Genomic DNA, 72,089 nt, shown 5'->3' on the forward strand with positions numbered 1-72,089 from the left:
GGGATCTAAACATATAGGGCGGAAAAACAGGACTGTGAAATAAGGGTGCAATAATAGCGTGAGACCTTTATGTTGCTTTCACTTGAGGTTGCTCTGGTTATCTGCCTAGACAGGATAAATACCTTTCTTTGTCAGCTCTCCTTTGCTCCTCCCCTCCATGTTCCCATCTACGCATCAGGCACCTGTGAATCTGAATGGGAATAATAGGCTTCTGATTATCATGACATCTTCACTAAAACACAGTGTCAAATAAACCTAATAAATAGCCTTCCAATTCAAAAACATTATATGATAAATGAATGAATGGATGAATAAATAAATAAATAAATAAATTGGAGTGCCAGCACCTGTACCAAAGGTGAATGGGTCATCTCAAAGCTGGGCTTTCATCTACAGTGAACATTGACAAATGCCTTTGTTCCTTCAAAGAGAAGAGGGGCGAAAGCCACAACAAACAGGGCGAGAGTGCACTGTGTGTGTGTGTGTGTGTGTGTGTGTGTGTGTGTGTGTGTGTTTGAAAAGGAAGGAAAGCGAAGTTGATGAAGAGAGAGAGGGAGAGAGAGAATGCAGAGACAGATCAAAGCAGGGGGTATGTTTTTGAAAACCTGTGTGGGAGGTGAAGCCTCACCTACCCAGAATGCCTTGCCTCACTCCTTCCAGCCCACTCAGGTTTTTAGGAGCATCACTTTTCCTTTTCAGCCTTTTCTACATGTTGTGCCACCTCTTCATCAGTCATCTCAAGCTATTCTCAGAGAGTGTTGAAAAGGCTATTTGATGCGAACCAGCAGTTGCTTTCTGATCTTAGTTCCATAACCTGGAATTCACACAAATACTTTTGCAATTCACTTTTAGTGGCTTTAAATTGGTTTTATATACCCTGCGAAAGAAAGCCTGCAGAACATCGATACTCGCTGTCTTGTAACATCTCTGTAACATGCCTTCTAAACTGGATAAGAGCCCATCCCCCATTTTCCAGTATCATGGAGGGATCGAAACATCTCTTTTTAACTCAGTGTGAGAAGCTGCAACCAGATGTGTATCTGTCCACACAGAGGGGATGTCGTGCCCTCTCCGAAGCATGAAAAAGCTGTAAAAGACTCTTCGTTCTGTTGTCAGTGTCTTAAGGCACTGTTTATCTTTGGCAGACCGAAGAAAACAAAGCCATCGATTTCTAATCCTAATCCCCTTCTACTGCTTCTCCCCTATTGATCATCTATCCTTCTTTAATTAGATGGGGGGTTAGCAGGATGCTGAGACGTAGGGCTGATGAAGGACGAAACTTTCCTTGACAGATTGTGGCTGTCTCTTTGCCTTCATCCATACTTTTTTACTCAACCTCTCTAAATCAGGAAGCTATCACTAAGTTTATGGTGGACTGGAAGACAAATGCAGCCAGCCTGGGTGCTCTCCGAATGAAGCTTTTCGAATCTGATGCCCTAAGAAGATTTACACAAATGCTGAAATGCAACGACATTGACAAAAGCTCCCTGCGATGTGGACTTAAGTAGATCGAGGGTTGAATTTCAGGCTAAACACCGCTAAATGCAATCCTGTCTCTTTGGTGCCATACATAGACTATCTTAGAAATAGACACAGTCAGTGTAATGTTACCCTTTAGTTAATGAACTACTCTTCTGAAAGGTTAACGCCTCCGTTCGATAAATTTGCACCTCACCATCTTTGTTTCGTGAGATTGAAGTAGAACTGCAGAGAGCTGACGGGCAAGCCAATGGAGACTATTCAAGTCACATTCATTTGGTAGCTGCCTTAGCACTTACAGAAGTTCATATACAATACATGCATCATAAGTAAGGATGTTTTACCATTTAAAAAAAAACTATTGTCTGCACAGAGAGAAACTGTTTATGGGAGACAACATGCTGCTTTCAAACCTAAGAACTAACTGAGGGTCTGTTTAGCTGCCAGTGGTACTGGTGCTTTTCAAAAAGTAGATAAACTAAAGAGAATAGATGACTACCTCCAAATTCTTCACATTAGATCCACAGCTAAACTTGAATAAAAATGTGTGTTCTAACTAGAAAATAGTCCCAAACACCAATCAAGCTGGTTTTTGGAATGGATAAAGCAGTGTTGTGCTACTGGAGACCAGTCTAACATTTCCAAAGGCTTGGTATTGGTCTGTTATGTTTAATCAGTCTGTCTCTGGATTTCTTTCCTAAGACCAATCACGAAAAGTGCTGCATCCTCATTTCTCCTTTTTTTTTTACTGCAATTTAGTGCTACACTCTTAGCTCTATTCACACAAAACCAGGTTTTTAACATTAAACATTTGCAACAATGATTACATTATCATGACCACAACAATGGTCTTGAAAATGGTCTCGCATTGGCTTGGTCTTGGACTTCATTGTCTTGGTTTCATGTCCCTCAAAGTCTAGGTCTAGACTCGCTCCCAGGTTATGTAGTCTTCACTACAGCACTAAAATAAAGCAGGCTGACCCCAAGATTCAGCTAAGTGGCCAACAACAACAATTATAAATGTAAGGACTAAGCCTAATTTACATGTCATTCCAAGGAGTCCAGGATTTATATTAGCAGCTACATTTTTTGTGGTCAAATATTCCACCAACGCTTGGTAACACCAACTCAAAGTGCTTGGTCTGCCTAATTAGTTGGATTTTTGCTGCACCTAAAAGAGATTTTAGTAACTGAGATGTTAAAGCTATCGGAGAGTGTTAGAGACATTGTGATGATGGAAAGAAACAAATTTGTTAACCATTTGAATTACTGTTAAAACATACAGTATAACTCCAACCCATAAGGTTTGTGAAACACTCTAAGTACCAAAATGGGCTATGCTGGAGATTAAATTATATGATAAACTACCCACAAAGAATTAGAGTGAAGGGACAGGAACACCTTCTGTTGATCTTTTAAACTAAAATGCTGCTGGTATTGTTTCAAAACTATTTATACGTTTAAGCTCCATCCCAGTAGAAGTCCATGAGCCGTTTATTCTCGAAGTCCTCTTCTCTGAATTGCCTCTGATGGGATGCAAGCAAAATAAATCTTGGGTCAAATACCAGTGGATGTCAGTGATGCATTTGAAGCCTTCTCAAAAAGAAAATCAAGGCTTGTCCACAAAAGAAATTACAATACTTTTAGACTTTAATGTAAAGTATGATATTTTCCACAGCAATTAAAATAATGTCCCTGTGGGGAAGTTTTTGCGTAAGTATTTGATAATCGCCTCAATAAAAGTCAGTAATAGCAGGCTAATGTGAGTCAGATGCTACCTGTCCAGTGGAAGCAGCGGAGGCAGCAGGAAGGGAAACGGAGCCAGGACACGAGTGAGTGGCCAGCATAATGAGGGGAGCATGGCCTGCCAGCTTGGGCAGCTGCTTCTCCATTGGGATTGAAGTGGTGTGTGTGAGTCTGCGTGAGTGTTTTTGAGGTCCAAATATTACCAGGTTGCAGGAACTCAAATCTATTTAAGCAGTCACGTTGTATGCATGTTTATTTCTTGTAGAAACAAAAGGAAATATCCAAATTGCAAACAAAATGAAATAAATCTAAAAAAAAAAAAAAAAAAAAAATTCCGGTATTAATTTGGAGTAATGTTTGATAAAATTCTCCTCTACTAAAAAATGTAATTGTTCTTTAACTTCATAAACACTCATCCGCGTGCACAGCTGTTTCAAATAATGCCAACAGATTTGTCTTTTCTTGTTGGCTTGAGCTTCTTCTGCTTCTTTTCCACCTCGATTTCTCATCAGGAACATCTGAAAATACCTCTACAGACACACACACACACACACACACACACACACACACATGCACACACACACTCACAGCACTCACAGCTATCAAACAGACACCCTCTTTAGGCTTACCGTGGGAATGCCTGTGGCATTATGTCAGTCATTGAGGTGATGCTTTTAATCCTGAAACAAACCTAGACTTTGTGCAGCGCGCCTCTGTCTGTAAGTGAGAGAACGTGCTCCCCAATAAAGCCCAATCTCGCAGCCTTTAGATTACGGCTGGCCGCACAGCAAAGACACCCTGCTGCCACTCCCACATGGAAGCGCTGGCAGGATTAACCGGCTCCATACCCGCCCTAATCTGGGAACAAAAACCCACAATTGCCTCCCACTGGGAGACGAAGACAGAAAGAATGAGTTTGATCTGGTCTTTCTCAATATAACGAGAGTGGCTTTTAGGGTTAAAATGACTACTGCTCACTCTACCATCAGTCAGTGTGGCCTTTCTGTCCTTTCATTCCAACAATTAATACCTTTTTGACAATGTGGGACACCTTCACCCAAGTCTTTGTTACAATAAATGCACTTGGTCATACTAAGCTGACGATTATATTACTTTATATTACAAGAGTTTTGGGGGACATTCACAAGCCAAGGAATGCAGTTGGAGTCAGAGTTTCAAGAGACTCCACACACAGATGTAGCCAGGAGTCGGGCAACAACTTTTCCACTCCTTTCATCACCGTTAACTCCTAAGCATGCATGGCCACAGACTGCATTGATGCAGTAATTCATGCAAAAGGAGCCACATCCAAATGTTGAGTGCATACCATGTACGGTGTACTGTACATGGACATACTCTACATCAGGCCCACTTTATTACAATCCATTCTGTAATAGCATTAAAATCCGTTCTGTAATATTCAACTGAGCAGAAGAAGGGAATTTGAGGGTTGAATTAGCTGTAAGCAATAACCACGACAATCACCCCAATTAACAGAAATAAATACCTAAAATTTATATTCCAATTGAGTGTAACAAAACTATATATTTGTTGTGTTTTGTATTTCTAGTGGACTTTTGGATTTTGTTTTCAACATCAGTTTTCGGTTCGGTTACGGACGTCTGGTCATTCAGAGCGTGTTTGCAACAGTCAGTCTAAATCAGAAAGGGTTTTAGCGTGCGTAGGAAGAGTTCGACTGATCACTCAGCACCTCAATTAGAAGATTCAACTATTTTTCTAACGAGGAACTGAGGCAAGACTGAGATGGGTTTGATGTAATTCTCAAATGCAGTTTTCGTTAAAGCCACACGCAGAGGTAGCTACTAACATTTCCTTGTTCATTCATTTCAGTCCACTACATCATAGTTAGTTTTTTTTTCCTGTTTACCTTGCAAGTATGAGAAGCATATGGCTTTAAACTATGCCAAACCGGTCTGCTCTGGTCGTGAGTGAAAAAATGGCTTCAATCTCCACTTTATGCCTTTGCATACAATGACTTTAGTGCATCGTATCAATACTGTACAACTTCCTCTTTAAAATACCTTCACTAAAGGAGTTAATACTGGTGATTTCAAACAATCAGCACCGTGTCTTCACGATACCAGCTTGGACTGGACTTAGAGGGCGTTAGAAACAGCTGATTGCTCTACACAGCTATTTCCTGTCCATAGGGGTGCCAATATGCCCTTTCTTCAACCAGGGTTCAGTGTGTCCTATCACCAGATTCAGCTACCTGCATAATGTGGTGTCAGTATCTCATTAAGTGACAGTAGCTTTCTGTTTCATTGCCTTGAGGGAAGAATCCATCCCTCCATCTCTCTTCCTCTGTCTCTTACTCAGAGGCTTCTGCCTCATTAACCACCATCAGCATTTCGTTTGCAGGGTGTTATTTGGATGTAAGAGGGAAGCAGGGGTCCGTAAGTGTGTGAGGGTATGCGTGAGCGTTCACTTGTGTGGAAGCCAGCAACTCTCATTAGGCTGAAAAAACATTGACAATGTTGCCAGAATCCCGATCATATCCTCTCCCTCTTTAAATATCAAAGGCTTCCTCCAATCAACTCCCTGGAGTGTGTGTGTGTGTGTGTTATATATTTATATGTATGCTTTGAATATGTCTGCGTGTGTCTGGCAGTGGGAGACAGATGTTTGCTGATTCGTCAGGTTTGCGCTGCAGACTCAGCCCAATTTAGCTGACAAAAATGTGATGCCACACAGACGCTCGTGGTGACACCTCGTTCTTATTTTAACCCCTTTTCGATTCAAGCTCCTGTCTTTTTTTTCTCTCAGTTTTTCCCCCTTCTCTTTTTCTTCTCCTCCTTTGTGTTTGTTCTCTCCTCCGCAAACACCATCCCAACTCCGTGTGTCATTACACCAGCAGCACTTCAGCTGGGTGCTCCTCCAGGGTTGTTTTCCTCTTTGCAGGAACGTCTTACTCAGTCTCGGCTTTCACAGAGGACACTTATATTGCCAGGATTAAAAACGGAAAGCACCTCAACTTACTACATAAACAATGCACAGTGTCTGCCACATTTGTTGGCACCCATAGTGAAGATGTGTAAAAAGCCTTAATATAAATTCATCTTTTATCGCAGTAGCACAATCTTGCACGATTTTCTTTTCTATTTTAAAATCCATATGGGAAAAAAAGTCTTGATATGGGAAGATATCCCATATCAAGACTTTTTTTTCTTTTTTGCAAATGCGCAGGTAAAAAAAAAATCCTTACTATCCTTAACAATCCCTCCAAAGTAAATTTGACTGCGGCCTTTTTTTAAATCTGTACTCTACTTTTTCTTCAAGCTTTCTGTGGATTTCTAGTTTGTAATCCGTTTGTCAAAAGTTTACATACTAACATGACAAAAAAATTTAAACCATCAGGGAAAGCCCAGGTGCTGATTTTACAACTTTATAATCTTCTGATGTATTATGTTAATTCAGATTTGAGGTAAATGGATGCGCCCTTGGTGATGTATTTTAAAGCAACTCCTTAAAAACACAACTTCCCTGTGTGACTTCATGGAAAAATCTAAATAAATAAGCCATGATTTCAAAAGAGAATAAGGGACCTCTACAAGTCTGTTTAGTCCTTTTCTATGATTTCCAAATACCTGGTCCTGATGCCATATCATCTATACTAACAATTATATGTAACTATACTGTATAAACAGCATGGAAATGTCCAACCATCACACTGTTCATGAAGGAGACGTGTCTGTCTTATAAGGATGGAAATGTTTTAGAGCAGATTTTGCACATCAACCCCAGAGCAAGAGCAAAACACTTTGTGAAAATGTTGGCTGAAGCTGGTAAGAGAAAGTCATTATCCACACGGGCTAAATGGCCACTAAGAAAGGAAGAGGCCATTACCCCAAAAGCAAGACATAAAGCTAGATTAAGGTTAGCAAATGCTCATATGGAAAACAAAACAAAAAGTATGCTCCGACCTTGTGAAATGTTATAGAAGACCAAAGTGTACTCCTGTTGGTAAAATTGAGTCGTAAAAAGCATCAACAGCAGCGGTAAAGTCAATAGTTCCATTAGTGGTTCTTGTAAAAAGTTGTATTTCTTAACATGATGTATTTCCCCCTCTAACTAAATATCCTCAAAATAAAGGGTGGATTATTCTGAACATTTCAGTGAGACAATAGGCTTGTGTGATAAAATATGATTTACGGTAAGATGTTTTTGTACTGCATTGCTGCTCAAAGAGAGTTAAAAAGGACATACACCAATAAGTTTGGCGTTTATTGTAACGCAATATGGCACTCATTACAATATCTCCTCAGCGTTTCTATTTTACAATGTACAAACTGGATAAAAAAGGACCATAAATAAACAAAATGCTTCAAGTAGCTAATCCTCGTCATCAAAGGGACGTACATACAGACACAGATGAATGACATTCCAGTCTAAATGTCTATGTCAACAAAAGCAACTGTTTTTAGAATCACAAATAAAAAAAGGATTAAAAAAACAAAACAATCGAACCAGCCTGTTTGTTTGAACACTCCACTGGTATGAATCTAGTAAGAGCTCGAAGTGATACATTCGGTCTGAGTCCTCCCACTATCTCTTATACTTTGCATATTAAGATCATATGAAGACAGCCGACATCTTAACAGACAGAGATCGTGTTGAAAGGTTTCATGCTACACAGTGCATACAGACACACAGACACACTTACGCACACACGGCATTCATCAGAACAAGTGAAAAAATACATTTAATTCAAGTGAAGCGCAAAAGAAAATAACTCGGAAGCCATTCTGCTTATGCACATGTCAGCCTTCACTGAACCGATAAGAAAAAAAAAAAAGGAGAGAGGAGAAATCAGAGCTAGAAAAACAGGATGAACCATCGGTCTAAGCTTTCAAAAGCTCAGAGCTTTCTGTGGCCGTGTCCTGATCAGGGTTTGTCGAAAGCTCCACAGGATGGAAGTTCACAAAAGTGCTCGCCACTGTAGGTCTCTTCTTATGTTCCTTCACTTCTTGTACTTCCACTGGTGAACAGTTCCTCTAAAGTGCACAAATGAGGTAAATGAAATTCGTCTCAAAACAGGTTTGTAACCGCTCACCAGCTCAGACTGGGACCATAGAGTGTTGCATGTGTTGCATTTGGGACAACATTTCCTGCTGCACACTCGCAATTAGTATGTCCTGATGTGAGGGTGAGATTATTCCAAGTCTGTCCAGCTCCCTGTGGGGAAACAGACAGATGTGGTTACAAGAAGTCTTGTTTGCAGCATTCCCCAAAGCATGCAGGGGACATAGCAAACATGTGCTAGAAGGTCCTCTGGTCAAATTAGATCATAACTGAATCCTTGCTAAAATGCAAAACCATATGTGTTGTGGAAAACTAATCTTGTTCATCACTCTGGAAGCACCATCCCCACAATGACATATAGTGGTAGCAGCATCATACTGTGGGTTTTCATTTCTTCAGCAAGGACAGGGAATCTGGTCAAATTTCATTGGAAGATGGAAAGAGCTAAAATACATTGTACTGAGCCGGAGAGTCACCGTTTTCAGCAGTACAAGGACATTAATGCAATGGTTTACATGGAAGCATATTTATTGCTATAGTGGCCCGGTCAAAGTTCAGACCTAAATCGTAAGCCATGGACCTAAAAGCACTTGTGGTTCTACAAAATATTGATTTTACAGGGCAGAACACCAATGCATGGCACAAATATAATCTATATATATTATTTTGCAATTATACATGACCTTTTTTGATCTATAACACAAAATCCCAATAAAAATTCACCAAAGTCATGGTTTTAATGTGACAATATGGGGTTGGAGTTAAAGTTTTAGAGTTAGAGTTCTTTTTTTTTTGCAACACACCATACCTATAAGCTGCATTACATCGTTTTGGTTAAGTAGCAGCTTTCACATCGGGACTACATTTTTGTCTAATGTAAATGAAGGCAAGTTTACGACGAGCGTCACTCACTGGTGTGTGAGAGCCAGAAGGCTGTCGAGGCTGGAGTATCCTGCAGCTGCAAGGACGTCTCTGTATCTCTCCAACCCTATGGGCTGCAACCAATCATATAGCGACCACTGTGGCACACACACCTCTGGTGCAACAGAGACACACACTTCTGATCCCACTCTGGACTCGAGCATTGTGCCCGGCGGTCTGTAAGAGGAGAGACATATTTTTTTTTTTCATTTCAGGGGAGAACAAAGCCTTATTAGTAATAGTGATGAATTGCATGTGGGAGTGTATGTGTAGTTATGCAAGTAATTGTCTCAGTGAACGCTTATTCACATCAGTTTATATTGGTCTGTACTGTGTACCTACCTGTCCCCTCCTGTGCGGCGCAGGGTGCCAGGGTTCCGTATAAGTTTATCCAGCATATTGAGAATCTGGCTGAAGGAGGGTCTGTCTGCTCGCTCTCTCTCCCAACAGTCTAGCATGAGTTGGTGGAGCACCACAGGGCAGTCCATCGGAGCGGGCAGTCTGTATCCTTCTTCAATTGCTTTAATCACCTTTAAAAAAGAACAAGGAGGAAGGAGAAAGTCAGTGCTCTCATTTCGGTTCCATGATTCTAAAGCTAAAGTCATCTTTAAAATGACTGAACCAAACACCAGTACTTTGAAAAACAGCCACCAGAGATGCCAGCAGCGCTGTTAGGTAGCAGTTTTAGTGCCTGGAGCTAAATGTTCTGCAAAGATCTGCCAAATACCAATCTAAACATGCATCGGCATGACTAGAATGTTCTTCCTTCCTTTAAATGATAAACTAATTACACAAATCACCATTTGACCATATGACCTTTGACTGACACCTAAAAGCCCCATAAACTGCAGTCCATTTTAAACGTTGTGCTGCTTCTCTGGATCGTGTAAATACTGTCGACAAATAAAATACATCATCCTGCAGCACACACAGTCAAGCATGATAATATTTCATACTGAAAATGACATACTACATACTGAAAATCTGTTACTTGGTGTGTGCTGCGAAGTCACGAACATGCAGACAGTGTGAAAATAAAGAAGAAGAATTAAACAAAATAAAACCAAAAAAATCTAACAATATGAATAAAAAATACATTGCATAGATAAAATGCATAGAATAAAATACAAAAAATAAAGAAACAAACAAATATTAAACTATATCACACAGGATTTTTTTAATAGAAATTAAATTGAATTAAAATATGATATAACATGCATTTAAAATATAAAAAAATAAAATAAAAAGCCTAACTATGATAACGTGGGAAAATATTAACATGAAAACATTTAAATAAAAAAAACCCCACACTGAATTAAATGATATCAAAATAACTCAGAAACCAGGTGATTGAGTTCTGTCTATGAGTCTACTACTGTAGAGCAAGCCCCTAATCTACAGGCTATACACTGTTACCCAAAAAGCTACTCATCATTATCTCCATCTCAGTAGTAAACAACAAAGCAAAGAAACTCCTCAACGCCTTCCCAGTGTGTGATTTTAGCGGTGTGCTCATGTTCACAGAGACTGATGAGGCATGACAAGTCGATATAATGACTACCTTTGCCACAGTCTCACTAAGGAAAAACAGTGTGAAGGGATTAAATAACATTCCCAAAAGACATTAGATTAAAAACCTTGAATATGATGTACATAAAATTGCTTCCGATTTTTTTTTTACCAACCAGAGCGACTCTTTCTATTTCCAAAGTGAAAAACTTGACTTTACAGCAAAGCTGCTCAGACTGTTCCTCAGATCTAAGAAGCAGTTTAAGAATGATAAAAAAAAAAAAATCCTGAACTATATCTCATTTATATTTAGTTGCTGCTTGGCTGCACATAAATAAAATGCTTTGCAGCTTTAACGTACATCCTAAAAAAAATAATTATTGACTGGTGCAGAGATGCAAAACAATCTTGGCCTCAGCCCTGTTTGGAGATCATTTCAAAGTAATTTCTAAGTAAGTGCAGTGTTCAAAGACAGCGACCAGAATGCAGTGGATAGAGTGCAAGTTATTTGCCCCTCCAATATGCTAAAGAAGCAGCATCTGTTTAATTTATTTCGCTATTTAAATTGGCTCAGGCTAAATCCTTTTTTTTTTGTGAGCGAGGAGAGGTAAAAGTTTAATTGGACTGCCAGAGAAAGTCACAAGACTTGAATGATGTTTCGGAAATTGTTAATTTCAACATTAATCCTCAAGTGCCCAACAAAGGAGCAATTAACAGTTGCTGAAATGCAGAAACTGATGGGTTGTTGTTTTTTTTTTCTCCCCAGACCAACATCATATTTGTGTATTTACTGAACGCCACATGAAGGTTAATTGTATTTGCATGACGTCGAATCATTCGGTCTTATCTGACCAGATTATAAAAACCATTATGTGAGAGTAAAAGTGGAGCTGAGACACTGTAAACCTAAGTCAGCGCTTTAATGAAGACCAACTCATTATCTTGTCTCTTAGGTTACTCACATCCTGGTTGTTCATGTCCCAGTACGGCCTCTCTCCGTACGCAACCACCTCCCACATGACTATCCCATAACTCCACACGTCACTGGCCGTGGTGAACTTCCTGTAGCTGATAGCCTCTGGAGCCGTCCATCTGATGGGGATCTTCCCTCCAGGGGACAGATAGGACCCGGTTGCCTCCTGGAACAGCGGTATAATTGGTTTAGTGAATAAAGGAATTCCATTTGTTCTGATTTGATCCATTTGACACAGAGGAAACAGAGCTACTGCGTTAATAAGAAATGCATTCTTGCACAGATGTCCATGGATTTGGCAAATGTTGCCATAACTGGTGTTTCAGTTAGTCAGACATCTTTGACAGCATTTGTGTGATCTTGTGAGGGAAAATGTTTATGCAGAGCCTGTAAATATTTGCTCAAGATGCCAAAGTGGATTTGCAACTAGGTTTAGTGCAAAAATGAAAATAGAGCGCCTTGCAAAATTATTTGAACTTTCCTACATTTTGTTATATTGCAATCACAAACTTTAATTGAACTCTGAAGAACTTGCTGTCTAAGAGGTTTGTTAGCCAGCATCAGATAAATAACAGCAAAACGGAGAGCAAGGACCACACCAAAGCTTTACACCCCCCTGAACACATAATCTCCATCATGAAACATGGTGGTGACATCATAACGCTGTGGAGATGCTTTTCTGCAACAGGGTCAGTAAAACTGTGCAGAGTCAATGGTTTCATGCATGAAGCAAAATACAGAACATCTGTGAAGAAAAACATGTTAGAGGTTGCAGACCAGAAGTCCACCTTCAACCAGGCCAACATGCTAAACATGCAACTAGAGCTGCAAAGGAATGGTTTAAAACTAAACATATTCATTTGTTAAAATGGCCTAGTCAAAGTCCGGACTGAAATCCAATTGAGAAAAATAGGCAAAACTGTGATTATGTAGATAAGTAACCCTAAATACAACCACTCTGAGTCAATACACTGTTTCAGATTTGTATTAGTAAGAATTTTCGAAAACCATATATTTTCTGTCCACTTCACAATTATGCACTACTTTGTGTTGGTGTATCACAATAAAATACCTGGAGGATATCTAGATGTTGTGGTTGTAAAGTGAGAAGCATGTAAAAGTTCAAGAGGTGTGAATACTTTGTTTTTCTCCATATTTTGTTTATACTCCAGCCTCCATCCAGTGTTGAGCACCTCATTCAGTCTTACCCTTGTAGTGTAGGCGGCCTCGGGGTCGTCCTCCAGAACTCGGCTCAGGCCGAAGTCGGACACCTTACACACCAGGTTGCTGTTGACCAGGATGTTTCGAGCCGCCAGGTCTCTGTGAACGTAGCTCATGTCTGACAGGTACTTCATACCCGAGGCGATGCCGCGCAGCATACCGACCAGCTGGATCACTGTGAACTGGCCGTCGTGTTTCTGGACAAGAAAAAAACGATGTCAGGTTGACTCACAGAAGGTGATGATATTTTATATTGACGCATTTCTTTTCATCTGCTTATTTTTTTTTAGAGGCGCACAGGTCAACATACTCGAAGAAAGGCATCCAGGGATCCGTTTTCCATATATTCCGTGATTATCATCAGTGGCTTGCCTGAACGAGGGGGGTAAAGTTAAAAATATTAAGCTCAACAATACTTCACACAATCGTACAAAACCAGAACTAGCAACACTTACACCTCGTGACGACGCCCTCCAGTCTGATGATGTTGGGGTGGTCAAACTGTCCCATGATGGATGCCTCGGACAGGAAGTCTCTCCTCTGTTTGTCCGAGTATCCCGCCTTCAGGCTCTTGATGGCCACGTAGATCTCCCTCTTCCCCTGCGCGCGCAGCCGACCGCTGCACACCTCCCCAAACTCTCCTACATGTGCACAGTAAACAACAACATCAGCGCCAAGCAAGCATGTGTGTGTGGGTTGTGTGTGTGCTCGGGCGCCAAAGCTAGGCTTACCTATGCCAATAACCCTCTCGATGTGAATACTGCTAACGTCTATCTCTTTGGCAAACTCGTGGATGGCCTGGTCCGGGTCTTCGTAGGTAAACGGATCCACATAGATTTTGACTCCTGCCGTGGGGGAGAGGCACGAGTGGACCGGAAACGAGGCAAAAGATAGAGGAATGCAGAGGAGGGTGAGAAAAATGAGTTGTGTAACTGCATATGTTATGCAAGAGTCTTTGGGAAAAACGCACAAGACGTGCGAAAGAGAATCAGCGAGAAAAGAAAGAAAAAGAGCATCTTGCAGATCTTTGCAAAAGTGTTCAGACCCCTTGATATTTTCTCATGTTACGAGCACAAAGTTTAACGCAGGAAGGGAATGGATGTTTTAAACTCTTTCAACAAAATGAAAAAGTATTATCTTGATCTTATAATGAAAATACTAGGACCTTGTGCAATATGCTGTGGGCGATAGTGATCACAAGTGTGAATGTTATGTGATGTTTGTGGATTTTATACTTATGCAGGAGCCAGTGTTTGTATGGATGACACATTTCCTTTAGTTGATAAAAACAACAACACTGAAACCCCCAAATAAAATCCAAAAATTACAAACTACTACCCTGAACACACTGTCACACTGGTGATGGCAGCAAGATGCTTTGGGGATGCTTTTGTTCAGCTGGTCAGATTTAATGTGAGCCAAAAGGTCATGAAGCTAAATAAAGGGCAATTGTTGGACCTGCTAGAGGATACAACAGCATCAAGCCACTTGTAACTTACATACAGAGCTATAATGCAGTTGTTTAGAGCAAAGCAATTTATGTGTTAGAATGGTCCAGTCAAAACCCAGACCTAAATCCAATTTATAGTTTGTGGCAAATCTTGAAAGCGACTGTTCACACATGCTCTCTACTCAATGTAACTGAGCTTCAGCTTGTTTGCCAGGAAGGATGGACAGCACTCAGCCTCTAGATGTGCAAAGCTTGTAGACTTGAAGCTTTATTCACTGCAAGAGGCATTTGGTTGTAAAGGGACACAAAAAATAAAAACATCAAAGGGGTACAAATACTTTTGCAAAGCCCTGTAATATGATTTTGTGTGTGTTCAGTACCTGGGTTCAGATGTTTCTCCTCTTCCACATCCTGCTTGGTTTTACTGTACTTGCTCCTCCTGAAGAGAGAGAGAAACACACGTCACACAAAGAAAGCCAGGACGACTAAAAATCTGTTCACTTCCCAGTGTCTGGTAGGATGTTTAGAGTGACATTATCTGATAAAAGTGTGCATTTGTTTTGAACTTTATTTAATGTCTCAGGGCTTTTCCTTAGTTGGGTTTTTAAGGATTTGCAGCAAACAGAAGGCGACAACAATAAGAAGAGAGAGAGAGAGCGACGGCCTGCAGGGAAGCACCAGATGAAAGCATTTCAGGCACGGAGGAAGGAGGGGCTACGCCTCAGGTAGGAGCAGATAAAAGGTGTTTTCTATTAAACAAAGAAACTGTCAAAACCACCTTTGCGTCTGAGCAGGTGTGAGTGTGTGTGTGTGTGTGTGTGGATGACCGTGGATGCGGGCATCGGCGCGTGCTTGTGAGCGTGCAGATCGGCTAACACGCTAGCTGTGCAGCTGAAGACATTAATGGCAAGCCCGGGACAAAGGGATTATCACTGTCTCCACTCTAATCCCCTCTACAAAACTGCAGGTAACACATGTTATTTAATCTCACAGTAGAAGGTGAACTATGAGTTGTTGCAAATTGGTTTTAAGGCAGCATTTTTAAAAAAAAACTGTTTTTGACAGAGACGCTTACAGAAATCGTTACTAGCTTAATCCTTGTGCAACAGTTCTGTTTAAAACAGGGCTCCTTTAAGGTGAATTCAGACCTACCTATTGCAACTTAAATTCAAACTTTTCCCAACCAGAGCAAAGTCAATTCTACTGTTACACCTCATCACCTTTGTATCAGACACTTATTTACTTGTTCAGTGCAACATTGCCGTGTTACAGCATGTAGTTGCGTGTATTGATGCTGCAGGGTGTATTGTCCTGGTAATCTGCTGTGATTAGCTGTTCTAGCCGTCTAATCCCAAAAGAAGGTTACATTCATTGAATTAACTATAAGTGTAGACTTTCGTTCTCCAGGAGATTAGGAAACAGTATGTGTGTGTGTGTGTGTGTATACATACACACACACACACACACACACACACATATATATATATATATATATATATATATATATATATATATATATATATATATATATATACACACACACACACATAAACACATACACAAAAGGAAAAACGGAAGGAAAACAAGGCAAGGGAATATTGAAAAAGAAGGAAAGACACAACAGAGGAAGGGTGTAAGGAACCAGTGGAGGACAAAGGGTAGTAAACAAGAAAGGAAAGACATACAGAACAAAGGATACAAAAAACTAAGGCAAAAAGAAAGAATGCACGAATCAAGGACTTAAAAACACACAGAATGGAGGACAAGCATAAGAAAGAAACAGAGGAAAGAAAGGAAAAAGAGAGGAAGTAAAGATGGATAACATTTAGACAATAGGATAGAGAATAAAATCATAAAAAAAATATTAAATTCTCTATCTGCCCCCCCCCCCCCATAGGTATTCAGACCTTGATAACATGTACATCAAATTCCATATTTATTCCCAAATCTTGCAGGATGGTGGAACCCTGCTAACATCAGTCTCATGCACATGTGTCAGATCTAGAGCTCTTTTAGAGAATAGAAATGCGCTCCATGATTAGTCCTTCTCTCAGTAGGTGTTAGCCAATCAGAATTACCCCCTAAAATAACAGAGACTGACGTAAACTGTTAGCAAGACAACGACTACTCATAACTATTCCAAATAACATAGAAAGAACAACAAAGGTCGCTTTGATTAAAGTGGGATCTTGCACATCTGCATACCTGCGACTAATGATGAAGACAGCTGCCGATATGAGCAGTAAGATTCCCACCCCACTGACAGACAGCAGTAGGAAGGCCGAGTTCACACCTTCGCCGATCAATGGAAAGGGATCTAACAAGAAGGGATAAACAAGTCATCAACTAAAAGCTAATAATTCAACATTTTGCCCTAAACGGCGGGACACTGCTGGCTTAATACCTGAATTGGTGGAGAATTCAAACGGAGCGCTGTACTCCCCGTATCCTGCGGCCGTGCGAGCTCGCACGTGAAATACATACACAGTGAGCGGGTTTAGGCCCGCCACATCCACGCTCCGTAGGAAGGTCCTCATTATGCGGTACGACCTCTCCCTCTGATCCTGATTAGACGAGACAAAAAAGACTAGTAGTCTCTTTTTAAACGTCCGACAGAAAGTCCGTCTGCGCCAGGCAGGGAAACACAAACGGCGTCCCAGCACATTGACATTCACACAGCTGCCTGCGTCGCATTAACCTATGGGGCAGCTCACCTTTTCGTAGAACTTGACCTCGTACTCCAGGATGACCCCGTTCGGTCGATCGGGCTGTTGCCATGCCAACGACAAACTGTGCCTCGTTACGTCGGTGAGTTGGATGGATGAAACTGGAGAGGGAGCTGAGAGGGAGCGGACGATAAGTAGAGATTAAACAGTGACAGAGCTTTTTTTTTTTTTTGGAGATTGACTGGTGAAACGGTAAAATGATAGTCGCACTGCTCTGGATACAGCTAAAAGTGTATCCACTGAACGTTTCCATCAAAGGCCCTTTTTGAGCCAGCGAGCGGCGCACCTCATTCCTTTCTATTCCGCAGAGACCAGCCTCATTCTACCCATACGTCTCTCCATTTCTCTGTCGTTTTGCCCGCGCTCGTCCTTTTTGTGCGGCTGTTCACATGATATTGGAACATATGGTAGAGCAGGTTGGACTTGACACATCCCAGGCACGCTCTCGTGCTGTGCAGACACAGCAACTTATTTCCCCAAGGCACCTGAAACTAAGCAGGTGCGCCGGTATCTAAATGCCACCGTAAAGACTCGAAGCAATGGCACTTCGGATGTAACAGCATGCAAAAACAAAGAGAATAATAATAATAAAAAAAAGGGCTTGCACTAAAAACTAATAGGGAGCATGTGCGAGAGAGACGCCACATACCAGCTGACTCCTTCACAAGTAAAATGAAACACTTCATAAAATGTGGGTGAGTTTTGTAAGACTTCTTTGGTTACATGCTGAGGATAAGAAAAGCTCTTCTTGCACCAATGCGGTTGTTCTATTATTTCATAAGCGTCATGTTTGCTTTTTTTTTTTTTTTTTGGCACTAGTGGCCTTTATTTGACAGTAAGCTGAGAGGAAATGGGGTTAAGAGAGAGGGGGAAGACATGCGGCAGAGGTCCATGGGCCGGAACTTGAACCCGGCCACGGGTCGCAAGCTCTACCCCTGATGCACAACCAGCACAGCCATATTGACTTTTTTTTTCCATCCTGTCTGCTTTTTTCGATTCGTGTCGAGATCCGTGATTTCCTGAACACTTTGACATCATCTCGAGAGCACCCCTGTAATTAATTTGATTGTGTGGTGTGGGAGGACAAAGTAATAACTATGAAAGCTATGATGGGGATAGTAGGAACAACAGTTTCCCGTGGAGACAGAGGAGGTAAAAAGTAAAAAATCCAAATTGAAGGTGTTGTTGATATCAGTGGAGAATACGTTTCTCCTCTTCGCTGCCAGCTGCCAAGCCGTGCACTGTAAGAATAGGGAGTCGAACTGCAGTGGAAACGTGATGCAATATGCTCCCTTAGTAAGACAGTATAGCAGTAGTTAGACTTTTATATAGGTGGAATAAAAAGAAAGGACACTCCATCTAAATCTTACAGTTTTATGTATTTGTGTATATCTAATGTTTTTGGGACATACTCAATTTTTCACTGACAGAAGAGACATAGAATGTGGTGAACTCAGCGACTCAGACTCATTTTTCCCTGGGAATCCAAGAGCTGGTTTCCAGGAAACAACTTCAAGTCTATTTTTTCCCAACAAATGTTTCCCTCCTGATTACGCCATGGATTATTTACAGCAAAAACTACTCAGGCAGTATTTACACCATCAAGTAAAAGACTTGTGTTTTGTTTTTTTTGGTTTCATAACAATCTGTGTAAATCCAGCTGGACATACAGTCAATGCTGGCACTCAACATCCTTCCAGACAGACGGCAGACAGCGATGCTGTAGTGAAGAGCTGAGTTAAAACCATCTACAAAAACTACAAAACTACTGCAAAAACCTCCTCCTATATTGCCCAGTGCAGCCACCCATTGGCCTGGGGATACCATGGAGACTGAGAGCAGCTTGTGAAAAGACATTGCTGACCAAGAAGTCCTACTCACTTCTCAGGCAACTCCTCCAACTGCTTGTTGCTTCATTAAAAGATCAACTCATTCATATGCTGCAACTTTTTTATCATGTCTGCAAATATTATTATGCATAGATTATTTGACTCTACTATATTTAAGTGCATTGAACTAGGCAGTACCTTTTAACATTAGTATTGTCTTTGTAAACTGTTGTGCAGGATTTACATATGTTACCTGTTTTTGGCTGTGGCAGTTTAATAAAAGGATAGTGGCGTCTGGCCCTACATGTTAAGTGTTTTCACAGTACAATTCAACACTGAGCTATCAACTACAGCAAGTACAACTTTTAAGATAAATATGTAATCAACTGTCACAACAGACCTCATAAAGATTAGTCAAATGAATATCCTTGTGATATGGTTGAGTGTATTGCAAATCTTTGGAAACTAATGTTTAAAAATCGAGGCGCAATTATGTTTGGGTGGTATTTTAAATTTATGTGGATTATTGTTATTGTAAAGGAAAGTACAGAATTTGATTTCGATTTCTATACGTAAAAGCAAAGCTTTATAAAACTAGACACAACATCAGGCCAGACAAAAAGAGCAATGGTGGCAGCGGCAGTGTTTGGTTATAAAAAAAAAGAAAAAAAAAAAAAAAAGCAGACTCAGTTCACATTAAAGGGAAGACTTTGGATATGAAGACACATAGAGCTCTAAAACATAGGATTTGCTAGTCAATGGTGCCGGTACCCCTCCTTTAAACGCCAATTGATCTATCATCAGCTAACGCAGAAACACACAATATTTTTCTAAACTTGACACAAGTATAGAATCTTTCAATATAGAATCTTTAGCGTAATTCGCTAAAATGGGAGCAGATTTGTTTGGTTAAAATAACATGTCTTGATTAATTAATTTCTGTTTTTTTATTTATTTTGTTCCACAAGTAATTTTCAATTAAGCATTTTAATAATAGGGTATACTTTAGAATCTTAAGATTTTGGTTAATATTGCTGAATAACTATAACATTCACCACTGTGTGCTAATGTCCGTTGCAACCAAAAAAGGTAGTTTCAGGCCATATTGCAGCTCTTTCGTGCAGAAATTCTGTCTTCGTAGGTCAAATTAAACAGCAAAACTGGTTATGTATAGGTTTTATAAAGGAATTTCCTATTTCATAGAAAAATATTTAAAATAATAGTTTTTTTGTGGATGCAAGTGAAAAGCAGCGGGAGCAGATGGAATCCAGGAGTATGCCTAAAGTCAGTTCTTTTGAAGAAGACCAATAAAAAACAAGCTTAAGCCCTAATATATATAATCAGAGCCATAAAATTTGATTGGTGTTCTTTTTTTTAATGTATTTCGAACAGATTTACCACTCACGATAAAAACAACAACAATAAAAAAAAAAATCACTGAGGCATTCTATTTTTTTAATTGGGATAAACATCTTGCTCGTTTCATGCTTCTACAGTTTTGACCATTACTCATGGGATCTTGCCTCCCTCTGGGCACGCATGCACTGAACAGCAGTTTGTGCTCAGCTGACCCACTTACGGAGCACGTCGCTATAAGCAGATTTCTTGGTGTTACTTGAGTCGACAACCTGACACATTTATCACATGCAGCACTTCTCCTCACCTGCTTGGTTGGTGGTGAGGCTGACCGATGCACTTTGGGAGGCCCCTGCACCGCTGACCTGGGAAACCCCGTTGCGGGCGTGGACAATGAAGGAGTAGTGGGTGTGGGCCCGGAGCTTGCTCACCACCACCCTGTTGGTCAGAAGGCCGGTCTGGTCCGGAGAGAAGAGCACGTCTGAGCCGCAGGGGAGACAAAGCTGGGTGCTGGAGGCAGAGTCAGAGCCAGGCCAGCCCTGGAAAACCCCTCTGCCGAGCTGGACCTCCGGTCCCACAATCCCCTGGTCTGACTGCATCCCCATGCTGCTGCTCTGCACCTCAGGGTGGGAAACCGTGCGATTCCTTGAAGGTTGACCATGGCTGCCGGTTTGACAGATGAGACACTCCAGACTATAACTTATGTCGCTTCTTCCTCCCAGCCTCCGAGGGGGGGCCCACTCCAAGACCACCGATGTTTCATTCACCACAGAGATGAGCTGCTGTGGTGCTGAGGGAGGCTCTGGTGAAAAAAAAAAAGCAAAACCATCCATGTATGTAGCTTCATCGCATGTGGAGGTGGAACAATAAGAATGCAGAAATACTTCAGAGGGCAGTCCTTGGCTTGACATGGAGACATCTGGCATTACGTTGAAAACCATATGGCTCTGGGATGTTTTTGATGGTTTGGTTGTTTTCTTTTTTGGCATCTAATGTTGTGTGTGCGTGTATGTGTGTGTGTGAGAGTGAGAGAGAGAGTGAGAGAGAGAGACTCGCGTACAAGTTTGTGCTCATGTTTCCCAGGCTGAGGAAACCATGGGCTGGATATAGGCATAATTAAGTTTAAGACACACAGCCCCGCATCTTCAAATTGCTTACACAGACAAAGAGAAAGCGTAGATACATTTATTCTGCCCTCAATGTCTTCAGTTATCACTACCAGACAGGATGTAGATGGTGCCTTAGTCATAAATAATGGGATCATGAAACAGCGGTGGCATTCACACACATTTGTGTCCCCTTCTGTTTGGAGGAGATAGAGAGTTTGGGAAACAATGACCGGGCTCTTCCCTTTTTATTCGTTGGAATTGCTTGCAAGCTTCGTCAGTGCTTTTGCTTCCGTGTTAACTGTTTGTGTGTCTGCGCTCTTACGGGTACAGGCCATGGAGGGAGGATCGGCATCTGCGCGGAAGAATCCTGTGTGGCAGTCGCACACGTTAGCCCCGTCCCGGAGTGAGCGGCTGTGCGGAGGGCACTTGGAGCAGCCAGCATCTGAAGACTTGGACTTGTAGAAACCCGCAGAACACGCTGCACAGGAGACACAGTCGCATGAAATACTTGTTAAAAAATAATGTAAACCATGAAACATTTCACCCCAGTAAAAGCTCTGATATAAATGTACAGTATTGCTTTTTATGATCACCAGTGAGGCTCTGCAGCAACTGCAGCTTGCCATTGGTCTCACTTGAATAAATATTGGTAGGAAGTAAAACAGTTGCACATTTGGCAGGAAAAGCGTTGACAGAAAAAAAAAAACATCAAACTTCTATAAACTGAGCTGTAAACAGTATTTGTCCCCCTGACGTCTTTTCTGTTTTGAGTCTTTCACTAAACAAGTCGATGTAATTGTTGATTGTAATTGAAATCTGTTAGATTTCTGTGAGGTCCACTCAAAGACATCATTCTAAAGATAAAGGTCCATATATCTAAAGCTAAAAAAAATTTGGGGCGACGGTGACGCCCATTAAAGAGTTTGTGAGTTAGTGGGTTGCTGGTTGGATCCCCTGCTTCAACCGTCTCAGTCGTGGTGTCCTTGGGCAAGACACTCTGAATTGCCTGGTCAGAGGGCCTGGTGGCGCTGATGTATGGCAGCCTCACCTCTGTCAGTCTGCGCCAGAGCAGCTGTGGCTACTAACATGGCTCACCACCGTCAGGGTGTGAATGTGTAAATGACTGATTGTAGTGTGAAGCGTTTTGGGGTCGTCATACATGATAACACGCTATACAAGTAACAAGCCACTTAATTTAGTGTAATTTTCAAAATGAAATAATTTTAGGATTAAAACTAAAATAAGAAACCTTTGATGTGGAATTTCAGTAGAAATCGTCTACAGTTTCTTAAACTAGTAGAGTATTTTTTTCTCCTATTTACACTTCTCAGGTGACAATTCCTAACTGCAGAGACAAGATGTCCTCTGGATACCGCCATACTACTGCCGCACTACTGCTGTACTACTGTGGCTACAGCAGCCATTCTCAAAATATATAACCATAAATGTTGTAAAAGATATGTGGTTTGAAATTATCCAGCGCTAATCTCTTTGGTTCGAGATAAGACCTCATTTGGCTCCAGATCCAGATTCCAGAGCACCAGTAGAAAGTCTCCGGTGTAGATAATTTTCCTATTCTGTGTTTAACTGCATCTCCCTGCTGTAAATAACAGCCTTGAGCCACACTCACAATGTTACTTTATTTTACATCAGTTTCTTGAACCTGTCAGTGTCTACCACTCTAATAAAGACCAACCCACAAAATGGTTTTTCATCCAGGCCTCTGGCAAATTCAAAGCAAATTTTGAGAACATTTTCCGAAATGACAACTTTTTTTCATGAGACGTAGGAGACTTCAAGGTGGCTGTGGTGGCTGTTGAACGAACCTTAATTGAAAGAGTGTAAGTCAAACCTGAGACGGCGAAGAAACAGAAAGCCTGACAACCCAAACCAAAATGTGCAACAGAGAAGAAAACATTTAAAGATGGCATTCTCTTCTTTGGTGTGTACTTTATTAGAAAGCCAATATCCACTCTAATGCAGGCTGCACACAGACAGTCATCCCTGACATGGATTCAAATGGAAGTTAACCCTTGATGAAGCCATCGTTTTTGAGATGTTAATCAGCTTTACGGTTCAAGGACAAACAGTTTTAGAGGTTGATCCTAGGAAAGAAAGAGATACACTGCAACGGGGCGGGGCCCTCTGACTTGTATTATCTTGACTTTTGATGAGCGAAGAAAGACACACCTAAAAGAACATTTACTGATCGGCTCCCACTCACACGCGGAGAACAGAAACACTGGAAGTGAATACATCAAAACTGCAAAGTCCCAAACGGCCCACACAAACATTACTGACATTTAAATACATGAAAGAGGAGAAACAGAGAAAGAAAGAGGGTGACAGAGAGACGAGGAAGGGTAGCGGAGGGAGGGAAATCTTCTCTCTGTATACCGAGGAGTTCACGCATTGACAGAGCCACAATGCAATAAATGAGTGCATAATTATACTGCTTGACATGTACCGCTGAAGCAGAAGACATCGCAAAGCGTGGTGGGTTCGAGCAATTTTTTATTTGCATGTTTAATTTCACAAGGAAAACCTTTGCTTGTTACTGCTGCAACTCTTTTCAACACCTCCTTTTTCATCATCAGTTCCTATTCATCCTCCTCTCTGGGTCTCACCAGCTTCCTCACTTCCATCCTTTGTTTTCCAACCCTTTCACATTTCCAAGACGCTCAAAGACATCCAACTAGGAGAGGATAGGAACGCGGGAATGGTGTGTGTGTGTGTGTGTGTGTGTGTGTGTGTGTGTTCAGATGTGTCAGTGTGCTTTATGACGCTTGCATCAGTAAATGAGAGGGAGGAAGTCTCCCCTGTAATCTACTCTGACCAACCATCCTGCCCCATCTGTGCAAGTATCCACAGATTTGCTCTTTCACACACTCGTTTGCCCGTCCTTTTCACATTTCACATTCTCCTCCGTTCACGCTCTCTCTGCAATTTCTCTCCGACCTCTAACTTACCGGCCTTCAACTCTCTAATAACTCTCTCCTGCTTGTTGCATATTCGTACAGGAGTCAAGCCCCCGTTGAGTTATCGCTCACGGCTCCACGCAGATAAAAGGCGAAGACGAGACTGCACGTAAACACTTCAGTCGAAACCTGTAAATTCATAAACAGCTTTACAGCTGATAACTGCCACTTTCATCTTGTGAATGATTCACCCTGCTGCATCAGGTGATATAATCAACCGCGTGGAGGAAACAAAAAAAAAAAAAAGCCTTATTGTAATAATTCGGTTGCTGCACGCATTCCTTTGTTTGCGACTGTCAAAGTAGGTAGGTATCCATTGTTGGTAATGAAGGGAAAATTAAACGGAGAAAGACTTAGGGAAGCATTTAAACTGTTGAGGACCTCGAGGTTGATTACACGACTCGACGGGAACGCCAGGAGGGGAACACCCTGCCTTTGTCTCTGTCCTTTCCAGTCCTCTCGGCCTGGATGAAAAGAAAGAGAGGTATTTGAAGCCATAAACTTCTGTCAGCACCCTCTCATGTCTCTATTCTTTCCGTTTTCTGTAGCCCTTTGTGTCTTCCTTAGCACGGGTTTTGACAGGAGGGGGCGAGTGCTGGTGACCTGGAATAAGAGCTCATGAGGGTGTCATTAACCTGACATTAACCCTGCGCTACCGAGTGCCGAGGAAGCGTCTGAATTGGACAATAAAGTAGGAGCGACGGGGACAAATACACAGGTCCTGATAATACGAGATGAAAACTTGAGTGGAAGTGTCTGTCTGTGGACGCATTAGTGTAGTGCCTGTTAGAAAAGGACAATAATTACGCTGAGATCAGCTTTTAGGAAATTGTAAGGGATGGGGAAGGTGGAGTGGAAAAGACAACACAGGGGGAAAATAGACAGACATGGAGCGAGAGATAAAGAGGTGAGAAGAAAAAAAGACTAAATGGGGACGAGGGGGAGGAAGAGGAGGAGGAGACTCGGAGGGGAAGGTGCCCTTTGATTACTATCAGCATTGTTGGCATTTGCATACGCATTCTTCTGCTACCTCGAATGCAAATGCGGCTCATTGCGAATCCAAGCAAGAGTCTGGTCGGCACACTGTACCCCGCACGTGTGTGAGGGTGTGTGTGGGGATTCTCCTTGACCCGGTGTTATCTGTCATCATCCCTTGTTCCTTCTCAGCAGAGGGGTGGAGATGGAGGAAGTACCCCTGACTGCTCTGGTCTGACACCTGTCTGAGTGATGGATGGAGGCAGGGATGGATTGATTGATGAAAGGACCAATACACTGCCACAGAAGAAAGAAAACACTCTGACTGCCAGGGGTCGTGCCCCTTTTAATTAAAGCCAGTAGAAATGCGGGAGATTATACACAGGAGGAAGTTCTTTGTAGACAAATACAGAATAAGAGCTCACAATTTTCTGTTCGGAAAAAATGGACGAAACAATGATAATAAATGGACGTTTAGATTGAGATACAGAGAACAATCAGCTGGTAACAGGAGGTGGGTGATTTGAGCTGCTACCAGGCACTGGCTTACTAGAAGCTAAAAGATCTGCTCTTCTTCCCATCTATAACAGCACCAACCACAACACTCTTCAGTGCAGACACTGTTCATGAGGGAAGAAATCTCCAAGCTAACTATTTTTTCCACATCAGTGAAATAGTATAGACATATAAGAAACCATTTAAAATTAAACTGTACTTTCTACAACGTCTGCAGTTCCTCCAGGCTGTAAGGGAGCAAGCAAGAAGAAGACTTCTGTACATAACAAGAAGGCTAAACAAAGTATGGAAAAGCAGCTTGGTTTCATTGTTTAGAACGTTCCTCCTCTGTCATGGAGCATGTTGGGTCTGAAGGTTTTTGCAGTTTGTGGGATCTCAGGGTCAAGGTGAGAATTTAAATGCTCTAGAGCATTAAAATTCAGGTTAGTACAGCACTGTCGGTCCAAATTAAGAGGTATGGAGAATTAAGACTGTTTTCAGAAGTCAAACTAAAAAGCATAAATTACATTCATTGTATATAAACTGTTTGAAAATAGTACTTTTTAAATGATGTATTATAATTATTGTAATTATAATACTAACCTTTATTTATACAGGTAGTCTCATTGAGACTCAAGTCCTCATTTACAGACCTGTTAGCACACATTTAAAAACTCATACATATCAACAATACACCGGAAGGCCGGTGCTACAGAGCACTGATGGCTAAAACAAGCCGACACAGAGCCAGCTTCTATCCCCAGGCTGTGTCTCTGATGAACACTCTACAGTCAGGGTAGCCAACCATTCTGCTGCTGCTGCAAAAATAATAATAATAACCCCCTGTAGACACTGCTCCCGCTCCTTTGTCCCCATAAAATATGTATTTTTTTAGATTGTAGTTGCTGTCTGCTTACCATTACTGGTCTGCCTGTTTCTTTACACAATGTGAGCGTCGTAATCAATTCAAATTCCTTGTTTTTACCATCAGACTCGGTTGTAATAAAGGTTGATTCTGATAATCAACCATCACAAGTTTCCTCCAATTCTTATATTGTGGGTTGAGAAGCTGAATTGTTTGTGAACAGCTCATGTAGACAAAGTTTAGTAAGGGCTTACCAGGGCAGTAGCCCCGAGGCCCCAGGGCTTTGGGGAACCCAACAGTTAAAAGAAATGTACAGTTGCTTTGCAAACATTAGAAGTTTCCAAAGAAGTTCATGCCCATATCGCTGTGAGATGTTTTACGTGGATAATGTAAACTCCACAATCAGTTTGTCTTTGTGAGACCCTGTTTTACAGCAAGGGCTCCTTCACACACAATGTGTAACATAACACTACCTTTAATATAAATAATCAATGACAGCTAACAGCAGGAAAGTCAGCATTTCTCTTCTCTGAATGCCGATCTTACATCTTCTTACATTATCGTTCTTAAAAGGAGAAAACAAGCATCTAAATTACAAATTGGCCTCAAAATCTTGATCGGTGCATCTGAGATTTTAAACCGTCTGAAACCTTTAGAGCTCCCTCCATGAGAGTGGCTGCTTTCCATCTCATTAAAATGAAAACAAAAAAAATCACAAATCTGGCTTAAAATGTATGAGATATAAAGAGAAATGTGTAAAGACTGGCGAGTGTGTGTGTGTGTGTCTACCCGAATCCAACGTTACAGACATTAGCATGTGAAAGGGGTTCTACAACAATGTTCCCTCCTCCCTATCAGACACACATCTACCCCGCCACCAGCGGCAGCAAACCCCCTACTCCTGACTGAGGATCTCAGAGAAGAGTTCAGGAAGAGAAAGGAGGGATAATGAGACTACGACAGGGAGAGACTGAAAAAAAAAAGAAGCTTTTCCGTTGCCAGAGAACTATAGACAGACTGGTGGAACTGGCAACGCTCCTCTGCATTAAGACCAACCTGGGAGATGGAGACAATAGCACACAAACACATGCATGTGGTCTGATTTTGGTTGGAGGAATGCAAACCACTCCCCCCCCCAACCTGAGTTTGGCTAATTTCAGACAATTATTTGTGGCTCTCCTGCGTCTTTGCTTGGACTGTCACCTGCCGTACACAAACACCCAAAAGACGCGCACAGACACACACTGTCTTCCTTCTCCGTTTGCCCCTCAACGCTACTCTCTAGGCATTCCTGGGCATTCCTCCAAACTGCGAGTATATTGGAGGGAAGGCTTTGTTGGGCAGAAAATCAGAGATTTGGAGCGCAGGCGCACACTCGATCACACGCGCGCACACACACACTGTATGTTAGCAATCCAACATGTCCCGTGTCCAGAAACGCAGTGCAATAATTAGAGGGGCTGAATGCAGCGATTACGCACTCACTCCATCATCTGCTTGCTCTTTCTTTCTGTCATCTCTCCTTCAGCGTGCCTGCCTTTCTGCTCAAAATGCTTTCTGCTGTTGACAAGACACTGCAGGTGCATTGGAGGGAAGCACAAGCATTGAAATCTCTCCGGGTGGAAGTGAGCACAGAGGCAGAGATGCTCCGGCACAACAAACATTCCAATCCTCCCAGGCAGCACGTTGAGGAGAATCAGACGACAAAGAAGAAAGGCGCTTGGCGGAGAGGTGCTGAAACAAAAAAGCAGAAGGCTCCTCTTTCGTTCTGCCCCTCCAACCCGTTCAGATTTGGGATTCTCTCTGTGGTCTAACCCTTCCTTGTTTCCGATCATCCCAGACGGATCGCAGCTGTCAAACTTTTGACGTCTTCATCTGCCTCGGTCATGACCTCGCGCTCCGCCGCCAAACTCCCTCTGTATCTGCGTGCGTGTGAGCGGCTGTCACTCAGAGTTTCCTGACGTCTTCATCAGACTCAGTCATGACCTCGATCTTAACAAGGGCTATAGAAAACAGGAGGGAGTTCCCTATCTCTTGTGTTTTCTCTGTTCGTCCCCTTTGCTCCCGGTGATGGACCCCCCCACCCGCCCCCACCGGGGGAGGAGCAGCCATGTATTGATGCCTTCTGCTGTCAGTGGCCTTCTTTCAACCCCCTCTTGCCCCATTCAACATCTAATCCCTTCTTCCTCTCCAGAGCTTCTCCTCTCCATCCACGTCACCCTGCGACAACACTGCGGATGAACTTTTCACACTGCCGCTTTGTCTGCATCCACTCGGATTTAGGCTCATTTTAGCAGCGGGTTTTTGGATATGCTAAGATGCCTTGCAGCAGTTAGCCCAGATTACGCTTTGTCGATTCAAACCCTGACATGCAAAGTTTTCATTCCCCCGTGAACTTTTACGCACTTTGTCACGATACATCCCCAAGCTTCAGTTTAGGGATAGATCAAGAAAAGTGATTCACGGTTAAATTTTTGTTTTTCATTTGCCAGTTCAAATCTTAAAAAATATAGAGTGCATTTGCTGTCAGTCCCCTTTACCCACGTGCCTCTAAATAAAATCCAGTTAAACCAGGTCACTTTGAAAGTCATCAAATTAGTCCACTGATGTGGAGAAATCTGAGGTTTGTTAGAGAACGTTAGGGAGCAAACGGCATCAGGAAGACCAAGAAACACACCAGTTTAGTGAAGGATAAACGTATGAGAACCATAAAGCAAAGTTAGTTGAGAAAATAAAGTCCCTAACTGAAAAATCTCACAAATCCTTGTTCACTCCATTGTCTGAAAATTAAACAGGCATGGTGTTACACCTTTTTCTGCAACCCACCAGAGAAAACAGTGTCCCTCAAGTGCCCAGACTCAATGCTTAACGTGCACAATTTCATAATCACTCTGCCTGAACCACGCTTTAAAACCCTGTGAACGGTACTAAATATTAGTAATGCCTGACTAAATTTTAATTAGATCATTTTGATCATTATAAGCGAGTTAAGCCACGCCCGCACGTACTTCTAACGCTATTGCTTTTCAAATTAAACTTAGTATTATAAACGATCAGCGCCACTGGAGTCACATAATATGATGGGTCACAACAGAGCAGTGTCCACCTAAGCTGACAAGGAGAGCTTTAATTAGTCAAGCAGCCAAGACCTCCGTGGTGACTCTGCAGAGATCCACAGCTGATGTGTGAGAATCTGTAAAAACATCAACCACTGGTCATGCATTCAAATGATCTATGAAAAGGAAAACTGCTGCTGAAAGAAAATCATAAACGTTATGTTTAAAGTTTGTTGTAAACCGTTTAAGGAAGACTCAAAACATGTGGAGAAAGGAGCCTTGGTCAGATGAGATCAAAACTGCTTCTTTTGGCCTGCAAGCAAAACTCTTTATCTGCCAGAAACCAATGCTGGACATCACCATCCTGCACACACCATCGCCACAGAGGAACGTAGCAGAGGTAGAGTCACGCAGTGAGGATGCGTTTCTTAAACAGGGACAGGGAAGAATGGCCATCTCCATGTGTACAAAACTGGCAGTTTTCTAGAAGCTGCTGAAGGCTGAGTACAAATGCATAACAAGACTTTCAGATTTCGGTTTTCAAAACATTCAGTGAAGCGTGTCCTCTTCCTGCCACTTCAAAATGATTTACTACTCGTGCTAAAGCTCACGAGTCAGAATTACTTAACTTGCATGACGGCAGCTTTTCAAGTTTTACTGCAGAGTCCGTTCTGCTTTTTTTCTTTTTCTTTTTTTAAACATCCGGGGCTAAACTGACATTTTGTATGTATATTTCGTTACTAGGTGGATATCCTGTTATGGCTTTCTTACATGTCTCACGGATCCAACTGAATCCTGACCAAGATTAACGTAGCTTATTATGAAGAACGAAAAGCGGAGGAAACACCCGCCCTGTGTCCATTCAAAGGTAACAGAATCTGCATACCAGCACGGAAGCCCTTTTGTACTCGGCTTGGCGGTGTCTGTTATAAAAACAAAAGCATGCTGCATCCACTTAGGAGGCTGCTTATTGCGGTGGCTATAATGGATGCAGCATTTTACTTTTTTTTTTTCTGTGGTAATAAATATTGTGGACCTGCAGCAGAGATCTTTGGAACATGTTCAACGCTGGCAGTGTCACCTACTCACTGTAACGAGACTTTTATTAACTCTGATTTACAGTTTTGTTAATGCTGAAGTTGTTTTCCACATCTTACCCTTGGAATAAGAGCGGAGGGGCATTACTCTACAGTGACCACATGGGCCACTAGTTTGGCCTTACATGTGTGGAGTCGCTGCTGACTGAATTTGGGAACATTGTTTTCCAACAGAAGGCTCCTAAATGCCAAACCTAAATCTTTTTATCATCCTGAAAGGTTCGGCAACAGAAACTACCAAAATCTAAGTCGACACGTTTTGTTTTCTCTGCCTGTGCCCATCTTCATTTCAAGAAAGGGATCTCCTGTGTGCAGGTCCACCGGCTGACCAGAAAAATGGAATAGCGAAGGTCACGTTACAACACACGGAGAAAGAGAGACTCTTTGACAAGAACTGAATCGCTCCCATGTGTGGCCCATTCTAAAGCGTACATAACCCTTCAATTCTCAAACTGGAAAGGATACGGCACAAATATGACAGTCAGACTAAACTGACGGGACAGCCAAGGAGAGCATTAACCCAGGAAGGAGCAGCCAAGAGCCTTGTAAGATTTACAGCCCAGGTGGAAAAATTAGTTGTGCACTACAAAAATATGGCCTTTGTAGGTTCAGAATTAACCCAAACACTATTTTATGGGTTACAAGTGAAACGTAGTGTAGGGGAAACACACACGTTATTCCTACTGTGGAAAATGGTAGTGGTAGCATCATGATGTGGGGAAACTTTTCTTCAACAGGAACAATGAAGATGTCCCTGATGGGAAAATAAATGGAGCTAAATAAACGGCAATGCTGGAAGAAAATCTAGGATTAACGTAGCAACTAAAGACTTGAGACTGGTCGCCAGTCCACCACAGACACACAGTCATGCCCACACACACAACTATGGGCAATTTAGGAAGACCATTTAACCTAGCAGTCATGTCACTGAACTGTGGGAGGAAGCCGGAGTACCCGGAGAGAAGCGGGGCATGCACAGGGAGAACATGCAAACTCCATGCAGAAAGACAACAGGCCAGGATTTGAATCCAGGACTTTCTTGCTGCAAGGGAAGAGCGCAAACAACTGTGTAGCCCTCCAGCCGGACAATGAGTCTTAATGTGGTTTGAGTTTGAGGTTGGAAAGTATAAATTCTTTTGCAATAGATTAATCTCAAACATTTTTTTTATGTTGTAAGGGTTGGGAGCTTAAAAAAAGGTGTTACATCTTTAAAAAGACTGCAGCTAGTGAACGTCAAATGGAAAGGAGATCTTTCAGAAACAGGAGGGATTGAGGATAGACATGTCATAAAACCAGAGAGATGCATCATCATCATTTGATCAACTAACGTGTGCCAAATTTTCAGCTAACAGCTTTTTTTTTTGGCAATCACCCTGGTTGTGCTAAAATAACATTTTCTGTCTGTTAAATCCTGTGATCTCTGGCAGTTTTAATAGATTCCACTTAAGATACTGGAATGAAATACCACTAACATTGCTAGTGAAAGTGCCAAAAATATCCAGCGTAAAATGGTTTGTTTACTAAGCTGTCTGTTATGTGTAGACACAAAATGAGTAAAGAGGCTTAACAGGTAAAACAAATTAAAAATCCACTGAAAAATCAGAGATGTGTTTGCTTTGTTGCCTGAACTTGTTTGTCTGGGGGAAGAAGATTCAGAAACCTTTTGAGCTCAGTGACATGAGAAAACTAAGATCATTCTCTATTAATTATCCCCCTATCGCAATCTGTCCTCCCCTCTCTCTTTTCTCTTCAGATTTTTAACTGAAACCGTTGGAAACATTCGGGTCTCTATCTCCGTCTGCGGAGACAGCGCTTCTCCTGGTCAGCACCGTGAATTAATCCGGACTTTGATGGATTTCCACTGATGCAGCTGCTGCCTGCCAACAACCTGACAGGCGGTGAGAGCGGGAGAAAGAGAGGAGACCCGCGGATAGATAGATGGCACTTCACATCTGCCGGACGTTTAGTGGAGTCAAGGGGGATCTCCTAAATCTTGGAACATATTTCAGACCTCAAGGACAGCCCCGCTGCCCTCCTTCTCCTTTCAGAGGAACAAACAGGGCAGGCTGGGTGGAGGTTTCCGAGAGCGTTTGTCCCACACAAAAGTTTGGCGCTGTTGTTCTCACAGCATAGAAAAAAAAAAAACGCCGTTTTCCGCCTCTCTTTTTATCGCCAACTGGCACAGAATCACATCCCGCTCTGAGCATCTCCTCTGTTCTCTTTAACTTATGGTTCTGTTTGTTATACAATTAGCTCGCCAGGATGGGCTTCATAAATAAAGCTAGTCATACAACCACCCCCCCCCCCCACCCCCACCCGATCCCACCCACCCACCCCACTCCATTCGCTTCATTGGTCCCAGTCCATCTGCGCATGTGTGTGTCCGCTTGTCTGTTGCATGTGCGACTGAATGGTGGGAGTCAAATCTTGTCATCAAAATGTGTTTTGGCTCTGTTCGTTATCCTTGTGCTCCTCACTTTGACACAGACGCAAGCACGCTTAACCGCACGCACCATCAAAACCACAAATATCGCTCTAAAATATCGCAAGTAAACTGCACTTCTAGTACGAACATGAAGGGATGTCGTTGACCAGATGGCTAAACGTGTAACTACAGCTCACAGTTTAACGACGGAGCGTCCACAGCTCTTTAGGAAAGTTGGTTCCGTATTTAGCCTGCCTCCTTGCAGAAAGGGGCTCCGTCTCTGATGTGAATATGCTAACAAGTTCCAGCCCATTTGATAAGTTTCTTCTGCAACTGAACTGCGAGTCACACATTCTTACTTGACTGGGCACAGTGGGACTGTGGACGTATCTTGCCACCGTGACTTTGCCAAGCGAGCGCCAGTGCAAACTCAAATCCAACGCATTAATTAGTTTGATGCAGGGATGCTGCAAAACAGATTTTGCTACTTTCAAACAGACACAAAGAAATATATCAAACTGTTTAACGACTTTGCGCTTGACACAGCGTCTCCAATTATCGGTAATAGTGACCTTACAGTTCTATCAGTATACAGTTGTTTGTGGTATTTACAACAGTGACATTAAAGCCACGCCACCACAAAATTATTCTAAAGTTCATCACAATCTTTCAGACAGTGCAGCTCTCTCTGTATACAGTCAGAACCCAACAAAAACAAAATGCTGCTCTGAGATTAACAGCCACATTCAGCACTGCACCTCTTTTAAACAATAGTCTACGCCTGCACAACGTATTTTGAAATCCAAAGTCGGCACTCATTGATGATCTCACGGAACCACAAGCAGGAAACAGTAACTAATGTGCAAGATGGTGTATAAATTGTCCCAATTGTTATGTTGCATCACAATAAACATGTGTATCAAAGACATAAAACACACTGTGATGAAGACTCCACCGCTTCACACTTTGCTACACATCTGTGTATATTTTCTTTATTTCTCAAACCCCCGTCCTCAGTATGTGCGGTGTTTCTCACAGTTCCAGTTGTTTTTCTTTCTATCTTTGCCATGAATGTAAATATAGGTAACTTTATGTGATCAGCTATGTTGTTTTAGGCATTTCCTAACTTCTAAAGATCAACCAGATGTATGGTTTCACTGAATGGCAACGCTTTCTTGCCTTTCTCTTTTTGAACAGCAGCTAATAGCATGGAGCCTGAGTGTCACGTCCTATTTGTGATGGCTGGATCAGTTTTGGGGAGGAGTCTGGACTCTGTGGGGACTGTCACTGAGAGTTGCTGCAGGACGGTAGTAAAGAGCATCCAGCTCTGTGAAAGTCACCCCTTTCATCCCAAACTGGCTGGGCAGGAAAACAGCCGCAGCCAAAGGCTCCTGTCGCTGAGCCGCAGGACAGAGCAGTCTCTGATCACTCATCCCCACAGTCATTAGAAAATACAGTTCCGCGGCTAACAGACGGCCTGGCTGATTGCACTATTTGTTGTGTACTTGCATGCAAGACACTTAAGTTAATTGTATGCTGAGATACAGTAACCAAATGTTTTTACTCTATCTATCTATCTATCTATCTATCTATCTATCTATCTATCTATCTATCTATCTATCTATCTATCTATCTATCTATATATATATATATATATATATATATATATATATATATATATATATATATATATATATATAATTACATATTCATTTGACTTTAAATAAAATTTGACTCTAATTCTTATTTTATTTTTATGGCTATGCTTGTCCATTTTTGCTTTTCTTATTTTACAATCACTTGGACAAAATAATTTACCTGCAGGGACTGATGATAGGTTGCTCTGGAATCTGTAATCTTTTTGTGGTAGCAGGAGCTATCAGGGTCGCAATGGTTCATAATGCATTTTTGAAATGCATTTGAAATGTGCAATAATTAGGAATAATCAACAAACTAAATCCATGTAATGGAAACTAATGTTTTTCATCCCTTATCAGCAGACTAGCAGACTGAGCGCTAAATATTGTAATTGATGCTGGCCAACAGCTGGCACAAAATAAACTAACTTCTGTAGCACACAATGGTTGAGTCACACAGTCACAAACAAAAACAGAGAAAGTTATCCAGAAGGTAATTTCTGCACCCAGCAGCCGGTTCCTACCTTTACATGCACCGCTCTGCTCCTCATATCCTGGTTTGCAGAGGCATCCACCGATAGGGACCAACCACTCTCCATCCGCCCCGCAGTACATTTTGGGCACTTCCTTCTCTTCTGATTGGTCGACACACGACCCCCTGACCTCAACCAGGGAAGACGTGTCAGCACCTGTGACCGTGTCAGGAAAGGTCGCCAAGTTCCGGACGGTGAGGGGGCAGGTTTTGTAGAAAACCCGAACAGAAACCAAAGCGATGCAGGCGCCCACGTCCTGAAAGGCCAGGTAGAAGCCCTTCTTCACTGTGATCTTGACATCTCGAACCTCTGTGTTCAGCTTCATGATGCGGTCTCCAACATCCACCTGAGGGGAGATAAGGCGGGGTTACTCTGAAGGAATGTGCAGTAAAACATCTCACTCCTTATTAATCCTTTTTTTTTGTTTTTTCCAACCTGAGTGTGAGAGTTTCAGCGGAACCATTATCGACGTTCTCATTTTCAGCACTTTTATCGACTTCAAATGTAAAATGAGTTTTACTGCTTTAAACACTTAAATCAGTAGACATTGTAGGAGTGACTTAGCAAAGGTACGCTGCCAAATTTCATAGGACAGCAAAACAAACATCCAAGATAGAAGTGCTTGTAAACCACGTCAGAAAAGTATAGTTAAGTGCCAAAAGGTCTTATTTTCCACAGCAAATTAAAGCAAGAGGAGGTGGGCGGATAAAGAAGTGAAAGCCTGACACAGTTGTTTAGTGCTACCTGGGTGAAGCTCTCGTCTGCTGCCACGGTGTCCACCTTAATGAAGCTGCTCTCTTTGATGTAGCTCTCTCTGTCTTCATTTGACTCGTGATAGTACAGATTGAACGTCTCCTGCAAGATGAAAATTGTATTTTAACAAAAAACTATGACTACAGTGCCAATTTAACGTCATTATCAATCTGTATGGATAGCAAGTTAAAAGGGAGGTTCAGGAAACGATACAGTGCCTTGCAAGTGTTTATCCGTATGGGGCTTTCTCACACTTTACCACATTGGGACCAAAACGTTAAATGGGTTTTATGGTAATTTTATGGAAACAGTTCACTCAAAGTCACACATATTAATGAAAAAGAAGTAAAATAATACACGGTTTTCCATTTTTTACAAATGCAATCTGGAAAGTGGTCAATTTAAATGTAATTTGTTGTGTGAATATGTATCCACTCATCCTGACTCAATACTTTGTAGAACCACCAGCTTTTACTGCAACACATCTTTCAGGGTATATATCCTTCTTGCATATCCTTCTTTGTAAAACATGTCAAGCTCACTCAGAATGGATAGATGGCATTGTATTTAGCTCTGGACTTTGACTGGGCCATTTAAGCACATAAATATTTAAATTTAAAGGAACTCTACCTGAACTAAGTTTTGTCTAGTGAACAAAAATGCTTTTTAATGCAATGTATTATGAGTTAAAAAAACATAATTTGATAATAATAATTGACTAATTGTGCGATCAAGCGAGTCTAGGCTTTTTTTAGTAGGAATCAGCAGTAAACCAGGGACAACCTGGGATGACTTTCTCTGCCAATGGCACAACGAGGTGTGGAGCCATTGCCCACAAAACAGCAAACATGCATTTAAGTGTTGACTGTTCACATAATAAAATATAATTTACCCAAGACGTAGCCATTTACGTCAGAGGAAACAATGAAAGGTCCCTCAAAGAAGCCTTGTTTCCTCCGGAGAACTGCGCACGAGCTTGAGGCGCGTCTTTCAGCTCATGCATGTTGAGTTCAACCTATTAGATCTCTCCTTACTATATGTGGTTTTTGGCCTACATCAAAAAGATGTAGGCTAAAAAGTTACAATTTCATCCCATCTGGTAAGATTTCCTTCTTGTTGTGTCCCCTACATGGTTTATAAGAAACCTTTGGCACAATGTCTTATAGCTTTTTTCAGTGATGGCTCTTCTTACAGAGATTGTGGAGATTTATGGAGTGATTTATTAATAGTTATGCTGTCATCACACATCATCGCTGCAGCTCATCCAGGGTTACCATAGGACTCTTTACTCCTATTTAAAAAAATATATATAATTCTCCTTGCCTGGCCTGTAAGGTTAGTTGGCCAGCCATATATTGGCAGGTTTTTTGTTGTGTCATGCTCTTTTCATTTTCACTAAACAGTGCAGTGAGATCTTCAAAACTAGTGATATTGTTTCATAACCTAACCCTGCTTTAAATATCCCTGCAACTTTCTCCCTGACTTGTCTGCTGTGTTCCTCTGTCTTCATGATACAGTCTGTTCATTAATGTTGTCTTACAAACCTCTGAGGCCTTGAAGGAACCGATACTTGTATGCTGGAATTGAATTAAATGCAGGTATAAACAGGCGTATGTACAGATAGAACCCTAGTGGTGCTCAAGCACTCGCACTGTTGCCCCAGATGAGAAAAGTGCCCTTTTTGCTTTGTCTTTATTCATCAATATCTAAAAATAAAAAAGTGCACTCTCTGTCACCGATTTCCTCCAAAAGTGTTTTTATATTTGACAGGCATGTATTTGAGTTTTTGTGAAAATTCTCTTTCCTTCTTCTCCTAATCCACATAGCTCTCATTTCTCAGTCAAGAACTAGGTAAAACTTTTTTGCGAAGTATCTTTTTTGATACTTTGCATGTGCACATACAAAAATGTATGTGCACATGCCTGGGTATTAGCCAATTAGCAAACTTCTGCAGGCAACAGTTATTTTTAAGTACGCCACACTTATCAGATTTTCTATTGTAAAAATGTTTGAAAACCATGTATCATTTTCTTTCCAGGCATTTTACAATTATGCAGTACTTTGTTTTGGTTTATCAAAAAAGGTATCAATAAAGATCCATTAAAGTTTGCAGTTAAAATGAATAAAAATATAAAAAAGCCCAATGGCTATAGATATATGTTTGCAAGGGACTATGTGAAAGATCTTTTAGCAGCGGTCTACACTCATGATGGAAGCTAGCATGAGAAATAAAGTTACAGCTTAATCAAAAATGTCGATTTGGGTCTAGTTTCATCCTAAATCTGCCCTCAGATCACCCTCGATGTCCTGTACCTTGCAGGTGCCAGTGACTCCTGGCAGGCTGTTGCAGTCTCTCAAAGTAAACTTGACTTCGACGTAAACCCGCTGAGCGCCGGAAGGAGGGATCCAGTCTGTCCGCAGCCAGTTGTTCTGACTGGGCTCCAGTACATTACACACCTGGTACGTCCTGATGGGGATGTTCTTCTCATCCATAATGCTCACTTCCTCCCACTTCAAACACACACACAAAGCTGTTACTTCACATGAGAACTGAAAACGTTACATTCGCGTGTGTGTGTGCGTGTGTATATGGCGGGTGTTGTGGGGGGGATTGGTTGGAGACAAGTATTATATAGTTACAGGTTATTGAGTAATTGAAAATTTCATTAATCTTTTAGCTGCTATTTAGGGAGCAGATAAAATCTACAAATGCAAACGATAATAAACTAGCTAACATTGGAAACTTTTATGAAGCAGATACTCTTCGTGCTCGTTATGTAATCCTTCTCCGGCACCCTTTTTGCCAGCTGCAGGTAACTTTGTCTTTACTTTTGTAATTTTGTCATGAACAAAATCATCTACACAGCCATTGTTTTTATTTATTTTTTTTAGAAAATGGCACAAACTGAAATCGGTCACTTCAGGAACTCTTTGTCCCGATAAATGCTGTAAACCAGCTCCAAAACCATTTACGATGCTGCATCCTCTAATTCACAGCTGCGATTCAAAGCTTTGCCGTCCAGCATTTCACTCCTGCATCAATATTCTGCAGCGGCCAGTGGTTCCGATCTGTTGAGAGTCCAAGGCTTTTTGCACACGCATTTCCATACAAGCGAGGCGGGCTCAACCTTTGTCGCGCCATCCATCTCAATAGGGCCGCTTATTTGCCTTGTACTGTGACCCTCCAAATGACCGCTGAGCCTTCCAGCTCCAAATTGGCTTTTTATTACCACTGAATAATAATCTGTTCTCTCCATACCAGTGAGAGCTGTATACACACTAAATTCAGCGTGTCCAGAGGGGGAAAAAAGAGGGCGAGCTGGAGAGTGACAGAGTGTGTGTGTGTGTGTGTGTGTGTGTGTGTGTGTGTGTGTGTGTGTGTGTGTGTGTGTGTGCGAATCGGGGTAAGTGTGTAAAGAGTTTTCTAAACCTGATTGATTTGTCATCAGTGGCCCGTACAGGGTTACAGCAGAAATGCTGATAAATTACAAGTGATGCAGTTTTTAGCAGATTTGCAGAAAGAATCTGCAGCGCAGTAAACATGTGACAGACTCTGCCCTTCAATGTGTAATACAAGTCCATTGCTTCATCAGTTTTCATTTCCAGGGCAGATAAAAGACTGAAAACATCCTGGGTTAGTGTGTCGTACCTGACATAAAGCTCTTATGAAGACACAATGACTGATGTACGTTATCAGAGTTTTATCATAGCTGGAACAATAGAGCTTGTTCTCAGCCTAAAAAAAATCCCCACCTTTGTTTTAGCTCTATGCTGATTTCTGCTCTGTTTGTGAATTGCTGTACGGTGAAAAAGCAGACATAGAAGCCTTTTTTTGTAGTACCTCTTTTAGAACAGACAGAGATCACAGCTGCCAAGGGGAAGAGAGCTTTGTCTTTGTCCCAGCCATAAAGAAACTGAGATTTTCTATATCTCTGCGTGTTTCTAAAGGGTGAGGGTGATGGGGGGGTGTCTCTAATCTAGAGCTCAGTACGTGAGGAGCAGGACCCTGTCAGTCAAACAGCATGTGATAGAATAAGAGCACGATGACCCAAAGAAATAGCAGTCAAGTACACCAATGACTTTTACGCTACCATTTCAAATCACAGTGGCAACAGAAAGTACCCCCCCCCACACACACACACACACACACAAAAGAAGACAACAAAACAAACAAGCAAAAAAAAAACTGGGAAGTTAAAATATAAAACAGATAACTCCAGGATTTATTCTGGCAATTGCTTGGTAGTACAAAACCCTAAAAAAATGACACCCACCATCAAGCTGGTTTGTGCCTTTGCCTGTGCCAAGCGAAACGCCAGCAATCTCATATTAGCACTTAGGCTTGGTGAACAACAGCACATTGCAAAATCTGTGGGAAGATTATTTACAGCTTTCCAGACCAAGTGTGCACAAGTGTGTGTGTGTGCGCGTGTGCTTGTGCTTAAGATAGAGATAGTGTTTTGAGAAGAGAGAGCAGGTTGTAAACAGTGGATCTGTAAAGAGAGAGAAAGAGAAAAAAAAAGTCTCCCACTCACCCCTCCCTCTGCAGGATTGGCTGCCCATTTCAGTTCTCCTGGCACTGTCCTGGTATCCAGCAGGGTCACTAGAATTGCACATATACACGCACAAATGCAAATAGTTTAAGAACAAACAGCGTACAGGGCTTCATAGCATTATTAAGCCATGAAACTTAGGCGGGATAAGTTAGAAAGCCCTTTTCTGGCTACAGTATGCGCCGATTGTGCTTGAGACAACTGCACAATGAGCAAGGGCACCGTGAGATTCCAGTGGTATGATCAACGCTACACTTTCAACAGCTATGGTATTTACACAATTTTAAACAAATGTGTGTAATATAGGAAATAATATATCACTCGTTTGGGTGGTTTCATCACTTTCCACGTCATCCCTCCAAACACTGGACATATATGGACATCTTTTGCTTTTTGCCTGTTTAGATGACCAGTTGTTATCTCATCCAAGAAAATAAATGCGTTTGGTCTTTGTTCAAATTTAGCTCAGAGAAAGGCCTTTAAAATCAAACTTAGCCATGCTACAAATCTTTTTATTCGCTGGCATCTCGTTACATTAGAGTAGAAACAACGTGACAGAGCGGTTTTAAAACCATAACTTTATATTCTTTGTTTACTTTTATACTGGTCAATGTCTACAGCCAATATACAAGGGCAAATCGAAGTTTTATAAGGGGTGTAGATACAGGCGTCACTTGGGATTTTCCAGAGTATCAATTTCTGTTCTATTCTGTGTTGTTGTATAGCATCAGACCTTCAAATATAGTTTACAAAAAATTAGAAATACTGATCATCCTTGTGATTTGTTTAAACCGCCTATAGTGTGCATATTGATGTTTTCATGTACCTATTTACCATAATTCATCAGATTTGATACATTAAAAAGTATCTTCTTTCAGGAGCCTCAAAATGTACTGTCTGTGGTTTGGAAAATATAGTAACTCTCATTACATTTTGCAATTAATATGTGATGATAGTACCATTTGTAGGCGGAGCCAGAAGTGAGTGACATGCGTTCAAGAAGAAGCACCATGAAGGACAAAAAAAAGGAAGCAAATTAATACAAATCTATAAATAATAAGGGTGGCGAATGCCCAAATACTGGCAAACATAAAATAAAAAAAATATATAGGGGCGGCCACTGTCCAACCTATTGTCCTTCGACAAACAGCAAGGTTTGTCTTACTTTGTTTTAATTTGGAAGTTATAATATCAGCTTTTTTTGTGTTACATCCATTAGGATTTTAATTAATTGCATCAGATGTGCTCAGTTCAAATGTTTTACAATGGCATGCATCGGAGCTTTAATTACCATTGTAGGTATGACAAAATGGATTTCTTTTTATTATTAAACTATGCAGCCCAAGTCAAATGTGGAACTCAATCATACAGCATTAAACAAATCGACAGGTAATAATAATTTTAGGGATCTAACTTTCTTTCTTATAGTTTATGATTCACGCATCTCAAACCTTCTCTCACCAGTCCATGGATGCGCCCTGAGCACACGCAGCGCCTCTCCAACGCGCACCGCGGCGGGGTTCTACCCCCGAGCGCCCACACTCACCTTCATTATGGGGATAAATCCTCGTCCTGGCGCAAGAAACCAGCGTTAATATCCAGACGGATGATAAAAATGTTCGCCACAGGTTCCCAGCCATGTGTGCCGTGCGGAAGCGTAAGAGCTCTCCGTGGGCTGTGCGCGCTGCCTGAAGCTGCTCCATCCCGGTGGGGAAACTCCGTGTAAATGAAACCAAGTGTGAAAGCGAGTTGGGATGGCTGCAGCAGCGGCGGCGGCAGCGGCGGCGGCGGATTCAGGGGCGGTCTCCCTCTCAGAGGCTTCCCTTGATGGTAAATGACACGAAGTTAATGGAAAACAGCGCTGCGGCTCATATTAGTGTCAATCACTCGTCATATTTTTCATTGCCAAAAAAAAAAAAAAAAAGAAAAAAAAGAAGCACACATTTTAGGTGAAATTTGCTGATAAAATAAAGAACGAAATAAAGAGGATGAGAAACTTTCAAAATATGTTAAAATCAAATAAAAACTACAGGAAATATAAGAAACTTTAAATTGTAGAAAAAAAAACTCCACTAAGCTCCAACCGCTTCACCTATGACATCCTCTCATCTAACATGCAGTGGACAAAAGCTCCTGCCTCAGTTGCATAGCTGTAATGTCAAGGAGGCTGTACGGATGGAGTCATAAACTTCACACCAGCCATGCTTTAGAAGGGGAAAAAACACTCGCCCAGCCTGCTGCATAATTTTAATAACATGAATGTTTCACAAGTTCCCCACTTGGCTGGGCGATATGAATTTGGCTGGAATTGTTGGAGGCTTTGTCCTTAGGAGCAGATAACACAATACTGCACAGTGGGACTACAGCGCCACCTGTTGATGGATTTTGGGTGCAGCTGAGGTGAACCCTAATGCGTGTTCAGAGGCTACTTAGGCTTTTAGATGTGGTGCTAAAATGTGAAAAAAGAGATAACTGCCAACTGCTAATACATTAAATCACGTATAGGTATAAAGAAAAAAAAAAGAGCTGACTCATTTCTTTGAGCTCCCATAAAACCCTTTCTGTAAAAATAGTCAAAGGTTGCTTTAGATTTAGCTTTTTTTTATCTCTGGAACAACATGCCATTATTCATTTTTTTAATTTGTTTTGTTATGTTGATGTGATTTGCTATTTAACGAAAATAAAGTTCATCTTCCCTCAAATATGCCCCCACATGCCTGATGATGAGGCTTTTGAGTGTTTTATTTGTTTTATTTGCATGTCTAATCCAATTCTTCCTTTAAATGTATTTTCTTTCTGTACAGCAGCAGAAAAAGGAATGAGGTACATCTGAGGACACCGCATGGATTTCTGATCATTTGTTAACAGTAAAACATGATAAAAAAAACTGGAAAGGCCAAACTTCATCATTATTGTATCCTTAATGTAACCAGGTGAAAATCTTATTGGGGTCAAAATCTCCTTTGAATGAGACTCACAAAGTAGTAAAAATACAACAAATTCAATACTACAATATCTTACAAAACACAACGTAACTACAACTAATATTCAGCATAAGCAAGTGTACAGCCAAAGCGTATGTGCAGCAGCACCACTGACGAGGAACGGTATTTAAATGTACAAACACACAGCAAGAAGGTAACAGCTGAATAGAACAACCATCCAACGGTAAAGTCAGTAGACATATAAGAAATCTAGCAGCAGTGTGCTGAGAGCAGTGGTATACGTGCTTTATAAAAGCAAGAACATGCAAAGCACAGTGGTGGATACTGTTCATCTTCTTTATTTACTGGCCTGGTATCTATTCATAACGGACAGATGACAATGATGAAAATGACTACAGATTACAGAATGTGAGTCTTTCCTCACATGAAGAGAGAAAGCTTAATGTAATATGGGGTTTAAATGAAACATTATGACCTACAATGACAACTAAATACTTGTGAATTTAAGTATTTCATTGTTTATCCTTTGGCAATAAAATAAACCTAGTGTTTTCTCTATCACCAAAGTACGTTGTGCTAAATTAAACCAAACAACATCTAAGACAAATTTGAGAAATTCAAGGGTTTGAATTGAAGGTGGAAGTGAACAATACATACTTGTGTCATTTGCATTAAAAAAAGTCATTTGGCATTTTATGAACTATCATAAATATTATTTGTACAGCGAGTGAGGAGCAGGGGTCCTAAAATGAAGCCCAGGAGGACTCCTTTGGATAACTGTAATATATAAAACATTTTTCCAGCCAGGTTGTTATAAAAACTCTGTGGATTGCTTGTAATCTGTTCAGCTTACAAGCAATCACACACACAACTCCCAATGATGTTTCCCACCATGCACGCATCCCCAGTACAACCTATACATCAAATAATGCAAATAATGCAGTTGTCAAACTCTGGCTCAAACAGATAAGGTTGAACCCGACGTAACGCAAGGAAAACTTGAAAACTTTAAAAATGTTGTTGACGTCAATTACTTGAGAAATTCTTTCACCACTTGATGTACTAACGCTGGTTGATCGGCTTGATGATTGCCTCACGTGTTGTCAATGGCAAAAGGAAATACAAAGCAGAATTAGCTTTGTTAGTTAGTTTTAATTTGTGAAAACGTGCAAAGCAAGCTGTGGTTTTAAATAGAAAAAAGGAGGTCCAAGACACTCTTCTTCAAAAATATAAAAAGCCTTTATTTAACTGGCTAATTCATCATGGAACGTTTAAAAACATCAGGAGAAGCAACCCACGTGTAGCGGCACAAGCAGCCTTCTTCAGGGTGTGGTTTTATTGCAGGTTTGCTAATGAAACCACTTGATATACCACTTGAAGTATCTTTAACATAAAGGTCACGTGTAACGGTCATGTGTAGAAGCATGATGGGACAAACAAAGCGGGGGGCTCGTATTCCGACCTCCTACACTCTCCTTCAAAATAAAGAAATGATGAACATCTACAAATGTTAGTTTTTGCAACTTCTGTTTGAGGATCACCAGGAAACTGCACTACATAGCAACTAGCCGGCTGATTTTGTGGAGAGTGGCGTAGACGAGCAAGCAAGTGTAGTTGCGAGTGCAAGTGCATGCACGGTGGGAGTTTTTGTGTGCTGATCTCTGTCGGTCTCCATCTTGCGTTTTTGTTTTCACAGTTGCTACACTGAAACCATCCCAGTCCCCTGTAAGGTGCCATAATGGGCCCAGGAAGAGCATCTGGCACTTTGAGACGGCGAAAAAAACAACATCTCCCCACGTCGATCTGCCAGCCCCCCCCCCCCCTCCCCGTCCACCATAATACCATTTTCACGTCCCATTCTCCCTTCACACCACGAAAGACTGCGCAATCACAAAAGTCCAATTAGCCAAGAGAGGAACGTCGACTTCGCTCGGGTTCCGAACAGCCAATGGCGCCAGGCGGCGTCCAGTGAGGGCCTATGGGGTAGTGGGTTCAGGTGGGTGGGACGTGGTGACAGGGTGACATGGATGGAGAACGTTCCATTTGTTTCTGGTCATTTGTGTCACCCAAAGTTTTGATTGATGATAGTCGGGATGTTTTTTCCCACTCTCCCTTGTGATTCCCACCTCTAGGGAGGGGGGGGGTTCTTGAACCCTTAAGTTTGGCCCCTAGCCCTTTACCACACAAATACACATCTTGCATAGACTTTTTGTTCCTTTCTGGGGGCCCCAGATGGCTGCTGCCCACACATCTGTATTGAAACCCCCCCCCAAAAACCAAACGCTTTAAATGTAGGCTGTGTTAGTTACACTAGCACATGCATTACATTTACATTTGTACCAATTCTCTCTGTGTTTGATGAAGGTAAGGAGAATAGAAAGGACAGTAAAAAAAAAACAAATTCCGCTAAGGTGAAGACAAAGTAGCTGAATGTAAATTTGTGCATGTGAGCGAGAGTGTAAAGAGAAAAGCCCGAGGGACGGTAGGTGTGTGGGCGTCTGAGAGAAGAACAATAGAAGCAAGGAAGGAGAGATGAGGAGCAGCGCGTTGCCAGTGAGGATTTGATTGGGTGGGTGGGTGGGTGGTTAGTGCTGGCGTGGAGTGGGGTGTGTGGGGTGGGGTGTTGGGAGAAAAAAAAAAAAAAAAAAGAAAAAAGATCTTCCCTCAAAGGCTCTGTGAGATATTCCTGGAGCGAGTAAGGGTTTCATTTGGCGTGTAGTCCTAAACAGAAAGCTTAAACCATTTAATATTCATACAGCCGGACTGGTATACTCCTGGATAGATTGCAGATAATAGAGTTTCTAAATGTGCGCCGTGGAAGTTTGTGCGGTCGAACTCCTCGGGTCTTCAAAGCGTCATTAGCATGTCAGAGGCGTTCTGCTGGGTACCCGGTTCCCTCCGTAGCAGCTGCTAGTCTGGCAAATTACTCAGTTCATGTGTGCATTGGATTGAACGTGCATCCGTGTTCAGAATGCACAAAGGAAGAGGCAGAGAGAAGGTTGCATCAAAAAAAACACCCCAGCAGAGAAAGTGTGTGTGTGTGTGTGTGTGTGTGTGCCTGTACGTGTCTAAGCTTTGAAGGCTAGAGAAATCTCCATCAGCACCTTGCTTTGGGAGCGTACAGTATTTATGTGTGTGCACGTGGGGAATGTTTGTGTGCCATGTTTGTGTGCAATTGCATAAACATGGTGTCAGAGTGATGAGATGTTCTCTCTATCCATCTGTTCGGCTGGCATTTACATCTTAGGGAGCACTACAATGGAGGAGAGACAGACAGCGAAGGATAAACAGTGCTGTGGAGAAATTCAACAATATCGTCAGTTTTGTCTGTCAATCACTGGAGTCAAAACATGCTTGGGTTCCCTTTGGAGATCTGAGACTTTGCTGGGTGCTGATCATTGTGCCATTTTGTTCCTTTGTAGTTTTGGTTGTGTTGCATTCAACTTAAGTCCCCTGTATTGCACAATAATGGACTAAAGAAGAGCATCTGGAACTTTGAGATGGCAAAAAAAAAAACAACAACAACACATCTCTCAGCTTCGATCTGCCATTCCTCACAGCCTCCTCCACCACAGGTCACATTTAATTTGCTCAGCAGTAGATCACAAAAACCCAATCAGTCAAGAGAGGAACGCCAACTTTGCTTGGGGACCAACTAGCCAACCGCATCCGGCCGAGTCTGGTGAGGGCCTGTGGTGCAGCAGCGCAGGTGGGTGTGGGTTAGAGGTGACACGGTTGCGGGGATGGAGATCTCTTCACAGTAGGTACATCTGGTCTGGCGTTCTGTTAGCTGTGACACCTGCCAGGGGGACCGCTCTTCTGCCATTACCCTATAACAGAGAAAGGATTCCTGGATCAATAGCTATGTTTACATGGACAAAAGTAATCAGAATAAATGGCCGATCGGAATAAAAATGCGTCATGTGAACAAGCCAATCAGAATATAATGATCGGATTAAACTAAATTGGAATGAGAGGGGTGTTTTATGCTGATTGATAATCCGATCAATGTGCATATAAACACTTGTCAGGCTCAAGTTAATCCATTTGAGGGAAACTGACCCGAGTGCGAATGTGAGTCCGACGTAAACGTGACGTATTTCCTTGTTGGTGAGTGGTGGAAATACATTGAGAAGCAAAACTGTCTGGACTCTGATACAACTCTTATGTTCAAATAAAAAAATAAAACAGCTCAAAATTGTTGCTTTCTCAGTAATCTTTCAAACGCAATTAGAACATCGTGCAAGTCTAGCCTGGGCGCCCGGAATTCAAACAAACTCGTATAATACAGCTTTGTTTGCTTTTTTATTGTTGTTTAGCAAAGAGGGCAGTGTCCCTCTCCACCGTCACTTTATGCATGCTCAGAATGAGGGATTGCTGCTAAGCCATGAACAATGCAGGCAACTCTCCCTGTGGCTTTATGCTATTTCAGGAGGAGTGAATGCTGCTTCTCAAGACTTGATGCAATCTGCTGGGTTTCCTTAGATAGGAACATTTTTGACCAATCTGTCTGTATGATTTGATTGAATTTGACTTTGTAAAATGCCTTGAGATGACATGTGTTGTGAATATGTGCCCTATAAATAAAATTTAATTGAATTTAATTTAATCCATCATGATGCATTAGTAACGTTGGTTGTTTCGTACGCCCCTTTTTCAGGTATGCAATGGTACTGTCTGTCACGGACTGTTTTTAACCATTTATGCATAAATTTTGCAGCACAAATGAGAACGTTTAATATTTGTTTTTTTCAACTGATAATTAAAAATTTAGCTCATAATCTGTTGTAAGGCAATGGTGATGGGACCAGGGTCATCTAATGTCATCTATAATATAGATAATATAGTTAATATAGATATAATTCAACTACATGTGAGATTTGACATTTATTTCCATTTTTCTGGCTATTATCTTAGCTTTGCTTTCAGTTAAACTTATGTATGTTTGTTTTATTTTATCTCATGCCTAATGTATTATATTGAATACCTATTAACAGTAATTCAAATTAGTTTATTTACTTAAAACCAGTTCACAACAAATGTCAATGTAAGGCCAAAGATAAAGACCAAAAGGTAAAATTTCTATACAGAAATATGGAATCAGAGCAAAGCCCAGCTGATTGCAATGAGTCATTGATTTTGTAGCATCCCTCTTTCTGTGCAAGTCTGTGATGAGTGGAAAAACAGCAACGACTCCAGCAACATGAGGGGAAACTCCAGCAGAACCCGCCTCAGTGTGAGCTGCCATCTGCCACAACTGACTAGGTTTTTATCAAATTATAACTAAGTTTATGTTTGTTTTCTCTATGTTCTTTCATCGTGGATCTAAATACATGTAATATTTATTTAATATAAATTATTTTTATAAAGTTTTGTTTGTTTTGTTTGTATGCTTCAGACTTCAGATTAATTCATCCCTTCGCAAATACTCTTTCCCTTTTCATACCTACCAGTTTGTCTCTCGCTACTTCCATTTAATGCTCACTTAAAATATTACAAGTCAGTTTATTTCTTTTGATGAATTATAGAAATAAATAATGACAGAGATGCTAAAACTCATGCATGTAATTTTAATTTGTATTGTTTTCTAAAAAATATTGGTTCCATTTCTATCTATTTTTACTGTAATGCAATACTGTATGAGATTATATCTCTTGAACAAATCAAAATAACTCTAAGTAACCTCATATTGGTAGATATCATTTGTTAGAATCATATACCTACATTTTGTTAAGGTAGACAATAAAAAAGATCACCTTAAACTATCAGTTGTCAAAGATGAATACTTGAGAGTACAAAGTCTGCTCAGAATCTCTTATGGTTGTTGCTGGTTTGACATCTGTAAACAAACAACAAACAAGCTGTAAAGGCATAAAAGGTGTTATTTAAATATAGTTTGGTTTACTAGAAATTCATGAAAATGCTTAATCACAAAAAAAAGCAAACTGAAATGCAGTGGTTTAAGTGCATAAGTATAACGTACTGCTTATAGGTAAGAAAGAGAAGGGGGAAGGGACAAAATAGCAACGCAGAAGGAGGAATTGGCAAACGTTGGATTGACCTGGCTTGACTTTAGGAGGATGTGAGAGTGAGGCTGCAATGTTCTTTGGATATGAGTGTATTTTGCTGTGTGTCTGGGCCTGTGTGGACATATACGACTGTAAGTATGAGAAACTGAGAGAGAAAAATCATTGTTCTGTTGCTTCTTATCTGCTGTCTCAGCGGAGAGCCTGTGCTGTTACCCCCCTCAGCGATGTGACCCGCCTGTGATACGGCGCGGCCTCCTCTCCGCAGATAACACAGCATCCTAAAAATACTCCTCTTTCTACCACTCTAGTCCCCTCTGTTCTCCTCACCTCCTCTGGCTCAGTGTATCTTCTGAAATCTCCCTCTCTGCCGTGAGTTAGCGCTGCCAGACTGAAACACCTCCGGGCATCTCTCGATGTCACAAAGGTCTTTTAACTCCATCTTCTCCCCTATTTATCGTCCGATGCTCCCTCTGTCAGAGGCTGTGGATGTTGCAGTGTTGCTTTGAACAACAAAAAAGTGTTGGTAAGGCTGTTACATCACAAGTTTGCTTATAATCTTCCACAATAACTCATTCAGCTACTTCAGTCACCCACAGTCTGGACACACGGGGCAGATGGCATGTAGGAGGAAACAGTGAAGACGAATCTGCCGGGCTCACATAATTATATATCAGGTGGTTTACCATGATTCCTCAATAAAGCGCAGATGAGTCCATTAGTTTTTGTGCCACGCTGCTCTGACAGTGTGGAACAATGCTTATTATGATAAACAAAAGGATCTTTTAAAAAGATCATGCCACAGCCAACTGCTTTTAGATTTTTTTTTTTATCGCTCTGTTGCCTGAACTCTCTTCTGCTCTGAAAGTGCTTTTAAAGAAAAAGACAAAACCCCTTTATGTGAGCTCAAGGAAGTTTCTTGCTAATTAAAAATGCTTTTATTCCGTGCCGCTCTGCCACATTTGACATTTAGGGTTACGGAGCTGCTGTTTTTGTTGCTTTTTGTGTGTGCTTCCGTGCACGAGCATACATGCACATCCTCTCCTTTTCTTTTGGCCCACGCCCACTCAGGTGGCCAGAGTGGGACCTTGTGTGGGTGGACAACTCAATGGTGACCCCCCTCTCTCCTTACTCTTACTCACCCTCCTTTCGTTCCCCTCCCCATGTCTCTTTTCTTACCCTGCATCGAGCAGCGTGAGCTTAAAAATGAGAAGAGGGGCCACAGAGGAGTCTACCTCACCCATTTTCTCAAGCAAATAATCCCTAAAAACCATCTAAAATTGAAATTGGCATGCATATTTTGTAATGAGAGGGGAAGCAACTTTATAGGAAGATACCTGGAGTCAGTTTATTATTATTTCAATCAAGGAAAATTTGTAAAAGTAACCCAATCAGGGTCCTTTTTATTGAGGCAGAAAAGAAAAGATGTGTAATGAAAGCTGTTACTCTTGGCGATAAACCCACAAGCGATTCCCCTTGACTGTGCCAAGCTTTTTAAGTGTCTTTTTGGCGTCATGGTGGTTTTACCGCCTGTATCACTACTATTTCAGTGCACTCTCGTGGCTCACAGCAACGTTGTTTCCACTTAAAGAAAGGAAACTCTGTTTTTTCTTTTGAACCAAATATTTTTCCACAGACCTACTCTGCAGTACTTTTGTAGAAGGAGCAAAATTTGACAAAGACTTCAGCAGGTAAGGGCTCAAATGCAACAGGTACTAAAAAGGAAAGAACTGTAAAAACAGTGGATATTGTTGAGCACCTTTCCAGTCATTTAGACTAAATACTTATTATATATTATTATTATTTATAGAGAAAGTTATTCCACATTGGAAAATAGTTCAATGCTAATGTTTTAATGCTCATGTTAAAGACAAGGACGTTTTTCAAAACAAATCTGGAAGTTATCTTTATTATTATTATTATTATTATTATTATTATTATTATTATTATTATTATTATTATTATTATTATTATTTATAAGTTATTTTTTAATAAAAGAATGAAAAAAATAAGATGACCCAATGTGTAGTAATAACTTTCTAGGGTCAGTTGTGGCATTTTAAATTAATAAAGATTAGGGATCGATTTGGAGTCCAATCACTGTATTTTTTAAATAATTGGTATGGAAAATAGTGTGACTTTTTTACATGATTGTAAAAAAGTCACACTAAATCATGCCATAAGCACACTAGACCAGTGCCTCGTTAGACCTTCCAAAGAGGCTCTTAGTAAATTTGGCTAAACATGAAACATGAAAGAACCAACTAATGTTTTTAAATAAAGATACTCAATAAATTATTCAATAAATTAGGATATTGCTGAAAAGTTTATCTAGTTTAGTAAGCCAATTCACCAGGGGAAACACATTATATAGATAAAAATTTGATTTTAGTCCTTTAATTCTTTCAATTATATTTTTTTCTTATTCCATCTAGTGCAAACATAGCATTTAAGACAATAATATTGCATCTGACCAATTAAAAAAAACATTTTTTTATGCAAGAATGAGGGTTTAATGAAAAGTATGTTTAATGCCAGCTTAAAGGTTGTTTTTAAAAGAAAAAAGAACAACTTTTTTTTAAAAACAAACAAAACTGAACAACTCTTAGAAATGCAGATTCTAATGTAGTGAATATGACTGTATAATATTGCTAATATTTTAGCAGTTTGAATATTGAATATTTGCATTGACTTTCCACAACAGAATGACACTAAAAAAAGCAATATTTTTTATTTCTCTTTTTCTTGTCATTTGGGTGGAAGCCGTATGCGTTTATTCCTAGCTCATTCCACAAATAACATAACAAAATTGTGAAAATCTATCGTCCTCTTTTTGCAAAAGCTTTATGTTTTTCTTTATTTTGAAACCTAAAAATATAAATTAAATTGTCGTTCTTTAAAATTAAAACAAATTTCCCATAGTGGATATTCATCAAAAATATAAATAGTTATTTTTTTAAAGAGTGATGTAACATCGGCTGCTCTAAATTAATTTTATTTAACTGAACTGATGGCACAAAGGGCTCTTTGGATTGTAAAGGTTGCAGATCCCTCTAGTAGACAGTAGGTTGGGCTACTGTACCATGTCTGTTCTACACCAACAAACACTTTTACACAGTGTTAAGTTTAATTAACACAAATTTATTCCTTTACAATAAAAAGTATAATAGTTTACAAACCCCATTTGGAATGTAAAAATGCTATCTGGTGGCGAAAGCGTAGCATTTTTAGGTAGCAGTCAATTGATCTGACATTTAGAGTAGAGAATGGGATAAACCAGTGTTACTCAGTATTTAGGGTGTAATGACAAAACTGAAAAGCTAGTAACCCTAATTGGGGTCATAAGCTTTACCTCACACCTTTAACTGCTTTGCTGTCTGGGATATTATCTGCCACATCCACTGCAAGTCATGTTGCCATGTATTACACAACTCATTTCAATAATCATGATCTGTTGCTGTGTGATGTCATATTGCAAAACTGTATTAAAGTTTATGTACTTTATTTTGTTGATCAGATCTGGTCATTAACAGTATTGGTTGCTGACGCTCCCTGTGTGAGTGTTGTCACCTGCTTAGTGCATTGCCGTCAGACATCCACAAACAGCTCTTGGTATATAGGAGAAAGCTGCTCATAGTGCTGTGAAGCATCACTCAATGAAGTCTGCCGTATTCAGAGAAAAACACTATGTTTACCACTGATACATGGTATTAACTGTAATATCAAAAAGTCATATTAAAACAGAAACTAGTGTTTATTTTACACTGTAGCTGTATAGGTTGAGTCAGTCGTCTTTGATAAAGCATTGCCAGAACATTTAGTTCCTGTCTTAATAAAGTTAATGCTGGTTGGAGCAGCAGATGAGAAATAATCTGCAGAAACTCATGCTGGTACAACATGTCTGTGGCCGTGCAACAAAAACAAATATGCTATAGCCTCCTATACAGTGGTGAGGGAATTACAATACTGATGAATTGTTGAGTTATATTACTGCATCTTACAGCAACCGATTTTGCAAGCATGTACATTTCATCAGCTTTATAGTGTATGAGGTATCGACCGTGGACTCAGCAATTGAAAAATGCTTCAATTTGTTTAGCAATAATTATATTAATCAATTTTCAAATAATTAATTGAATTTAAAAATCAAAACATTTTCCACCGGAAGCCTGAGATATCTAATATTAAAAGTGAAACTGGTACCTCACAATAAGTGTGCACTTGTGTATCTTTCAGGTAAAGGCAGCGAGATAAGAGGTTATGTGTTTATCAGGGATTAATAAGGGTCAGCCTCTCAAACAGGATAACTGTCCATTTTATCAAATCACCTTTGTCTTTGTCACTGTATTAAGCAGGTCACACAAGTATACACATGCACACAGAAACAAAGGGGGAACCAGAAAGCAAGAAAAAAACAAAACAGGTTTTGTACATTGCTGATATCAGTACTTGATATAACTTGACGTTTAAGGGAATCCATTTCTTTAAAACGGGATTCCTTCAATTGGTATCTTTTTTTATTACAAACAGTCTGTCATGTTATATAAAGGTGTTAGAGTTTTGGTTTTCTTTTGTGTTTGTGTTTTCAGCATTCACTTGTGCTTTATGTTCCTAAGTTCTTGGTCTTGTCATACTAGTGGATACGTCTGTGTTTTGTTTCTTATTTTTGGGCTCTGTTCTCTGTACATTTGGATCTAACAGATCTAAGAAGTATTTTTTGTTAGATCTCTGTTTGATTTTTCTTTTGGTTTAATAGTATGTTTGTGTCTCAGTTCAGCTCCACTCCTGTTATTTAGTTTCTCTTCCTCAGTCTCTCTGCACTCATTTTGCCCCAGCTACTGATCTCCTGATTAACTCTCCTGAATTCAGTGTTATTATCTAGTTGTCCCTCAGTATTCAAGTTCCTTGGTTGTTATTACCCATACACTCCTCGTTTTCTGCCCGTGACTCTGTGAGTCCTTTTCTCTTTGTGTCCTGTAAGTTTCCTTGGTTATCTGCTGCTGGTTTCTTTTTGGATTTTTGGTCCAGGTTCCAAACCTTAAATCATGACACAGCTATCCAGACAGTCTATCAAGCAGCCAGATTCACTTTTTCGAAAATCATAACTGCTTTCTTTGGCCTATGGCAATACTGCCCCCATATGGACAAAGGGAACAAAAAATTATGTTGGACCCTATTATCTAAAGCTTGAGTTTGCACATTCATTAATTTTTTACATAATTTCTCCAACAGCCAGTGGATGAAAGCGGGGTCCAGGCCCAGGTCGCCTTTTCTTTACAAGGCCAACATAGAGATGCTCAGATCACAAATAATTCCACAAACTTTCATGCCTAATGGTGACTATTAAATTGCAAATAAGTTCAATTGTGTGTTATTGGAATGTGAGAGGAAGCTCGAGTGCCTGGAGCAAACCCACGTGTTTGCAAACTCCCCACAGAAACCAACCTTCTTACTATGAAGCATCAGCAAAAACTGCTGCACCATTATTCTGCCTGACTTCACACGATTGGCTTCAAAGGATTTTGTAAACCTGAAAAGAGAGGCTTTAAACAGGGAATATAATGCTTGTTGACTGATATTATGGATCAGTTTTAAACAGCCTGAACTAAAGTAGGTCTATTAACCCAGAAAAGACAATTTCTGAAATGTTTGATCACGCTGACTTTAACAGTCAGCTCTAGACACACATTTTCGCTTAGCGCATCATCCTCAAAGATTACAAATAAGGAGTGCTAAATTGCAAGGACAACAAAAATTGCACGTGCAATAAGTGGCCGTGTTGCGAGTGCTCTACAAAGATTTAATTTGGTTCTGCCCTATTGAAATGAGTTAACTGTGTGTGCTGCTAGCAGTTTGAGAGTCGCCATAAAAGAAAGATGAAGTTCTCAGCAATGGTAATAATTATAGCAATTACAAAAAAACAACATTTATAAAAATGATAAATATAATTTATAGTGCATCTTAAAGGAGCAATAAGCAATAGTTTGTTATTTTAGTTATGTGAAGAACTAAAGGAATCTTTTCCTTCAGATGGAATATGGCATCAGACCATCTCTCTGTGTTGTTCTCCAGGCTCTTGTTTACAAAGCCGGGCCTGCTGTGTGTGCATGTACGTCCTTGTGAACAGCTTCCAGTCATGGCCCCTCCATGCCCATGAAATACCACCGTCAGAGCAGTGTAGCATAGGAGCAAAATGGCTTAGAACACGTCCAGCAGATCGAAATGTTCACTTGCTAACAACATTAACTTATGAGTTACTTCTCCACTAGACATGTTCCTCTGAAAGGTGATGTTGTGCATTTATCCTTTGCAAACATGCACATACGAGGAGACGGGTGGGGGGTGGGCTGGCTGGTTGCAGCTGGAATGGAGGTAGAGGGTTATCACACAACTTGTTTTGGTTGCAGACAGTACTCAACAGCTCACCTAGTGGTGAAAATTTGCTTATTGCTCCTTTAAGTGTCTCAAAGTATTACAAATGAAGGAAAAAAATGATTAAGAAGGTCAAAATAACATCAGTTGTATTTAACTATCAATCACAAAATTTGTAAAAGCTGACTTTTCCAAATGTTCCCATTGCGGGACAAAAAAAGGTATTCTTATTTTTATTCTTGGTCAGCTGCTCCCAGAGCTCCCTCTGACAGAGGTTAGTTCGGGAAGGGGCTGTAAGGTCAGACTTATAGCGAGATAATTGTCTGAACAGCTGGAATTACCTCCAACAAGTCTTCACAACAAACACTTGACCTGAAATATTGCAAGCCAAGGAAGCCCCATAATAACTCTATACAACAAAACTGAGCTTCGTACAACGCCCATTAAGGAAATTGAGAGAGAGAAAAAAAATCCCTCTTGCCACAAGTTATGGATGCGCAATCCAGTTTTGTTTGAATGTCATTACAGACAATAATAACACAACATTGTCACTTAATTATCATTTAAAATGATTTCAATATATTAAATATACTTTAATATATTTGTTCACATGCACAAGGACTCTCCCCACCCATTGTACCAATGCCTCCTTTCTGACCACAATGACAGCAGAAAGTTTTGCGTGCGAGTTTGCACCTGGCTTTCAAATGTGTGTCAAGTTTTGTACGGTGGGTGACGGTGCAAAATGCAGACAAGTGGTCGGAAGCCATCTGATAGTTTATCGAAATTAAGTAAACACTTACAGGCAAGGTAGCCGATGACGAGAACCAGAAACCAGGGTAGTATAATGAAGGGTCCGACAATGAAGGCGAGGAAAGCAGCAGTTTAAATGGGAGGAACCAGGGAGAGGCAGATGAGGTGTGAGGCAGATGTGGGTTTCACAACCTATATTACAGAATTAAAAAGCTAATTCTAAATGTTATTATCTACATATGTGGGGAACCTTCTCAGGAGTGGCTGACCTACAAAATTTCCTATAAGCACTTCTTGACATCTCACCCTGAGCAAAATCTAAAGCACTGAAGGCCCACTTTATGATAAGATGAGTGTTCAAAAGTCACCAATAAGAAAGAGTCCTCTGAATGGCTGAAAATAAATATAAAATGTAGATGTTTTTGGAGTGGCCTAGCCAAAGTCAGCTATTGAATATGATCAAAAAGCTTTGCCATTACTTTCAACAGCCCGTCAATTAGATTGAGTCTAGGCAAACATAATTAAAAAACAGATCTTTGTCTTTATCTGACTTTAAATTTGTTATAATTTGTATAATCTAAAACATTATGTGTGACTAATCAAACAAAATACTTTTTTACAATATTGCACTTATCAAATAAAAACAGTATTTGATAAGTACAGGATGCATTTATATCTTAAAGATGTTTTATCTTTCTAGGTCAGAGGAGATGGAGGGTGATTCATCAGTTTCTTGCAGACTAAATAGATCAAACATAGAGATAGCATGTCGGTTTATCACAACGCAATCTAAAGATTTCCGATACCGTAACCGATTACGGCATTTTCTATCTTTACTGAAACTGTTGGTTAGGATGTAGCAGTCACTATCAGATAATTTCTCAGAACCAGATTTATTTAAGAACTCCGATACAGACAATAGCTTAAAAGACTATTCTATGCACTATTGTTCTATGAAAAAAAAAGGATATTCATAGTGATGGTGAAACAAGCATGCTCACGTGTTGCTGTTGTGGCATTTAGGTTGAATCTGTTATCATAACACAGATCTTGAGTTTTGACTTTCATGATGCAATAGTGGGTTTCCTGTCCTCAATCTTGGACCTACAAAAGCAGCTCTCTGGTAAAACTTATATACGTACATGCAGAGGTTGTGTGTTTACTTTGCTCTCTTTGGATCCCGCATCAAAATCCACAGAAGCATCATGATGATCGCCATCGCCCTCTTCATCATATTGGGGATACTGACCCCAGCCCCGGCTGCTGGTAAGTGTTTTCCATTAGAATTAACTGTCCAATAAGACTGAAATACACACCATGTTAATTAGCAATCATGTCGGTTTCTTTGTGTGTGACTTTTTGACCTGTAGGATTTCGCATCAGCAAACCCTGCTGTACGAGATACAGCGATAAAGCTGTGGCATTTAAACATATCCGAGGCTATAGGGAGCAAATCTCTCTGGAGCACTGTCGCATCAACGCCATCATGTAAGATTCGCCCCATACTCTGCATTCATCTGGTTGCTAGTTGAATCCGCTGAAGTATCATTATTGCAAGGATTTGATCAGGTTTTAACACATTTGTCATGTGAAATGCATGATTTCATTCTAAAAAAACTGCAAAATAATTAACTATTTTGACAATAAATAAATAGATATATTTGAATACGTTTTTTTCTTAGTTTTCTGAGGAAAATACGTTTTCTTTTTAACTTCTCCAAAATGTGCCAACATTTAGTAATGCTCACTTAGCAAAGTTTAATCTAGTGGGATTTAATTTACCCCTAAAGTATTAACTTAAACTGGTGCTTCCATTTTCGGTCTCTAATTTATGTAATTGGTTTTGAACTTAATTTATGTTAATTTGCATTTGTTCTGGAAACAATAATACCAAAGAAAAAAATCTACCAATTCAATTCAATTTTATTTATATGGGTCCAATTCACAAGACATTTAATCTCAAGGCACTTTACAAAGTCAGTTCAATCAAACCATTCAGACAGTCTTGACAAGCAGCACCCACTCCTCTTGAAGAGCATGTAGCCACAGTGGACAGTCGCCTGCATTGGGTGGTTGACTTTATAGTAGTCTCTCGTACTGAGCATGCATGTCGCCATAGTGGAAAGGATCAATCTTACTTTACATGTATAAATTAAGATTCTGAAAAGATTTTTATAAATAATTGTTTTAAAAAGCATTGATTTTATCACAGAGAAAGAAAGAGAAATCAATCATAAATAAATAAACAGACACAAATCTCTAAAACAGCAGGTCTAATAAACCTTTGGTTCAAAATGACAATTTTACTTTGATCTTCAAATACATTGTATCCCTCTAAATTAAAATATTTTACCAGGTTCTAACATGGTTGAGATGAGAAATGCATTGATATTCTTGGAAAAGGGAGTTCCCAGAAAAAGCTATTTTAAACAGTGATAATAAAAGAAATACAAGAAAATACAACCTTTTTGTAAGCTTTCAGTTTTCCTTCTTCAAGTAAGGTCAGTGCTATGCACTTTAAAATTGTACACAACCAAGTGCAGGCAAAATTTAGACCAGGGGGTGTATACTAAGAACATGGTTTAGTTACTCTTTTTGTAACGAGTAACTAAACCAAACATTGAAAATGTATTGAAGTAAAAGTATGCAATTAAGTTCAGAAATATAGTGAAGTAAAAGTAAAAGTTATCAAAAAATGTTATACTCGAGAAAAGTATAAAGCACTCCAAAATATACTTTGTTATATTGACTGTCAAAATATACTTTTTTTGGTTTTGTCCAGAAAATAGCTTTATCTTGTGAATAGATTACTCATTTACTATAAGCTCATATGCTTCTAATGAGTGTCTAATAATGTTTCTCTGTATTCTAGTTTCTACACCACCAGTAACCACGAAGTCTGTGCGAGACCGGAGGATGAGTGGGTGAAGAAAGCTCTCGACTCGCTGAGGTAGAAGCTGCTTAGTTCACAACAGCATCTAGATTCACTTTAGGTCTAAGTGCAATCATGAGAAAAAGTGCATTTATATGCAGGGTTTAATTTTAGGAATATTTTGATTAAAACTTTCTTTTTTTTAGCGCAAAACTGAAGATGATGTCCAACAACATTGTGGGCGAAGGACTCTGAAGAGACAATCTGACAACTTTCTTTTGTCATCCATGGTGGAAGTGGGCTTTCCAAAGATTATACTGATTTGCAATATATATATATATATATATATATATATATATATATATATATATATATATATATATATATATATATATATATATATATATACATATATATATATAAATACATTTTAGAAATTTTTATCTTCTGTAGTCAAGTTTTTTATGAGAATACAACCTCTTATTAGATGTCATTGCTTTTAATACAGTCACATTCGCTAAATTAGAATACTGATAAAAAGTCAATTATTTCAGTATCTCAATTCACCGAGCTAAACATATAGTAAAATAGAAATAATAAATTACATTTATTTTTTCTCAATGGGCAAATTCATCCGCAAAGTGAAACATAAATGGAAGCATGTAGGTACACACAAAGGTAGAAATATATAAAAGAAAAAATAAGAATAGGAGACAGTGCAGTAAGGGTAAATTTGCATGGTAAGAAAAATACTGTACAGCTATTAGTTGTTAAACATAGCATAATCAAAAATGAAAGACATGCGCAACTGAACATTAATTACACACATAATGATGTTTTCAAGAATTTATTTCTGTTAATTATAGTGATTTTCTTGTTTCAGCTAATGAAAGCACATTTAAGATTATTACATCAGATCAACAAACAACATTTTGATACAGAAAATGTTTGATAAATGAAAAGTGTTGTTTGTGTATTTTTTTTTTTACCTACTAAAATGTTATTTTCAAAAGATACTTTAATGTGACAAATGGCCCTTATCGGAACGCATATTCTTATTTATTGAATATGACTGTATTTGATTTTAACTGCTGCTGGCTTAGTCATGTCGACTTATTGTAAAATTATAGAGATAAACTGAGAGTGAAAATTGCTTTAAAGGAGACATATCATGCTTTTAAAGGTCCATGACCTTGTTTAGCATTTCTGCCGCAAATACTGGGACGTAATTGTTCAAACAGAAAACAAAGAAAACCGAATGGCTGGAAATATAAAGATTTCTACATAGCTCATGGAAAAACTGCTTTCAAATTTCCGTCACGTCTAGTACACAACAAAATGCATTTAAGAGATGAAAATATGGATTTTGCATGATATGTCTACTTTAATATATATATATATTTTTTTCATAACTTAGAAAATCGTTTTACTCTTTTTGTTTATCCTTTTTGATTCTCACATTAAGTCATTGTTCATGTACTTTAACAAAATTCTTATCATACATTAATAAAATATTTATAAAGGGTTATACTGTTGTTTTAAGTTTTTATTTTGACAGTTTGTATTAAAATTACGTTTATTTAGGTTCCTCATCCAAACTGCAAAGCAATTAAACCACTTTTTTGTTGTTTTGTATCACCCACCAGGCTCTTACTCTCAGTTTTTAAATAATTTATCAGGCTTCTTTTCTGATTTAGTCTTAAACACTGACAAGATTATTATCGTGTTGGATTTTAACATTCTTGCAGACACTGAATGTGATAACCTTAGTGTAGCCTTCAAAGTTATCCTAGATTCAATTGGTTTTGCTCAAAATGTGCATAAACTGACACACTCTTGCCTTCATACTTCGGACCTGACATATGGCATTGATTGCAAATAATTAAAAGTATTTCCTCACAACCCTGTCCCAACTGACCATTTTAATTACCTTTGAGTTCAGTTTATATAAGTTTTCCATCACGAAAAGAAGGTTTCATGATAGTAGATCTTTGTCAGACAAGAGTTTGCAAAGAGTTTGTTCACCTTTTCATTTTCTCAGTATCACAGAAATACACAAGGGGCCACCATTTTATTTCTTCTCCTTCACAAACTGATGCTCTTGTTGATGGTGTAAGTTCTTCATTGCATTTTTCACTAAACAACGTAGCCCCCTTGAAAAAAAAGGTAATAATTCATAGGAAGCTGGCTCCCCGATTTAATCTAGAGCTGTGTTCTTTGAAGCACAACGCTAGGAAATTGGAGAGAAAATGGCGCTCTACAAATTTAGAGGAACTTGTATATTAGACCCAATCTCAACCAAGTTATTTAAGTAAGTATTCCCTTTGATTAATACTCCCATTTTAGATATGATTAATATATCCATAGTAAATGGATATGTACCACAGGCTTTTAAAGTAGCTGTTATTAAATATTTACTTAAGAAACCCTCTCTTAATTACGATGACTTAATGAATTACAGACCTATATCTAATCCCTTTTTCCTATCTGAGAAAATAGTTGCTAATCAAGTATGTGAAGATTTACACAGTAAAGACCTGTTTGAAGAGTTTCAGTCAGGCTTCAGAGCTCATCAAAGCACTGAAACAGCTCTGGTGAAGGTCACTAATAATATTCTCATGGCCTCATATAATGGAGTTGTGTTAGATCACAGTGCTGCATTTGATACAGTTGATCACAATATTCTCCTAGAAAGACTTGAACATACTGTAAGGGTTAAGGGAAAAGCATTACACTAGTTTAAATTTTATCTGTCTGACAGATGCCAGTTTATTCTTCTTAATAATAAATCTTCTTCAAACTCTGGGGTCACTTGTGTGCTGTATTTGGGCCAGTTCTCATATTGATATATATATATATATATATATATATATATATATATATATATATATATATATATATATATATATATATATATATATATATATATATATATATATGTGTGTGTGTGTGTGTGTGTGTGTGTGCTATAGGCTTAGGCTGCTGTAGGACATCAATATCTATATTTCTCACTCTGATCAGTTCTACTGTTCTCCAATTTTGCTTTGGTTGTTATTTCAACTTTTTACTATGTTCTCTCTGTCCTCTTTTAGTAGGTGTACCTGGCCTGGCTTTCTGTTTAGCTGTGACACCATTCAGGGGAGCAAATCATCCGCCATTACCCTCTAACATAGAAAAGATTCCTGGATGTTAATGTCTGTGCTTTTTTGCATCTCCGCTATGTCTTCTCAAACCCTCAGTTGGTCGAGGCAGATGAGTGTTCACACTGAGCCTGATTCTAAAGGGGAGTTCATCTCTCCACCATCACTTCATGCATGCTTGGTATGAGGGATTACTGCACAGCCATCAACAATGCAGACATCTGTCCACTGTGGCAACACGTTCTTTCAGGAGGAATAAATGTTGCTTGTCAAGACTTAATGCAATCTGCTGGGTTTCCTCCAGAAACTTCTAGACCAATTTGTCTGTATGGTTTGATTGAGTTTGACTTTGTAAAGTGCCTTGAGATGACAGTTGTGAATTGGCACTATATAAATAAAGTTGAATTGAATCTGAGACAAAATAATGTGAAGTATCTTTTAATCTACAATATTATAATAATAGCTGTGTAAAAAGCCATTCCACTAGTTTTTTTAAATAATAAACAAATATATGAGGGGTTACTGCTGTCTGATTTGGAATACAGAAACTGCTGCTCCAGATGGTTAATATTTTAAAGGCATCATGACAGTCTGGGTTGCCTAAAAAGGAATGCTGCCTGCATGTCTCTTGAAGGTGTCTTTAAACTTCTTAGTGACGTGTCCTGACCCTTGAGCGGCTGCAAATGCATGACAGGACTAAGAAGAAGGCAGCTTCTATTTCAGCTCAACACCCAAAGGGATTGGTGTCCCAGACTGACAAGGTGACACACTGAAGCTGTGGTGTTTTAGTTTTTAAGTAGCCACTAGATGGCAGACTAGTTCTTTAAAAAAAACACGTTGCCAAAGCCCTCACCATGGGATTTTGACCTTTTTTACCTGATTAAGTAGAAAGAAACATTTGGGAATTAGTAAATAAATAAATTAATTCGCATTTAGGTTCCCATAGACATGGTTTGATTAGTCATAATTTGATATTTACAGCATTTTAAATTACAAAACAATCCTTATTGTATTAGTTATTGTCTGTAAGGACATCCAAACAAAGGATTTTATTTGGAAAACCTGCCACTAGTACAAAAGAGCATAAAGTGGAGTAATAGAAAGAAAATAATGCACACTGGATTCTGGAACTGTGTTTATTCAGTTTATCGTACAGAAGCTGCTCTAGCAACTGTGCCATGACTCATTTCAACCTGGAAAGACTCTCAAACACAGAAGAGGCAATTAGAAAGAATTTTCTTGGTGCAGATTGACTGGATAGCAGGAGCATAACGAGACGGTCAGGGAACAGGGGAGTTTTCCAGTCTGAATTTTCATCTAAACACCATTAGGAGCTGTCTCCAGTAGTCACTAGGTGAAAGGTGGGGTGCAACCTGGACAGTTTGCCAGTCTATGATAAAGATGTATTAAAGTGCTACTATGTTTATGTTGCTTCTGCTGTGGGCTCTGCACCTCTTGCTTTCATCACAGCTGTATGTCCCGCCTTAAACCATAATACTACAATGTGATTGACCTGAACCAAAACTGGCTTGGGCCGATCAGTTTAGACAGGAAGGGGACAAGATGTATTTGTGTGTTTGTGAATTAAAAAAATATTGCAAGAATTTAGCTTGAATAATAATAACAATAACAATAACAACAACAACAACAATAATAATAATAATAATAATATTTTTAATATTATACTTTACATCTACAGAAAATCACAAAGTGTGACAGTCAATATAACAATCAATTGAACAAAAACAGGACAATAAAATGTAGATAAAATACACAAAAAATGTGTGATACAATAAAAGCAAAGAAAAATTAAAACAGGATGAAACATTTATATATAGATTTATTTAAACATATGGGAAAAAGAATTTTAAAGCATGTCAGTATGTGGAGCCCTCATATTTGGAGGCAGAGTATTTCACAGCCAAGGGGCAACACTTGAAAAGGCCTCAATGGTGCAGGATTGAGTCCTGGGAATGTGAGGAAGGTTGGTGTTGGAGGAGAGGAGAGTCCATAAGGGACAGCAATGGGTGGACAAGGTCTTTTAAGTAAGATGGTGAATTACCATGCAGACAGTGCAAAGTGACTTGGAAGATTTTGTTGGTGATCCAGGCAGCCAGAGTACCCAGAGAGTACCCACACATACAAAGGGGGGACAAGCGAACTCCATGTAGAAAGACCCCAGGTGGGGATTTGAACCCAGGACCTTCTTGCTGCGAGGCAACAGTAATCCACTGTGTAGCTCTAACTTTATCAAAAAATAAAGTTAAAAAATACTTTTTGCTCTCAACCAGAAATAACCCTATGCTTTCAATAAACAAATCAAAAAATATGTGGTATTGAAAATGGTATCAGGTACCAATTACTTTTCTTTGTATCGGTACTGTGTTTTAGAATAGTGACAACTCTAAGATTTGAGCAACATTTGTAATGTTAATTTTTTTATTATATTTATCACTTTGTATGACCTGAAAAACATTCCTAGTGAAGCTGCAGAGTTGATTTTGTCTGTGCATATTGCTTTTCATCTTACTGGAACCTGGGACATTTTCAACAGACACTAGAAGGTGTTTATGTTGAAGGTCTAGTTTTGGAGTTGACATATATAAAGGAGTTTTTCATTTTGTCTAGGTAGAGCATAATGTAGGAAGATAAACCAGACCAGAACAGACTCTTTTCTGGACGTGTCCGACGCTGTTCTCCTTTTGAGAAAAAAACACATTCTGACTTTGATAAAATCACTGAATCCTGTCTTGTTGTTTTTTTTTCCAGCTACCATTTGCCGTTGTCGGCATGATCTCTCTGACTGATTCTTTTCCGTGGACATTAACATCCTAAAGTGACTATTCATATTAGGAGCAGCTTCCTAGTCTCAACCCCAACTGCATTTTAAGGGAAGGAAGGCTTCTGGACTTCGAGGTCTCTGGACGGTCAGTGAGAGATCCAGCACAGACCCCGCTGTCCTGAGACTGTGAGAAAACTCTTGGTCAGAATACCTGAAGCGTGCAGATTGAAATTTAAACATAATGATACAAAAGAAAATGGATTTTCCCAGCATTGTTTGCCATTAGCATGGAGAGCTGCGTCTAAAGGAGAATCTTTATGAAACCAAATAGAGACCAGCTTAATGTCACATGGAAGTCAACAGGTTACAAAGATGGATACATACTGATTTGTCCAGTGTCCCCCACAGCTAGAAAGTATGACTTACACACAACAATGTAACTTTGTATAAATATAAGAATGGGAATTCTGCAAAATCAGAACTCAGACATTTTATGAAGGAACAGATGTAATAATTAATTTTCAGTTTGGAATTTACACTGCAAAAACGGATCTAAAATAAATAATGTTCTTAAAATTTGTGCTTTTGTCCTAGAGTTGAGCAGGTAAATAATATTATCTGCCAATGGAATGAGTATTTTGACCCTTAAAATAAGATAATTAGATATACTGCACTTGAAATAAGATCATGGAGATGAGTTGTTCCTATTTTAGGTGCAAAAGTCTTATTCCATTGGCAGATCATCTTATTTACCTGCTCAAATCAAGGACAGATACACTAATTTTAAGAAAATATTACTTAGTTTTAGTTCCGTTTTTGCAGTGTATGTTTACTGTGTCTACACATCTTTCTTGCGATTTTGATGATCAGCCGCATTTGACAGGCTGCCACCTTTTTATTCTAGTTAATCTTCACTCATAACAAGTAAAGAGTCTCATTCAATTCAATTCAGTTCAATTCATTCATATCAGTTTGAGACAAATTTACACAAACAACAAAACCTGGAAGACTGCAGATGCTCTAACACACATCTTTTTTGAACGATAACTACAAAAAACAAAAAGCTTGTATTAATCAAAACTGTTTGTTTTATTCCTTTTTGCAAATTAAACAGTACTTAACAGAATATATTTAGTAATTCTAGACAGCAAATGTAAAACTGCTGAATAAATACACTTAGTAATAAATATTAAATATCAAAAATGTGACCTCAAATTTTAAATTATTTTAAATTAATGAAATTCAGCTTTAGACTTCTAGGCCGTGGTTGTTCTCATGGTGCTGGTGGTGGTAGTGGCAGGAGAAACCCTTTTCGCTTTGCGAATCTGCCTGTAAAACACACAATCAACAGAGCATTGTTAAAATAACAGGTTGTCTAAACTAACTCTCAATAAAGTTGTTTGCATTTGCTCCATATAATGACAAGAGCCTACTCACTCTAGCTCCTTGATCTTCTCAAACACCCAGTCCTCTTTCCAGTGGCTGCATACTTCTCCCTCTGCAGTCTCAAATCTACCAGAGAAACATGACCACATTAAAATAATATAAAATCTGCCCTGTGTTTTTATCATTTTGAACCAGATACATGTTTTGACCATACAGTTGCCCTAGAAACTACCAACTGCCAAGTTTAGTAATTAATTGAACTTGACTGCAATGTTTTCTACCTAGGATTTAAATGGAATGTATGTATTTGTATAACCCTAACCATGATTGGATTGGGTATGAATATATATTTATGTATTTAAATCAGATATGGTTACGTGAAGTGTCTTGAGAAGACATCTGTTAAAATTGTCACTATATGAATTAACTTAATAATGAATAGAAACTATTTCTCACATGACTGCACGAACGCAAGGCAGGTTCTTCCTCTGGATCCTGTAGCCAGTGATGGGAGCAGTGATGCTCTGATCACTGACCTTGGTACAGCACTTTGTAATCTTTGTATCTGTTTCATGCAACAACAAAAAAGAAAAATAGATTCTAAATTATCATTTGCATTTATTTCTACAGTGTAAAGCATTCATATCACATAATCTGTCACAGAGTTTTGCACAATTACATCTGCACAAGAAGAAATAACATTATTGGATGTCTGACCGAAAACTTACCAAAGGCAGATGCTACCATAATTACTCCAGCCAGAAAGGCCAGGCAAGTCAGTCTGCTGAAGCACATCTGCATGGTTGCTGTGTAAGAGGCTCCTGAGCTTATTTGCAGACACTGATGTGTGGATCCAGGGATTGTTCTGGAATCCTAAGAACCAACCTCCAGGTTTTATTGCATGAAAAGAGGAAATGAAACCAAACTGGACAGATGAACAGTAAGAGTATCATGAGAGTGCATCCGGGTGGAGGAAGTGATGCACCGGACTAGCCTTTCCCATCCATTTCCCATCCATTTCCTCTTTTCATGATTTGGTAATGAAGTTGACCCAGATGGATACTATGATGCATGTTTTACCTACGTAATAGAATTTGTCGTTGTAAGTCTACATAGTTACGCCTAGATTTATCCATAGCCTTGGTAGATTTAGTTTTAAAATAATTTTCATTCAACTAAGAAGTTTATTTATCATCAGAAATTAGGAGAAACATTCTGAGACAATAATTAACAGGAGTATCAGTTAAAATCAAAGAAGCAATTCTTTACTGTTGTATGTATATTTTAATAAAAATTTAATTTAAAAAACAATTTATACCCTTTTTAATAATCAGAGGAAACACTTTTATTGGCATTATGGTTATCAAACTCTTTCTCTGTTTTTCCTGATATGAGTAGTGTGGTTTTCTTGCAGTCTTAAGGTTGTGGGTTTAATTCTAGGTTCCCCTTATCATATGTCAATGTGCCCCTTGGCAAGGTGCTTAACCCCAAGTTGCACGTTAGTAAGTACAATTGAGTGAATGTGGCTATATTGTAAAACCCTTTGAGTGGTCTGTTTGACTCAAAATGAACTAGATAAATTAAATCCATTTACCATTTTTTTAAATTTTTCTTTTGCAAGCAACTCCAAGTCTTTGAGGTTGGAAGTTAGGCAAGATACTTCACTCGAATTGTGAGAGGGCCCAGTGGCGCCAATGTATGGCAGCCTCACCTCTGTCAGTCTGCCCTGAGGAAGCTGTGGCTACTAACATAGCTCACCACCGTCAGGGTGTGAATGGGTTTAATTATAGGTTCCCCTTATCATATGTCAATGTGCCCCTTGGCAAGGTGCTTAACCCCAAGTTGCATGTTAGTAAGTACAATTGAGTGAATGTGGCTATATTGTAAAACCCTTTGAGTGGTCTGTTTGACTCAAAATGAACTAGATAAATTAAATCCATTTACCATTTTTTTAAATTTTTCTTTTGCAAGCAACTCCAAGTCTTTGAGGTTGGAAGTTAGGCAAGATACTTCACTCGAATTGTGAGAGGGCCCAGTGGCGCCAATGTATGGCAGCCTCACCTCTGTCAGTCTGCCCTGAGGAAGCTGTGGCTACTAACATAGCTCACCACCGTCAGGGTGTGAATGGGTGAATAACTGACTCTAGTGTAAAGCGCTTTGGGGTTGTCGGACTTGATAAAGCGCTATGCAAGTACAAGCCATTTACCATTTATAAATACATATAAACATTTTCACAATTTAATATGAACGTTTTCTTATTAATATTCTTCTGGCAAAAAAATTTTATTAAATAAAAAAATGTCCCCCCATGAAGATTTTCGTGTTTTGCTGGAACTGAAAATGAGTGCGCCCAAACAGCTCTACAGTGCCTCCTAAACTGAGATAAACTAGAAGCTTGAAATTTTCTACACAGGTAGCACTTCACAAACTAAGACAGAAAAATTACTTGAAGGTACAGCCTAAAACCAACAGGAAGCATTTCTGTCTGTCGTTGACACTTCATACATGTTGGACTTTGACAAACTCCTCCTGGAGCTTTAAATTTGCTCAGTGTGCCCTTAAGGCATGGGGGTTAAAAGTTATACACTCTAAGATCAGGAAGTCACCTCTTTCAATTGGAAACCAACTTCTAACCTGGCCAGCCAGATTAATAATGTGTAGCCCTCTACATTCTGCAAATTATCAGTCTGGCACTGCTTCCATTAAATCAGTTTAGGAAAAGGTAGGGCATTCAGCAGAACCTTTCGAGCTGATCGGGCAAAGCAACAACTAGTACCTTCCTAGCAAATGTTGGTTTTAGCCAATCATGGTATCAAATTTAAATGAGGCAGGCATCATAAGAAACTACAAGAAGGTAAGTTTTCCAAGCCATTTCTTCCTGTTCTTCTTTCAAAGAAGAAATTGTGTATTCTTACCAAACAGATAAGACAGAAACGTTTTGCTGGACAGTGTAGCCATGGTGGCGTGGCAAAGTCCCACTTTACGGTCACGCCACATGACCGTATGTTTGATTTTCATTTCCAAATACATCATGTCATCTGCACCAAATTCAATATGATTAATTTTATTTTAGACCTCAAGACATCAGTTAACAAGTCAGTGAGTGTGACGTATTTCCTCCCCAGCACCCCTTAGAAGCAATAAAACAACCATCCCCAACGCATACTTTTATCGAGGATTATGAAATTCTGTACAGGCATGTATCTTTTCAGAACCTACAAAAAAGTCTCTTGGAGCCAAGGACAAAACCCAACAGGAAGGCAGCCATTTTTGATCAAAGCTGCCATTTTTCTTTACACACGTTGCATCTAACTAAACTACAGCTTTTCACTCTTTGCTGCATGGAATCATATGGGTATGGTCATGCCCCAAACTCTGACCCCTAATTAACACAGTGTCTGTTTCCATTCGCTCCCTCTCTGATGTGAACTCTTTTTTTAAACACCCTTGATTATAAACAATGAGATAATTTACACAGCCTCCATGGGGTGGTGTAGGACGGCAGTTGGTAGTTAGGCAGTTGGAATTAAAAAATCCCATACCTTAAAAAAATCCCATACCTGAAATACCATACCTTGCTACTTACATCAGTTATCGAAAAGTAAAAATTCCTGCTGAAGCAGCAGCATTAACTTATGATTATTTTCTAACACACAACCTTAGGGTTGGAGACCTAGACACTTGCAATGTTATTCTTAGGGACAACATGGGGCCCTTGTCTAGATTGCAAAATCTAGAGAAAGTCTGCATTTTATGTCATAAAAAGGACATTGGAAATCTGACTATTTTGCTTTTAAGATAAAGTCTAAGCATGGTGGCACTGCAGTAGAGGTAAAAGGAGCTTGTTGGCGGCATCTGCTCCAAATGGTGGTAATGTAATGTGGAAACTGCATAAAGTGGATTATTTTTTGCCTTTTGTGTCAGGTTTCCTATATGAATCAGGTAGTGACAAAATACAATGCATATTTTATAAATTAATTTGGACTTAGATTTAGCCACTGCTATATAAACTATGTGTATTTTGCATTATTTCTGATATCAGCAATATTTTATATGAAACATTACATTACTTATTGTATTTCTCCTCTTTTCTGTCACTGATAGCATGGTCATCATAAGAGGAAGAAAAAAGGAGGAAGGAAAACTTTCCACCACAAACCACGGATTTCCGAGCATCATCTACGTATCCATATATGGTCATTTGTTCCTGCGTAATCCGCTTGTCAGCTTTCCCCAACCTAAATGAAATAGAATAAATCAAGAGTGTAGTTTCAAACCGTCCATCCATCTTTTTAATCCCAAATAGTTTTTGGAATTCTTTGTTTTACAATGTTAATTTTTTCCACAGAGGAAATCAAAATATAACTTTTATGGCATTTTGTTATGCACTTAGTCTCTAGGAGTGCAAGACATTTGAGCTTAGTCTGTCCAGGTGGTGCGCAGCTATTTCTCATTATATTCGTTTGGGGTCATATTTTTCAAGCAGTTCAGTTAGCTCTATTCTCTGTTATGTGCTCTGAACAATTACGTCACACTATTTGCTGCAGAACTGGTAAACGAGGTTATGGACTTCAGACAAACCAATTCCATAAATATGTCATTTTGTTTCTCAACAGAGTTTTGTAGTCCTAGTTAAGGGATGACAAAGCTTCAGATCTTGCATTAAAAATCTGAAGTTGTTGAAAAACCTAGGTTGTCTTCCTCCTCTTTTATGTCCTTCCACTTTTATCTGCTTATCTGTCAAAAACCTTGATCTGACCTTCAACATGGACTTGAAATATATTTGTCTTTAAATGTTGTACTGTGTTGGCACCTGAATATCTTCAGGAAATCTTCAAATTTTATATACCAGCCAGGATCCTTGTTTGGCTAACCAGCTTCTGGTGGAAATTCCTGAGGGCAGGTTAAAGACCAATATTTTATGAGCGTGCTAGCAAATAAGATATACCCCCACCCTTTAGACTTTGAAATCTTTTTTAAAGGCACACAATTTTTCAATAGCGTAATTTATAAAGTTGAATTACACTCCTGCGACATTAATTCATAATACTAAACTGTATTTAATAATATATTTTGTGTTGGAC

At 39.7% G+C, this 72,089-nt stretch overlaps 2 protein-coding genes across 2 annotated transcripts; one reads left to right on the top strand and one right to left on the bottom strand.

Moving 5' to 3' along the window:
* Positions 1-7,449: 7,449 nt before the first annotated feature.
* LOC105934221 (ephrin type-A receptor 4-A) lies at positions 7,450-42,955 on the bottom strand. The gene is made up of 19 exons (XM_012874112.3): positions 42,276-42,955; positions 40,712-40,779; positions 38,490-38,687; positions 36,168-36,278; positions 35,415-35,769; positions 21,685-21,840; positions 20,561-21,055; positions 17,057-17,181; positions 16,747-16,906; positions 16,548-16,659; positions 14,723-14,781; positions 13,624-13,737; positions 13,348-13,533; positions 13,203-13,264; positions 12,880-13,089; positions 11,661-11,837; positions 9,532-9,719; positions 9,181-9,366; positions 7,450-8,421 (listed from the first exon to the last, which is right to left on the bottom strand). The coding sequence occupies exons 1-19, from the start codon at positions 42,430-42,432 to the stop codon at positions 8,304-8,306; spliced, it is 3,237 nt and encodes a 1,078-aa protein (XP_012729566.2). The 5' UTR covers positions 42,433-42,955; the 3' UTR covers positions 7,450-8,303.
* Positions 42,956-50,924: 7,969 nt separating this feature from the next.
* ccl20l (C-C motif chemokine 20-like) lies at positions 50,925-60,033 on the top strand. Its single transcript, XM_036129407.1, has 5 exons — positions 50,925-51,391; positions 58,024-58,091; positions 58,196-58,313; positions 59,698-59,775; positions 59,904-60,033. Exons 2-5 carry the CDS (start codon positions 58,031-58,033, stop codon positions 59,950-59,952), a joined length of 306 nt encoding a protein of 101 aa, XP_035985300.1. The 5' UTR covers positions 50,925-51,391; positions 58,024-58,030; the 3' UTR covers positions 59,953-60,033.
* The last annotated feature ends 12,056 nt before the right edge of the window (positions 60,034-72,089 follow it).

Source organism: Fundulus heteroclitus, unplaced genomic scaffold (genome assembly GCF_011125445.2).
Source record: "Fundulus heteroclitus isolate FHET01 unplaced genomic scaffold, MU-UCD_Fhet_4.1 scaffold_165, whole genome shotgun sequence".
NCBI lineage: Eukaryota > Metazoa > Chordata > Actinopteri > Cyprinodontiformes > Fundulidae > Fundulus > Fundulus heteroclitus.

Excerpts from the sequence above, each read along its gene's own strand:
- LOC105934221 (XM_012874112.3), bottom strand. The coding sequence starts at position 42,432 with ATGGAGCAGCTTCAGGCAGCGCGCACAGCCCACGGAGAGCTCTTACGC. Across the intron at positions 13,265-13,347 it reads GGAGGGCGTCGTCACGAGGT|GCAAGCCACTGATGATAATC; the intron begins GTAAGTGTTGCT and ends CCCCTCGTTCAG. Across the intron at positions 11,838-12,879 it reads AGGCCGCCTACACTACAAGG|GAGGCAACCGGGTCCTATCT; the intron begins GTAAGACTGAAT and ends CCGCTGTTCCAG.
- ccl20l (XM_036129407.1), top strand. The coding sequence starts at position 58,031 with ATGATGATCGCCATCGCCCTCTTCATCATATTGGGGATACTGACCCCA. Across the intron at positions 58,314-59,697 it reads TGTCGCATCAACGCCATCAT|TTTCTACACCACCAGTAACC; the intron begins GTAAGATTCGCC and ends TCTGTATTCTAG. Across the intron at positions 59,776-59,903 it reads AAAGCTCTCGACTCGCTGAG|CGCAAAACTGAAGATGATGT; the intron begins GTAGAAGCTGCT and ends TCTTTTTTTTAG.